Below are 72,089 nucleotides of genomic sequence, written 5' to 3' on the forward strand. Positions count from 1 at the left end.
TAGTTTTAATATATACCACCTTTCCTGTTTCATAAATCCTGAATCTCCCCTACTTCTAACCAGTTATCTGGTAAATTTGGATCTACCCTGATGGGAAGGAGTGGAAAAATCAGGTGACTCTGCAGAACCGATTCCCTTCATTGACAATACAACTCAAAGCAACTTTTCCCCTGTCGTTTGGTGATAAATTTTGTGGCATCTTGGTACAAATGCGACATCAAGTTGAAGGTATTTCTGTGAAGAGGATTATTTTGACAAACTCAACACCCCCAAAACAAATAAACCAGTCAAGAAATGGGCAGAAGGCATGAACAGACACTTCTCCAAAAAAGATAGGCAAAAGGCTAACAGACACAAGAAAAAATGTCCAACATCACTAAATACCATCAAGAAAATACCAATCAAAACCACAATGAGATACCACCTCACACCAGTCAGAATGACAAAAATTTTTAAAATAGGAAACAACAAATGTTGGCAAGGATGCTTAGGAAGAGGAACCCTCTTACACTATTGTGTAAGAAGGCAACCTGGTGCGGCCACTCTGGAAAACTATATGAAGGTCCCTCAAGGCATTAAAAATAGAGCTACCCTACAACTCAGCAATTGTTCAACTAGGTAGTTATCCCAAAGTTACAGATGTAGTGAAAATAAGGGGCACATGCTCTCCAATGCTCATAGAAACAATGTCCACAAGAGCCAAACTGTGAAAGGATGTGAGATGTCCTTCAACAGATGAATGGATAAAGAATATGTGGTTCATATATACAATGGAATACTATTCAACCATCAGAAAGGATGAATACCTACCATTTGCATTGACATGGATGGAACTGGAGGATTGTGCAAAGTGAAATAAGTCTAGCAGAGAAAGACAATTATCATATGGTTTCATTCATATGTGGAAAGAAGGAATAACACATAGAACCCTAGCAGAAGTGAGGGAAAACTAAACGGGAAGAAATCAGGGAGGGAGACAAACCATGAGAGACTGTGGACCCCAGGAAACAAACTGAGGGCTACAGAAGGGAGGGTGTTGGTGATATGGGGTAGCCTGGTGGTAGGTATTAAGGAGGGCATGTGTTGTGATGAGAACTGGGTATTATGCACAGCTAATGAATCACTGAACACTACATTAAAAACTAATGATGTACTATATGTTGTTTAACTGAACATAATTAAACAATGAGTTTTATCTTGTGAACATTATACTGTTCTTACCTGGACAGTTCCTTGAAGGGCATTAATTGCAATATTGATATTTGTGTTCCCCATGGTCCCAGTCAAGGAATGAAAGTCCTTTTTGTTTCCACAAATGTTCTGTTTGCTCTGGGATAAGAATTCCATCCCCTGATACCTTAAATGCCCTAAAGAATTCCGGCATTCTGTTCAAAGTACATCTTTTGGACAAGACCAGGCTTTCTCTTCTGTGATACTGACAATCACAGTTTGTTTTAGACTCTGCTTCCCAAGGATAGATTTTGAACATTAGCACAGATGATACAGGAAGACAGGGTGATATTTTCAGATTGCATGGCAGCCTGAATGTTTGTGTTGCTAAGTACAGTAAGGCATAGGCCAGGAAAAGAACAGTAGGGAGAGTGGATAAATACAGGAAAGTCAACATGGAAAGGTTGAGAGAGTGCCGCTTACGACTCAAGTTTAGTTCAAAGGAACAGATATGACAGGAATTCAGAGAATGTCTGTTAGTGGCGCTGGGGTGAGCAGACACTGCTAAGCCATCCATTTTCCCTACAATGTTTGTCTTCAAGGAAGAGAGAGAGATTTTGTTCCACAGTTCAAAAGGTACTATTGATAGGGTCTTCATTCCCCCTTCTCCACTAAGAGGAAATCAAGCCATGAATCTCCGAACTTCTTTCATTATGAATTCTGTATTTTTTGCCCCTTATCTCCTATCCCTTTTTACTTCTAGGAGAATGCTGAACAACAGCTGACGCAGCAGTTAAAGAAACAACACATAACTGCCACTTTCTTTTAATTAATGTAGTAAGGAATTCAGGCTGCTTTGTAAGGGAAGGAAACACCCACAGCATCTGAATTAAAATATTTTGTGTTTTATTACTATTTATTTTAGGGAAATAAGAAAGAAATCCCTTAGAACACCCCCCCCCATCCCTCATGAGGTTGACACTTACCTTATCAATAATATTAAAAAGCATATAGTTATCTTTGAGAGTTAGTCTTAAGGTCTTGGGTCACATTCAATGGTCCTTTCTTTCTAGCTGTAACTCAACCAATTAGACATCCCTTATCTCTTTCAAGGTTACAATATTTGAGCTAGTAAAAGTCCCTTAAAAGACTGCAGGTGGATCTGTTCTGATTGAATTTGTCTTTGCCATCTTCTATCAGAGAGTGAGGGGCAGATGTGGCTGGGAAAACTGTTTGGGAACATGTAAGTCTGAGCTATTATATCTTTTAAAAGCAACTATATATTAAAGTGTTTGTCTTTTCTATGAAAAATTAGTAACACAAGAGAAAAAGCCAACTAAAACCAAATTATTAATGTACATTTGAGTTGCGTAACTTCATTTTTTTACAAAAGAACAAACACAAGATAAATTGTTAATTGGATTTTATGCAATCCTCACAATCATTGTCCATTAAAACTCAATTAATTTTCTATTCAGAGGCACTAACTGAAATCGTAGAAAACCTAAAAATGTGGAATAATTATAAATTATGACTCAGAGTTCAAATGTCTTAGCTGCTGTTCTGAAGCACATGAGATTGTGTAGAAACTGTATTTCCATGCTGTTGTCCAGGCCTCACAGCCTGCGATTCACACCCTTTCAATCCCAAGCACCACCACTGGTTCCTACCCTCTTTCCTGCTCCAAACACCCTCCTCTTTCCTCGTGTTCCCTCTGCAGTTTCCTTCAACTCTGTATTTTCATTTTGGTCATGCAAAGCTAGTTCTAGTCTCATTTGTGATTGGAAGCATTCTATTATTGAAACATCCAGTCTATTTCACTTTTCAATCAGGATTAAGATCTTTATTTTAGCTCATAGTGTGAATACCCATTTTTGGATGTGTGTTACACACATGCTTATAGTTCAGTCACATGCAATTTTATGTCTAGATATAAGCTATTACCATAAATAAATAAGAATATTTTGTTCATCTTATAATGCAATTGAAGCTTATTTTTTTTCACCCAACATTGACATTTTAAAATTGTTACTGAGTTATTTTTCATCTCATGGTAAACCCCCATTTATATGTAAGATTATTTAAACTACAGATGTCCCTTTCTCTGTCCCACAAAACAGGAAGTTACCCTGAAATACATAAAAGGTGAATAAAGTGAAAGCGTATCTTTTTGTAAAACTCAAAAAGATTATTTTTATGAAAATTGTCTTTTGGCTGTGTGGGATGTGATCTTTAATTTTTATTTACCCAAATACTAATGTAGGGATGCATGAAAAGAACTCATTCTCTTGAAAAGTTATTGATTTTTTACCCACAACAAGAAAAATATCTGAATGACACATAAAAATAAAGCTATAAAAATGCTATTTTCATAAGAGCAGTACTTAGAAATGTCATAGGTTTTTGCCAGTCTGCACGTAGGAGACTGGCAATGAGTGGGCAGCTATTGAGTTTATGATTCTTCCTTCAGGTACAGAGAAAAATGAATGATGACGGGAGAAAATTCAAGTTCTGAAGGTTACTTTGTTCTACTGGGTTTTTCCAACTGGCCCCATCTGGAGGTAGCTCTCTTTGTGGTCATCTTGATATTCTACTTAATGACATTGGTGGGCAACCTGTTTATCATTATCTTGTCATACCTGGACGCTCATCTCCACACGCCCATGTACTTCTTCCTCTCAAACCTCTCTTTTCTGGATCTCTGCTACACCACCAGCTCCATCCCTCAGTTGCTGGTCAACCTCTGGGGCCCAGAAAAGACCATCTCTTACACCGGTTGCATGATTCAACTTTACTTTGTCCTTGCACTGGGAACCACAGAGTGTGTCCTCCTGGTGGTGATGTCCTATGACCGTTATGCAGCTGTCTGTAGACCCTTGCATTACGCTGTCCTCATGAATCCTCGTTTCTGCCACCTGTTGGCTGTGGCTTCCTGGGTCAGTGGCTTTACCGCCTCAGCACTTCATTCCTCCTTTACCTTCTGGGTACCCTTATGTGGACATCGCCAAGTGGACCATTTCTTCTGTGAAGTTCCAGCACTGCTGCGACTATCATGTGCTGATACCCATGTGAATGAGCTGACCCTCTTGATCATGAGCTCCATTTTTGTTCTCATACCACTCATCCTCATTCTCAGCTCATATAGTGCCATTGCCCGGGCTGTGCTGAGGATGCAGTCAACCGCCGGACTTCAGAGAGCTTTTAGGACATGTGGAGCCCATCTTATGGTTGTGTCCCTCTTTTTCATTCCCGTCATCTGCATATATCTGCAGCCACCATCAGGAAAGTCTCAAGATCAAGGCAAGTTCATTGCCCTCTTTTATACTGTAGTCACGCCTAGCCTCAACCCTCTAATCTATACTCTGAGAAACAAAGATGTAAGAGGGGCAGTAAGGAGACTCGTGGGGCAGGAGAGGGAGATGTGACAGAGAGATCACAATTTCTGTCCTGCAATTTTTGTTCAGAGTCTTGTCCATCTTGGAGGCTGGTTTCCCTGATTCTTTGATACTCATTTTGTTCTACACCCCAGGACATATATAAGAAAATTTCAGCCTGAATTTTGGGTTCTTTTTATTGGCTTATTTAAAAATATTATCTAAAGGAAACTTTTTTTTGTTTGTACCACTTTAACTTTAATAATTCCATATTTAGTGTCCATAGAAATTAGAGACTGGGTTTTAAGGATAATGTGCTAATTTATAAACTGAGATTTAATATCTACGGAAAGGGGGACAATATAGCAAAGGCACAAATGAATGGAGTCTTTGGTCATTAACAGGCATTTGATTTAGCTAAGTGGTCAAACTGTATGACAGTTCTTTGGTTGAAGCATACTATTTTAAGATACTAAATTATATGAGTGTTTTACTCTATAGGTATATACACTGGTTACAGTGAGGAGTATAAAGAAAGATCTATTCAAATGGATAAACACCCATACATGTGTTCATCTACTCATTCATTCATTTATTTACTTGTTACCTAAATGTCTTCTAGATCTTACATTTTTGCTAACATAGACAAACACTATGATAAATGGTAGACACTCTTTTTAATGTAAATATAACTCATTTTCTGGTGGAAGAAATGAAAATGTAAGGTGAAAAATGAAGTATCTTTATATGACTTAATTTAAGTCATATTATTTAAGTCACTGGGCATGGTGCTAGTAAATTAGGGTAGCTTTGATGCTGAACACTGGGTGATATACTGAACTAATGAATTACTGAAAATTATATCAAAAACAACTGATGTACTGTACCTTTGCTAATTGAATTTAAATTTAAAAATTAAGGGGGAGAATGAGCTAGGGGAAATCGGAGGGGGAGGTGAACCATGAGACACTGTGGACTCTGAGAAACAAACAGGGCTTTGGAGGGGTTTTGGTGGTGGGTATTAAGGAGGGCACATATTGCACGGAGCAGTGGGTGTGGTGCATAAACAATGAATCTTGGAACACTGAAAAAAATAAAAATAAAAATATGATTTCTTAAAAAAATTAAGGTAACTTTTTTTAAATTGAAATTTAATTTAATTAACATATAGCGCATTACTAGTTTCAGAGTTAACGTAGTGATTCCTCAGTTTCATGTAACACCCAGTGCTCATCACCTCAGTGCCCTCCTTCACCCATCACCCAGCTCTAGGGTAGCTTTTTATTTATTTATTTTTTCGCCCATGTTAAACTACTTTTTTTTTTTTTTTTAAATTTTAGTCCTCAGAAAGGCAGTTCAATTACTGTGGAGTACTGGGCACAAGACAAATTAGCAGCACTATATCCAGTAGGCCACATCATATTTTATTTCCTTTCTTTTTTTAATTTAAATTCAATTAGCCTTTGTAGAGTACATCATTTGTTTTTGGTATAATGTTAAATGATTCCTTAGTTTCAAAGAACACCGAATGTTCATCATATCACCTGCTCCCCTTAATGCCCACCCCCCAACTACCCCATCCCCACATCCACCTCCTTTTCTCTAACTTTCAAAACTAAGGATACACTGTATATTAGTTAATTGAACATAATTTTAAAAATAGGGTATCTTTCTATTTTTTATTTTTTATTATGTTATGTTAGTCGTGATGCAGCATATCATTAGTTTATGATATAGTGTTCCATGACTCACTGTTTGCCTTTTTGAAATTTAAAATAAAACCAGTGGTCTGGCCATAAATCTTGAAAAATCAATATCATTTGGTAATTCCTATAGGAAGATGACAATATTAAAGAAAACCCAAACCACAGTATGTGTTTAATTTGCTTTGACTTAGTTAATGACATACTGAAGAGACAGTAAAACTTTTCTTTTAAACATTGTTACTCTTTGCTAGGCAGAATTCATTTTTAATGTTGAAAAGAAAATTGATTCATATCCTTTAATTTATCACTCTTAGTGGTAGTTAATAACATTGATGAATCACACACTTCTATGTGATTTTTTTTAACTACTTAATAATATGAATATGTCATATTTTTCTTGTAATCACTTGGCCAATTTATTACACACATCATTCTCCCCCATCACCACTTGAAATAAATCTACTTTGCATATTCTACTTCAGAATGGAAGACATGTTCAATCAAAGCTAGTCAGCTTATAGATAGGAACAGTGGTCTAGGGACAATTTATTTTATTTTATTTTGTTTTGTTTTGTTTTATTTTGTTATGTTAGTCACCATACAGTACTTAATTCGTTTTTGACATAGTGCTCCATGATTCACTGTTTGCAGACAATTTTTTTTTAAGCAGTATCTTAGAAACTCATTACATTTGTAGCTGTAATTCAGACATTAGTTGTGGTTTTTCACCTCTTTTAAGATCTAGATGTAATTAACCTAGATCTTTTTAAATAGATCATAAAATTAAGAAAATAGATGTGCTGGGTTTCCCCTAGGTTCCTGAGTGCATTACCATTATGTGGTCTGCTGTACTTGGATTCCCTCTCTGCAAATTTTGCTTTATTCTCTCATCTTGTTTTTATTTTTTTATTTTTATTTTTTAAATTTCTTTTCAGTGTACCAGAACTCATTGTTTATGCACCACACCCAGTGCTCCATGCAATACATGCCCTCCATAATACCCACCACCAGGCTCACCCAATATCCCACCCCCCTCCCCTTCACAACACTCAGATTGTTTTTCAGAGCCCATAGTCTCTCATGGTTTGTCTCCCCCTCTAATTTCCCCCAACTCCCTTCTCTCCATCTCCCCATGTCCTCCATGTTATTTCTTATGCTCCACAAATATCTCATCTTGCTTTTAATCTCTCACTGGACATGAACACTGATAGAAGGTACAGTCCCATGTCTTGAACCTATCCACAAGTAAGGCTCTTGTATGTAATAGAATTTTTATTAAATATTAAGTAATTAAATAATAATTTTAATATTAAATCATGTGATGGGATCACTTCACATATCACACAAACTTTACAAAATGTAAAAACACAGACTCCTCCTGCCTCCCTGGAGATCTTACCATTGGGAAACCTCATGCAGCACTCCAATCTTTCATATAAATGGTCCTCTTTTTTCCAAGTCTAGCAAAGTATAATTTACATATGATAAAATCCATCCACTTAAAATGTACATTTCAATGAGTTTTCACAAATGTATAGTTAAACTTGTTGTGTCTTGTGTTTTTAATTTTAGCCATTCTGACAGGTGTGAGGTGGTATCATCCTGGTTTTGATTTGTATTTCCCTAATGATGAGTGGCATTGAGCATCATTTCATGTTTCTGTTAGCCATATGGATGCCTTCTTTAGAAAAGTGTCCATTCATTTTATCTGCCCAATTCTTGACCAGATTATTTGGGGGTTTTGGGTTGAGTTTAGTAAGTTCTTTATAGATTTTGGATACTAACCCTTTAACAGACATGTCATTTGCAAATATCTTCTCCTATTCCCAGGCTGCCATTTAGTTTTGTTGATTGTTTCCTTCACTATGCAGAGGCTTTTTATCTAGATGAAGTCCCAATAGTTTATTTTTGCTTTTGTTTCCCTTGCCTGTGGTGACATGTCTAGTAAGAAGTTGCTACAGTTGAGGTCAAAGAGGTTACTGCCTGTTTTCTCCTCTAGGATTTTGATGGACTCCTGCCTCTAACTAAGGTCTTTGATCCATTTTGAGTTTATCTTTGGGTATGGTTTAAGAAAGTGATCCAGTTTCAAGAGATTATGCTGAGTGAAATAAGTCAAGCAGAGAGAGTCAAGTATCATATGGTTTCACTTATTTGAGGAGCATAACAAATAACGTGGAGGACATGGGGGAAATGGAGAGGAGAAGGGAGTTGAGGGAAATTGGAAGGGGAGGTGAACCATAAGAGACTATGGACTCTGAAAAACAACCTGAGAGTTTTGAAGGGGCAGGGAGTGGGAGGTTGGGGGAACCAGGTGGTGGGTATTAAGGAGGGCACAGATTGCATGGAGCACTGGGTGTGGTGCAAAAACAATGAATATTGTTACACTGAAAAGAAAATTAAAAAAAAAAAAAGAAAAGAAAGAAAGAAAGTGATCCAGTTTCATTCTTCCTTTGCTGTGAACTTTTCATAGATGGTTTTTATGAAATTAAGGAAAGTTCCCTCTATCCCTACAATATGAAGAGTTTTATCAAGAAAGGGTGCTGTACATCAGAAAGGATGAATACCCAACTTTTGTATCAATATTGATTGGACTGGAGGAAATTATGCTGACTGAAATGAGTCAAGCAGAGAAAATCAATTATCATATAGTTTCACTTACTTTTGGAGCATAGGGAATAACATGGAGGACATTAGGAGAAGGAAAGGAAAAGTGAATTGGGGAAAACTGGAAGGGGAGATGAAGCATGAGAGACTGTAGACTCTGAGAAACAAACAGGGTCTTGGAGGGGAGGAAAGTGGGGGGATGGGTATGCCTGGAGTTGGGTATTATTACGGAGGGCACATATTGCATGGAGCACTGGGTGTGGTACATAAACAATGAATCTCAGAACACTGAAAAAATAAAATAAAAAATTTTTTGAAAGGGTGCTGTATTTTGTCAAATGTTTTTTCTGCATCAGTTGAGAGGATCATATGGTTCTAGAGTTTTGTTTTGTTTAAATGCTCTATCCTATTGACTGATTTGTGAATGTTGAGCCACCCTTGAATCCCAGGCATAAAACCCACTTGGTCATGGTAAATAATCCTTTTAATGTTGGATCCTATTGACTAGGATCTTATTACTTAGTATTTTGGCATCCGTGTTCATCAGAGATATTGGTCTGTAATTCTCCTTTTTGATGAGGTCTTTGCCCGGTTTCGGAGCAGGGCAATGCTGGCCTCATAAGAGGAGTTTGGAACCATGGTACTAGCACAAAAACAGACACATAGACCAATGGAACAGAACAGAGACCTCAGAAATGGACTCTCAACTTTCTTGTCAATTAATCTGTGACAAATCAGGAAAAAACACCCAATGGAAAAAAGACAGACTCTTCAATGAATGGTGCTTGGAAAATTGGACTGCTACATATAGAATGAAAGTGGACCATTCCCTTACATCATACACAAAGTTAAACCCACAATGCATGAAAGATCTCAATGTGAGACAGGAATCCATCAAAATCCTAGACGAGAACATAGGCAGTTACCTCTTGTACATTAGTCCACAGCAACTCCTTTCAAGACATGTCCCCAAAGACAAGGGAAACAAAAGCAAAAAGGAACTTTTCAGACTTAATCAAGATAAAAATTTTCTGTACAGCAAAGGAAACAACCAACAAAACTAAGAGGCAACTCACGGAATGGGAGAAGATATTTATAAATGACATTAAAGATAAGGATCTGATATCCAAGATCTATAAAGTAGTTCTCAAACGAACACCCAAAAATAAAGAATCCAGTCAAGAAATGGGCAAAAGATATGAAAAGAAAATTCTCTAGAGAAGACAAAGAAATGGCTAACAGACACATGAAACATTGTTCTACATTACTAGCCATCAGAGAAATAAAAATCAAAACCACACTGAGATACCACCCTACACCAGTTAGAATGGCAAAACTTAACAAGACAGGAAACAACAGATGTTGACAAGGGTGTGGAGAAAGGGGAACCCTCTTACACTGTTGGTGGGGATGCAAGTTGGTGCAGCCACTTTGGAATGTAAATGTGCTCAGTGCCCCAATCAAAAGACACAGGCTATCAGAATGGATAAAAAACCAAAACCCATCAATATGCTGTCTACAAGAAACTCATTTTAGACCCAAAGATACCTCCAGACTTAAAGTGAGGGGGTGGAAAACAATTTACCATGCTAATGGACATCAAAAGAAAGCTGGGGTGGAAATCCTTATATCAGATCAATTAGATTTTAAGCCAAACACTATAATAAGAAATGAGGAAGGACACTATATCATACTCAAAGAGTCTATCCAACAAGAAGATCTAACAGTTTTAAATATCTATGCCCCTAACATGGGAGCAGCCAACTACATAAACCAATTAATAACAAAATCAAAGAAACACATCAACAATAATACAATAAGAGTAGGGGACTTTAACACTCCCCTCACCGAAATGGACAGATCATCCAAGCAAAAGATCAACAAAGAAATAAGGACCTTAAATGACACACTGGACCAGATGGACATCACAGATATATTCATAACATTTCAGAATACACATTCTTCTCTAGTGCACATGGAACATTCTCCAGAATAGATAACATCCTGGGCCACAAAGCAGGTCTCAACCGGTACCAAAAGACTGGCATCATTCCCTGCATATTTTCAGACCACAATGCTCTGAAGCTAGAACTCAATCACAAGAGGAAATTTGGAAAGTACCCAAATACATGGAGACTAAACAGCACCTTTCTAAAGAATGAATGGGCCAACCAAGAAATTAAAGATGAATTGAAAAAATTCACGGGAACAAATGATAATGAAAACACAACTGTTCAAAATCTGTGGGACACAGCAAAGGCAGTCCTGAGGGGAAAATATATAGCAATACAAGCCTTTCTCAAGAAACAAGAAAGGTCTCAAGTACACAACCTAACCCTACACCTAAAGGAGCTGGAGAAAGAACAACAAAGAAAGCCTAAACCCAGCAGGAGAAGAGAAATCATAAAGATCAGAGCAGAAATAAATGAAATGGAAACTTAAAAAACAATAGAACAAATCAAAGAAACTAGGAGCTTGTTCTTCAAAAGAATTAATAAGATTGATTAAACCCCTGGCCAGACTTATCAAAAAGAAAAGAGAAAAAACCCAAATAAATAAAATCATGAATGAAAGAGGAGAGATCACAACCAACACCAAAGAAATACAAACAATTATCATATGGCTTCACTTATTTGTGGAGCATAACAAATAGCATGGAGGACATGGGGAGATGGAGAGAAGGGAGCTGAGGGAAATTAGAAGGGGAGGTGAACCATGAGAGACTATGGACTCTGAAAAACAATCTGAGGGTTTTGAAGGGGCAGTGGGTGGGAGGTTGGGGGAACCAGGTGGTGGGTATTAGAGAGGGCACGGATTGCATGGAGCACTGGGTGCTGTGCAAAAACAATGAATACTGTTACACTGAAAAGAAATAAAAAATTTAAAAAAAAATTTTAAAAAGTACATACTATGAGCAACTCTAAGCCAAAAATTCAACAATCTGGAAGAAATGGACACATTTCTAGAAACATATAAACTACCACAACTGAACCAGGAAGAAACAGAAAACCTGAACAGACCCATAATCAGTAAGGAGATTGAAACAGTCATCAAAAATCTCCAAACAACTCCTGGGTATTTACCCCAAAGATACAGATGTCGTGAAAAGAAGGGCCATCTGTACCCCAATGTTTATAGCAGCAATGGCCACGGTCGCCAAACTGTGGAAAGAACCAAGATGCCCTTCAACGGACGAATGGATAAGGAAGATGTGGTCCATATACACTATGGAGTATTATGCCTCCATCAGAAAGGACGAATACCCAACTTTTGTAGCAACATGGACGGGACTGGAAGAGATGATGCTGAGTGAAATCAGTCAAGCAGAGAGAGTCAATTACCATATGGTTTCACTTATTTGTGGAGCATAACAAATAACATGGAGGACATGGGGAGTTGGAAAGGAGAAGGGAGTTGGGGGAAATTGGAAGGGGAGGTGAACCATGAGAGACTATGGACTCTGAAAAACAATCTGAGGGTTTTGAAGGGGCAGTGGGTGGGAGGTCGGGGTACCAGGTGGTGGGTATTATAGAGAGCACGGATTGCATGGAGCACTGGGTGTGGTGCAAAAATAATGAATACTGTTATGCTGAAAATAATAAATTTTTAAAAAAATCTCCAAACAAAAGCCCAGGGCCAGACGGCTTCCCAGAGGAATTCTACCAAACATTTAAAGAAGAATTAATTCCTCTTCTCCTGAAACTGTTCCAAAACATAGAAATGGAAAGAAAACTTCCAAACTCATTTTATGAGGCCAGCATTACCTTGATCTCAAAACCAAAGACCCCATCAAAAGAGAGAATTATAGACCAGAGTCCTTGATGAACACAGATGCAAAAATTCTCACCTAAATACTAGTCAATATGATCCAAAAGAACATTAAAAGGAGTATTCACCACGACCAAATGGGATTTTTTTTCAAGGGCTGCAAGGTTGGTTCAACATCTGCAAATCAATCAGTGTGATACAATACATTAATAAAAGAAAGAACAAGAACCTTATCATACTCTCAATAGATGCTGAAAAAGCATCTGACAAAGTATAGCATCCCTTCCTGATCAAAACTATTAAAAGTGTAGGGATAAGGGGCACATACCTCAACATTATCAAAGCCATCTATGAAAAACCCACTACAAATACCATTCTCAATGGAGAAAAACTGAGAGCTCTTCCACTAAGATCAGGAACACAGCAGGGATGTCCATTATCACCACTGCTATTCAACATAGTACTAGAAGTCCTAGCCTCGGCAATCAGACAACAAAAAGAAATTAAAGGCATCCAAATCAGCAAAGAAGAAATCAAACTATGACTCTTTGCAGATGATATGATACTATATATGGAAAACCCAAAAGACTCCACCCCAAATCTGCTAGAACTTGTACAGGAATTCAGTAAAGTGTCAAGATATAAAAATCAATGCACAGCAATCAGTTTCATTTCTTTACACCAAGACAACAGAAAGAGAAATTAAGAAGTCAGTTCCATTTACAATTGCCCCCAAAACCATAAGATACCTAGGAATAAACCTAACCAAAGAGACACAGAATCTATACTCATAAAACTATAAAGTACTCATGAAAGAAGCTGAGGAAGACACAAAGAAATGGAAAAATGTTCCATGCTTATGGATCGGAAGAACAAATATTGTCAAAATGTCTATGTTAACTAAAGCAATCTACACATTTAATGCAATCCCTATTGAAATCCCATCAATTTTTTTCAAAGAAAAGGAACAAATAATCCTAAAATTTACATGGAACCATAAAAGACCTCAAGTAGCCAGAGGAATGTTGAAAAAGAAAGCCAAAGTTGGTGGCATCACAATCCCGGACTTCAAGCTCTATTACAAAGCTTTCATCATCAAGACAGTATGGTACTGGCACAAAAACAGGCACAGAGATCAATGGAACAGAACAGAAAGCCCATAAATAGACCTTCAACTCTATGGTCAAATAATCTTCAACAAAGCAGGAAAGTATGTCCAATGGAAAAAAGACAGTCTCTTCAACAAGTGGTATTGGGAAAATTGGACAGCCACATGCAGAAAAATTAAAAGGGACCATTTCCTTACACCACACACAAAAATAGACTAAAAATAGATGAAGTGCCTCAGTGTGAGAAAGGAATCCATAAAAATCCTTGAGGAGAACACAGGCAGCAACCTCTTTGACCTCAGCCGCAGCAACTTCTTTCTAGGAACATCATCAAAAGCAAGGGAAGCGAGGGCAAAAATGAACTATTGGGACTTCGTCAAAATCAAAAGCTTTTGCACAGCAAAGGAAACAGTTAACAAAATCAAAAGATAACTGAAAGGATGGGAGTAGATATTTGCAAACGACATATCAGATAAAGGGCTAGTTTCCAAAATATATAAATAGCTTCCCAAACTCAACACCCAAAGAACAAATAATCCAATCAAGAAATGGGCAGAGGACATGAACAGACATTTCTGTAAAGAAGACATCCAGATGGCCAACAGACACATGAAAAACTGCTTCATATCACTCGGCATCAGGGAAATAGAGCAAAACCACAATGAGATACCACTTCATGCCAGTCAGAATGGCGAAAATCAACAAGTCAGGAAATGACAGATGCTGGCAAGGATGCAGAGAAAGGGAAACTTTCCTATACTGTTGGTGGGAATGCAAGCTGGTGCAACCACTCTGGAAAACAGCATGGAGATACCTCAAAAAGTTGAAAATAGAGCTACCCTATGATCCAGCAATTGCACTACTGGGTATTTACCCTAAAGATACCAATGTAGTGATCTGAAGGGGCACGTGCACCTGAATTTTTATAGCAGCAATGTCCATAATAGCCAAACTTTGGAAAGAACCTAGATGTCCATCAACAGATGACTGGATAAAGAAGATGCGGTGTATATATACAATGGAATGTTATGCAGCCATCAAAAGAAATGGAAATCTTGCCATTTATGATGATGTGGATGGAACTAGAGGGTATCATGCTGAGTGAAAAAAGTCAATCAGAAAAAGACAATTATCATGGATCTCCCTGATATGAGGAAGTTGAGAGGCAAAGTGGGGGACAAAGCGGGTAGGGAAGGAAACAGGATGGAATCGGGAGGGAGACAAACCATAAGAGACTCTTAATCTCACAAAACAAACTGAAGGTTGCCAGGGGGAGGAGTGTAGAGAGAGAGTGGTTGGGTTATGGACATCGGGGAAGATATGTGCTATGGTGAGTGCTGTGAAGTGTGTAAAACTGGTGATTCACAGACCTGTACTGGTGAGGCTAATACATGATATGTTAATTTAAAAAAAAGTATAGAGTTTCCCAACAGCTCAGCAATTGTACTACTAAGTATTTATCCAAAAGATACAGATGTAGTGAAAAGAAGGGGTACATGCACCCCATAGCTTATAGCGGGAATGTCCACAATAGCCAAACTATGGAATGAACCTATATGTCCATCAAGACATGAATGGATAAAGAGGATTACACACACACACACACACACACACACACACACAGAATACTTTGCAGCCATCAAAAATGAAGTCCTGGTGGTGGGTATTATGGAGGGCACATACTGCATGGAGCACTGGGTGTGGTGCATAAACAATGAATTCTGGAACATTGTAAAGAAATTTTTAAAATAAATATTTTTAAAAAACATCATGTACTATACAGTGGCTAACTGAACATAATAATAATTTTAAAAATGAACTCTTGCCTTTTGCAATGACGTGGATGGAACTAGAGGGTATTATGCTAAGTGAAATAAGTCAATCAGAGAAAGACAGTTATCATACAATTTCACTCAAATGTGGGATTTAAGAGACAAGACAGAGGAACATAGGAGAAGGAAGGGAAAAATAAAATATGATGAAATCAGAGACAGAAAAACCATAAGAAACTCTTAACTCTAGGAAAGAGACTGAAGGTTGCTGGAGGGGATGTGGATGGTTGGATGGGGTAACTGGGTGATCGGCATTAAGGAGGGCACATGATGTAATAAGCAATGGATGTTATATGCAACTGATGCATCACTGAACTCTACTTCTGAAACTAATAATACACTATATGTTATTAATTGAATTTAAATAAAAATAGGGATAAAGGGAACATTACTCAACTTTACAAAATCTATGAAAAAACCCACAGCAAATATCATTCTCAGTGGGGAAAAGCTGATAGCCTTCCCTTTGAGATCAGGAACACAACAAGGATGCCAACTCTCACCACTCTTGTTCAATGTGATACTAGAAGTCCTAGCAACAGCAATCAGACCAAAAAAAAAAAAAAAAAGGTATTCAAATTGGCAAAGAAGAATCAAACTCTCTCTCCTCACAGATGACATGATACTTTATATGGAAAACACAAAAGACTCCACCCCTAAACTACTAGAACTCATACAGGAATTCAGTAATGTGGCAGGATACAAATTCAATGCACAGATATCAGTTGCTTTCTTTTTTTTAATTTAATTTTATTATTTTTGGTGTTCCAAAGATTCATTCTTTATGCATCACACCCAATGCTCCATACAATATGTGCCCTCTTTAATACCCACTACCAGGCTCACCTAACCTCCCATCCCCTCTCCTCCAAAACCCTCAGTTTGTTTCTCATAGCCCATAGTCTCTCAGGGTTCATCTCCCCCTCTGATTTCCCCCAATTCACTTTTCCTTTCCTTATCCTAATGTCCTACATGTTATTCCTTATGCTCCACAAGTAAGTAAGTTACTTTCTTACACACAATGAAAATATAGAAAGGAAATTAGAGAATCAATTCCATTTACTATAACACCAAAAACCATAAGAGACTTTGGAATAAACCTAACCAAAGAGGTATAGGATCTCTACTTGAGGAACTACAGTACACTCATGAAAGAAATTGAAGAAGACACAAAGAGATGGAAGAGCATTCCATGCTCATGGATCAGAAGACTAAACATTGTTAAAATGTCTATTCTGCCGAGAGCAATCTATACTTTGAATGCAGTCCTGGCATTTTTCAAAGTGCTGGAACATACAGTCCTAAGATTTGTATGGAACCAGAAAAGACCCTGAATAGCTAAGGAAATATTGAAAAAGAAAAACAAAGCTGGGGGCATCACATTGCCTGATTTCAAGCTTTACTACAAAGCTGTGATCCCCAAGACAGCATGGTACCGGCACAAAAAAAAATAAATAAATAAAAAGTAAGAAAAAATATTTCCACTTTCCCTTCCCTCCACAAATTAGATTACCTCTGACAAATTATCCCTCAGACTTGGCCCTTAGCATAATGAGGTGCTGGGGAAGATATTTCAGGTAATTCAGGACAACCCATTTCCTTCCCTGCAAACACAGTTTAAAGCATTTGTATTAGTGATGGTTGGTTTGTAGGTTCCTTGTTACCTTAAGTACAGGAGTGTGGTATCATGTTAAAGATATTCCTCAGAAGCTGTTCTAACCAGGACAACTCCTGGAAGAACATTAATTGCCTCTCTGGGACTTACTCTCCCAGTGGCCCCAGTCAAGAGAAGCAAGTCATATTCTTTTTGTTCCCATAAAGGCTCCAGCTGCTCTTGGAAAATGGTCCATCCCCCGATACCACAAAGGCTCTAATTTCTCCTCCTTTCAGCTAAACCTGAATCTTTATGGTAAACTCAGGACTCTTACTTTTATAGCAATGATAATCACAGTAATTTTCAGACTCTGTTTTCCTAAGATGATATAGCAGATTAGAATTTGTGGTGTGGTCAGCCATTTATGTTGGCAAGTTCAAGGAGATGAAAACTGGAGGTTAGATAGGTCCACAAGGAAGGAGGGCATAAATCATGAAGACAGATGAGGGGAATGTCAACAGTCACAGGAAGGACAAGTGCTGTTTAAGCACAGGTAAGGGCATAAAAGGACTAACATAAGAAAAAAGTAGGCTGGCCAGTGATTTGCAGATGTAGAAATATTTGTGTCCACCATTTTTCCTTCATTGTGTCTTACTTCAAAAAAAGAGAGGAGATGTTTCACGCCATAGCCTACAAAAGCAACTAGTCATAAAAACCTTTATTTCTCCCTTTACCAATAGGAAGAAAATTAACTATAACGTACCTACCTTTTCTCTAGTTATACCTGGTGTCCTTTTGTCCCATATCTCCCTCCTACCCCTTTCTAACTTCTGCAGAAAGCTAAGGGTGAGCCATGCAATAGATAAAGACACCTCACAGATGCATGCACTTTCAGTCAACGTGCCAAGTTATTCAGGTATCTGTGCAAAGAAGAAGAAAATTATGTCTGCATTGGGAGGAGTAATGGGGATCCAGTTGGGATCGTGTTTCTCATGATGTTTTGTCTCCCATTCTCAGGAAAGCAAAAGAGAATCTTGGGGTTTTTCCATCATTCTTCAAGTGGAAATGACCTCTAAGTGAAATAATCTTCATGATTTCCTGTCTACTGCTGTTGTTTGGTTCAGCCACAGCAGACTTCTTCACCCAGCAGGCTGCAGTCGCTCCTGCTTCCGGTGAGGTCTGACCCTCAGCCATGGAGAGGGAGCCCCCCTTCCAAGTTTGGCTTTTCTCGGGTACTGCCCCTTGGTCCCAGATATCCTTTATAGCTCTATTTACATCGTTCTACTCTCCTTCTATGGTTTAATAATTCTTTGTATTAAGCTTCTGTTGAATTACAAGAGAATTTCTTTTTAAGCACTCCACTTGTGTGACCATCCTGGATGGATTCTGAGTTAAAGAACATGGCCTAGGTCCATGTAACCACTAGTAACTGATTAAGAGTGATAAGGCATGAGTAAGTCCTGTAGCCTTGGGCCAAACTGTCCAAAACTTTCCTGTTCAAACTCAATCAAGGAGCTATTTCTAATATCTTTTTCAAGAATTACATTTGTGGAAGGTAAGCCACTGAGAGGTAACCACAAGTGGCTCTGCTGTGGTTTTCCCTGCCTTCCTTCCTTTCTTTATTCTTTCTTCCTTGGTTTCTTTCTCTTTCTTTTTTTGTATATGGTTATTTTTAATTTTTATTTAAATTCAATTAATTAACGTATAGTGTATTGTTAGTTTCAGAGGTAGAGTTTAGTGATGCATCAGTTGCATGTAGCACCCAGTGCTCACTACATCAAGTGCCCTGTTTAATGCCCATCACCCAGTTACCCCCCCCCCCCCCGCAGCAACCCTCAGTTGGCTTCCTAGAATTAAGAGTCTCCTATGGTTTGTCTTCCTCTGTTTTCCTCTTTTTTAGTTTTGCTGTAGCTTATTAGTAAGTGTGAGGGATAATCAGCTGTGGAAGGAGGGAAGGGACACAGCAAAGCTGAGTAAGGCAGAGCCTTGTCATCCTAACTACAGAACAAAGGGAACATCAAGTCTCTCCTAAGAAGGACTGAAAGCCCACAAGAAAAAAAGAATCACCTAAGAGATAGAACTGTTCATAAAGGGAACTTTCCAGAATGCTCGGTGGAGCAGAGGAGCAGTGGCTGCCCAAGCTGTGCCCAGCAACTCGCTCAGCAACATGCTCCTTCCCGCTCCCCCACAGTATCAGCCCTCTCACTGGCTGTAGGAAATGGTGAAAGAAACCACTTACTATGATGTTTGGGCATCAAACCCAATGCCACCCAAGAAGAATTGAAAAAGGCCCACAGGAAACTGACCTTGAAGTACCACCCTGGTAAGAAACCAAATGAAGGAGAGAAGTTTAAACAGACATCTCAGGCTTAGGAATTACTCTCTGATGCAAAGAAAAGGGAATTACATGACAAAGGAGGTGAACAGGCAGTTAAAGAAGGTAGACCCAGTGGTGACTTTGGCTCCCCCATGGACATCTTTGATATGTTTTTTGGAGGAGGAAGAATGCAGAGTGAAAGGAGAGGTAAAAATGTCCTGTATCAGCCCTCAGTAACCTTAGACGATTTATATAATGGTGCAACAAGAAAACTGGCTCTGCAAAAGAACGTGATATGCGATAAATGTGAAAGTTGAGGTAGTAAGAAAGGAGCAGTCGAATGTTGTCCCAATTGCCGATGTACTGAAATGCAAATAAGAATTCATCAGATAGGACCTGGAATGGTTCAGCACATTCAATCTGTGTGCATGGAGTGCCAGGGCCATGGGGATCGGATCAGACCTAAAGATAGATGTAAAAGCTGCAATGGAAGGAAGATAGTTAGAGAGAAGATTCTAGAAGTTCATATTGACAAAGGCATGAAAGATGGCCAGAAGATGTAAGGACCTATTTTACTGTTCCTGCTCCCCTTCTCCCAGGGGACTTAAAAACAAGTCCCAGAAACCAGCTCCAGGGGTGGAGGCCAAGAAAAACAAGGCTGTACCAACCTCGAGTCTAGCCCTGACGTAACTACAGCCATCTTGGCAAAGCAAAAGCCAGCACCTTGCACTGAAAGAGTGGGTCAGCATAAGCATGGCCATCCTGAAGGCCGGGAAGCCATTTCACTGAGCATCCCTAACCAGCCCACACAGGCTAGTAACTTGAGATACGAGAAAGTAGCTAAAACCTAAGAAACAACTTAATCATATACCACCAGGGCGGTCAGGCGATGGCGCCACAGGGACCAGATGTTAAAGAAAACAAATAGTTAACTTGCAGAGAACACAATCCTGCAAGACTGGAGTCTCCCTTGGTTTGCAAATGTCCTGGTGATTTACAACAGAAAAGCCATCTCTTCAATGGCCCAATTTCCAGAGACAAACTGCTCAGTTCCTCAAGGCCTAAGGTCTCCCTCCCCACCATAAAACTGAGGGAGGCTGAGGCAGAAGGAAATGTAAATAAAGTTAAATTTCTTCTAAAACTAAATCTCACTTAACCACCAGGGTGACGCCGGGATGACAAAAGGTTAAACAAAGTTAAACTGTCAAAGTGGGGTGCAAGAGATGTGTGTAGCTATGAAAAAGTGCCTTGAAAATGCTATATAAACCCTTGGCTTTGAGTGCTCGGGGTCCTTGTTGAAACCCGCTGCGCGGGGCAGATACTTGGACCCCAGCTAGCTGGAAATAAACCTTGCTGTGTGACTTGCATTATTGAGAGTGTTCTCTGAGGGGTGGACTCCGTACCCTAATAAAGATAACATTCCATGGTGAAGGAGACCAAGAACCAGGACTGGAACCAGGAGATATTATCATTGTTTTAGATCAGAAGGACAATGCTATTTTCACTCAGCAAGGAGAAGACCTTTTCATGTGTGTGGACATACAGCTGGTTGAAGCACTGTGCGGTTTTCAAAAGCCAGTGTCTACTTTTGACAACTGAACCATTGCCATCACCTCTCATCCAGGTCAAATTGTCAAGCATGGAGATATCAAGTGTGTGCTAAATGAAGGCATGCCAATTTATCGTAGACCATATGAGAAGGGTCACCTCATCATCGAATTTAAGGTAAACTTTCCTGAGAATGGCTTTCTCTCTCCTGATAAACTCTCTTTGCTGGAAAATCTCCTACCTGAGAGGCAGTAAGTAGAAGAGACTGATGAAACGGACCAGGTAGAACTGGTGGACTTTGATCCAAATCAGGAAAGACGGCACCATTACAATGGGGAAGCATATAAGGATGTCCCAGGGGTGGTGCACAGTGTCAGACCTCTGATGGGGCCAGTGAATAACACCGAAGGCATTTTATGGGCAGTAGTGAATGAGTGAAGGACTATAATCATAGCTCACTACTTGCTATTCTTTTTGTTTTAATATTCAACTATAGTAGTGTTTTAAAAGTAAAATGAAGAATGAACTCAAAATATAAAAGCTCAAAAAAAGAGAACTGCTCGTAAAATGTACTTACTTTTTTTGACAAAAAGGAAACATAAAGATTCACTAGGCACAGTATGTATTTCAATAATTTTTCAACAAATGTGCAGAGTGCTTCTTGAAGTTGGAGAATAAAGTTATATGTAGAAATTATAAATTATGGCCAGAATTCAAATCCTGCCTCAGCTATTGTCCTGGACAGGAGGGAATAATGTGGACACCTTCCTCAGGCCTGTGACAGACACAGATCCAGCTTTAAGCCCTATGGTCAGGGTACTTTCTGTTTCCCTCCAGCCTCATGCTCTTCCTCCTTTGCTCTTTCAAAGACTCTGTAGTTTCCTTTTCCTAAAAATCCCTTTTCAAATTCAGTTCCATTTACACGTCCTCTGTGAAGCATTCTAGCTTTCTCCCTACTCCATGTCACAGATCTGTTCACAGGAACTCAATATTCCAGCTTTGTTAATATCATGAGTTGATGTGTGTCTATGTGTCTCCTTTATATCTCTATTGGTACCTTGGTTTTCAGCTTAGAAGTAAGCTCTTAGTGCAAGCAAGCAATAAGAAGATAAGGTTCTTTCTACCAGAACATTTAACTGAAGCTCTAGACTTTTCACCCTATGTACAGTAGTCCCATCATCTGAGGCTTCACTTTTTGTAGTTTCAGTAATACTATGATCAACCATGGCCTACAGAATCAGGTGATCCTAATAAGGCTTCATCATAAGGTCAATAGCAGCCCAAAGCTACTTCTCATACATGTATCAGTCGTGTCATTTCATCTGCTCAGGTGGACATTTCATCATCTCCCAACATCACAAGGAGAAGAAGGGTGAGGACCATAAGGTATTAGAGAGAGACCCCACACTCACATAACTCTTTCAACAGTACCTTGTTATAATTGTTCTATTACTAGACATTGTTAACCTCTATTGTGCCTAATTTAAAAATTAAACTTTATCATTTCCTTTATGTGGGAAAAATGTAGTATATATACATGTCTTGGTATTATCTGTGGTTTTAGGAATCCACTGGGGGCCTTGGAATGTACCCCCTACAGATAAGGGGGTCTACAGAAAACAGTATGAAGTCAGTAATAAATCTGATATTGTTTATCATGATTTTTTGTCCATGTGAAATTATTGGGATTAAAATTATTCCAGTTTTTTTAATAAGATCAATAGAAATAGACTGAAAATATTGACATGAAAACTAAAGCTATTCATAAAAAAAAAAAATAGATTATTTGTTCCATGGAAATTTCCTTCTGTTTGCTCTGTTAGGAATTTTTCAAGTCACTATTTACTTAGATGTCACCCTGGGATGGGAATGAGTATTTGACAGTTGAGAGGCTATTTTTCCATAATATGGTAAATATCTGGATAAAATGTAAAAGTGAAAATTTTTACTTTATATTTGCTTTCTGTAATTTTTTATTATGGTTAAATTTCAAATTTACAGCAGAATTGCAAAAGTGGTACAAAGAACTAACATTGACCTGTTAGCTAGTTCCTACAATAGTCTGAATTATACCTAAAAAGATGTTTTCTGTCCTTCTACCTACCTACCTACCTAGCTATCATAATCGCTTTTCTGGACCATTTGAGAACAAGTAGGAGATGTCCTGCTTAGTCAGTGTTTATTTCCTAAGAACAGGGACTTTATTTTACATAATCACTTTAGAGTTGAGAAAACAGAAAATATAGTGTGGATACAATATTATTATCTAATTCACAGCTCATAGTCTTTTTTCTCCATTGCTCTCAATAATGTTGTTAATGCCTGTTTTTCCAGTCCAGGTCCACATAAATAACATGTCTCTTTGGTTTCCTTTCATCTGAACCAGTTCCTCAGCCTTTATTTGTATTCATTTAACTTAATGTTTTGAAGAGTACAGGGGAGCTACTCTGTCCAACCTGACTCAATCTGAGTTTGTCTTATGCATGTTTGTGATTAGAATCAAGCTGTGCATTTTTGGCAGGAATGTCATCAAAGTGAAATTATGTCCTGCTCAGAGCATCATGTCGCTAGGCACATGATGTTGGCTTGTCTCAACACTGGTGATATTAACATTGAGTAGTCTTGACTCTGGTGATGTCCAATGCCATTTTCTACCGTGAAGTTTACTATTTTTCATTTTGTAATTAACAAGTAATTAGTGTTATAGACCTTGGAAATATTCTGTTTCTCAGGACATTTTCATTCACTAGTTTTTAACATTTATTAATCTTTTTAACTCTACCATTCTTTTCATACATATTATTAAGATCCTACTGACAGGAATAATTTTTCTCCTCAGTAATTAATTTTTTATTTATACATATTTTATATATCACTATGAGCTTGTGGATTCTTTTTTTTTAATTAATTAGTATCACAGTTCCTTTTTAATGCCCAAATTGTCCCAGAGTTGAAGAGTGGCAGGCCTTTCAAACTGGCTTCTCTTTCTTTTTCACATGTCCCTGTGATTCTTGGAGCATTACTTTACCTTTTTGGAATGTATGTATTTCTTTCCTCAGGTAATAAGAAATGAATAATGATGGGAAAAAACACAAGTTTTGAAGGCTACTTTGTTCTACTGGGTTTTTCCAACTGGCCCCATCTGGAGGTAGCGCTCTTTGTGGTCATCTTGATATTCTACTTAATGACATTGGTGGGCAACCTGTTTATCATTATCTTGTCGTACCTGGACGCTCATCTCCACACGCCCATGTACTTCTTCCTCTCAAACCTCTCTTTTCTGGATCTCTGCTACACCACCAGCTCCATCCCTCAGTTGCTGGTCAACCTCTGGGGCCCAGAAAAGACCATCTCTTACACCGGTTGCATGATTCAACTTTACTTTGTCCTTGCACTGGGAACCACAGAGTGTGTCCTCCTGGTGGTGATGTCCTATGACCGTTATGCAGCTGTCTGTAGACCCTTGCATTACGCTGTCCTCATGAATCCTCGTTTCTGCCACCTGTTGGCTGTGGCTTCCTGGGTCAGTGGCTTTACCAACTCAGCACTTCATTCTTCCTTTACCTTCTGGGTGCCCTTAGGTGGACATCGCCAAGTGGACCATTTCTTCTGTGAAGTTCCAGCACTGCTGCGACTATCATGTGCTGATACCCATGCGAATGAACTGACCCTCCTGATCACGAGCTCCATTTTTGTTCTCACACCACTCATCCTCATTCTCAGCTCATATAGTGCCATTGCCCGGGCTGTGCTGAGGATGCAGTCAACCGCCGGACTTCAGAGAGCTTTTAGGACATGTGGAGCCCATCTTATGGTTGTGTCCCTCTTTTTCATTCCCGTCATCTGCATATATCTGCAGCCACCATCAGGAAAGTCTCAAGATCAAGGCAAGTTCATTGCCCTCTTTTATACTGTAGTCACGCCTAGCCTCAACCCTCTAATCTATACTCTGAGAAACAAAGATGTAAGAGGGGCAGTAAGGAGACTACTGGGTTGGGAGAGGCCCATGACCTCGTGATCTTCAGGAGACAGTGGAGCCCCTCTTCAGCAGGGGGATCATATGCCTCCTTCCATCAGCCAGTCTCCTGCCTACTCACTGTGTCTGCACCAGTGGAGCATGTGTTTTGTAAGGCCACAGAGCTCTTGCCCACAAATATGAATTAAACAGTTTGCCCACATACCAATTTCACTTCAACAGAGAAAACAGCTATGTAAAATCAAGATTAAACATCAATATTAAATATTTTTAGTGCCACAATAATAAAACAAAGATATCCTTTTCTTACTTGAACAGTAAGAAATGAAATTCCAATAGGAAGATGATATACTTAATTTTAAAAACCTAGACTGTGGTTTTTAATTTCTCACTTTCAAGGCAGAATTTGCCATTAAATATTTTCCATTTTTGGTTTAGCTAAAGATGTAGTTAAATACCTTAAATCTTTCCTGCCACACTGTTAGTCCTTTTTGAATAGTAGTTCATATAGAGAGGAATTTGGGTCCATATTCTTTAAGACCCCATTATCAATAGTAAGAAAATAAATTGAACAAATTATAGAAAGAAAGTCCCTGAAATAATAAACAAACATAAGTATCTTTGAAGTGTGTAAACCTGGTGATTCACAGACCTGTACCCCTGGGGATAAAAATATATGTTTATAAAAAATACAAAATTAAAAAAAAATAAAAAAAATAAAAAAAAAGTATCTTGTATTTTTCTCTTTCTTGAGGCAGTGGAAAGTATATAAAAGGCAAAAATCACTTAGACAGGTCTGAGATATGGCCAATAATCTAAAAGTCATTATAGGCTAGGTATCATTAAAAGTAAGTGCTTGCATGGAGCACTGGGTGTGGTGCAAAAACAATCAATACTGTTACATTGAAAATAAATTTTTAAAAAATTAAATAAAAAGATATTGAGAAAAAGGTAATAAAAAAACTCTGAAACTAAAATCATATAGTCATATTTGTTAGACTTTTTAAAAATCATTTAAAATATCATATAAATATGCTACAATAATTTTACTGTACATAAATAGAATTCTGTAATATACATTGTGATATTCAAAAGCAAGGAATAAAATTTAATTAGAATTTTTTTTAAAAAGTAAGTGCTCGGTGGGCTACCTGGTGGCTCAGTCAGTTGAGTGTCTGACTTTTGGTTTCGGCTCAGTTCATGATCTCAGGGTCCTGAGATGGAGTCCCATCAGACTCTGCCTTCAGTGGGGAATCTCTGTTTGAGATTCTTCCTCCTCTCTCTCCCTCTGCTCCTCCCCTCACTTCTGTGCAAGCTCTCTGTCTCTCAAATAAAAAAATAAAATCTTTAAAAAAAGAAGTAAGTGCTTGGGGTACCTGCATAGACTGAGGAGCAAAAATACACGAAGCAGACAGAGTTCTGGGCCCTGAAAATGAGTGCATGAAACCAATCAGTGTTTGAAAAAATTACCTGAAAATATATCAGAATAATTTTGTGATTAAAGCTGCATGGGAAATGTTACTTTTTTTTCTTCTTAAGCTTGATCTAATTTGAATGTTTGAGGTCAGTAAGTACATAATGAAAACCAACTTACATATTTTCTAAATAAAGAAATGTTTGTTTTAAATAAAAGTAGTAGTTTCATTGCCTACATTATTGCCAACCATCTCCGTCTAAAATGTGTGTGCTATCCAAATAACACTTAACTGGCATCTGTATACAGGTAAGTGAAATAGCAGGTGAAGAACAATTCTATAATGTAAAATATTTGGCAACCTGAGCTTTGTTTGGTAATCAGAGAATCAGCTGTAGTTTTTGAGGCCTTTAAAGCTTATGTATGATGATTCAAATCCCCATTTCCAAAATTATTAAGATGAAAAACACATCCCCAAATGTCCCCTCCATTTCCTGTGTGACTGGAACTACACTGACACTGTTGACTTTTCTCTTCTCCTTTGTGTATCTATGATTTTTCTTTATGTCAGCTAGACATAAACAATACAGTGCAGATTCAGTTGCCCTATTCTAACTTCCAAGAAACAAAGAATCATGCATATAAGAGAACTTTTAGTAAATAACTGGGACCACATAGAGTGAACCATCACAGAAAAAAAAAACACTTTAAAAAACAACATATTTTGGTTCTTCAAATCATCTTGCACTATGGAAATCTTGCTGTCTGAGACACCTTATGTAGTACTGTAGTCTCTCACCATCTAACTTTAAAAAAAAAAAAAGAAAGTTTAAGATTCCCATTCTTTTTTGTTTTTGTGCTTCCAAAACATATACTCTTGTACATGTGTAGACTCTTGTTTTTGGAATGCCAAAATTGTGGCATATGTGATGTTGATTTCTAGCTGCATTAGGATGTTGTTCCATTTAATTTGTGATCTAAAAGAAAGATCAGTTACCAAAGCTTTTTCCAACAACACAGATATTATTGTTTTGTACTTTTCAAACCACTTATGTCCACCTTATGCAATTCGATCACAGGCATGACGGTAGGTATATTTTTTTCTCTCCTTGTAGATGAAGATACTGCAGGGAAGAAGATACATGACTTGCCTAGGCTAGACTTGCATGTGACAAAAACAGGGTTTTAACAACAGATTTTTAGCCCTGAAGCTCCCTTTTAGAGTCACTAACCCCCAAGGTAGACTAGAATCCCTAGAATCCTCCCACTGCCCACTCTCAGCTTCTAACCAACTTTTGGTAAATTGGCATTTACACAGCACACATGGATCTGGGCCACAGACAACCTTACTGAAGAGCAAGCAGTGGAACTGGCCTTCTCCCAGCTGCCAGCCATGCCCAAATACACTGACACCCCAGCTGTTGCTGGGCCCCAGGAAATCTCTCCCACTCAGCCAGAAAGGTGTCTTTCAGTCTTTTCCCACTTCATCTTATACTTGCTCCTGTCAGAATATTCCCTATTCACATGCCCAGTTATTTCTCCCTGTTGTGTCTCGGCAGTACAGGATTACTAGCACAGATATGTCATCCAGGTCATCACAGAAACCAGCTCTGGTTTCCAGCAGGTTCACTCATTCTCTGTTCTTCTGTTGGCTTCAGGGTCACATGTCATGTATCTGTTTGACAAATATGTGGCTGAAGGTCACTGGTTATGTTATGACAAGTGATTTAAAAAATAATAAACTCAGAAAGGATGAATACCCAACTTTTGTATCAACATGGCTGGGTCTGAAGGAGATTATGCTGAGTGAAATAAGTCAAGCACAGAAAATCAATTATCATATGGTTTCACTTACTTGTGGAGCATAAGGAATAACATGGAGGATGTTAGGAGAAGAAAAGGAAAAGTCAATTGGGGGGAATCAGGGTGGGGAAGACAAACCATGCGAAACTGTGGACACCGAGAAACAAACTGAGGGTTTTGGAAGGGAAGGGGGTGGGGGTTTGGGTCAGCATGGTGGTGGGTATTAAGGGAGGGCATGTATTGCATGGAGCACTGTGTGTGGTGCATAAACAATGAGTCTTGAAACACTGAAAAAATTAAATTAAATTTAAAAATAAATAAAAATAATAAATAATAAATAATAAAAATTTCAAATTCACAGCCATCCTATTCCAATTATAACTCTGCAACAATAATCAAAACCACATTGAGATACCGCCTTACACCTGTTATAATAACCAAAATTAACAAGACAGTAAACAACAAGTGTGGGAGAGGATGTGGAGAAAGGGGAGCCCTCTTACACTGTTGGTGGGAATGCAAGTTGGTGCAACTACTTTGAAAAACAGTGTGGAGGTTCCTCAAAAAATTAAAAATGAAGCTATCCTATGACACAGCAATTGCACTACTGGGTATTTACCCTAAAGATACAGATGTAGTGAAAATAAGGGCTATATGCACCCCAATGTTCATAGCAGCAGTGTCCACAATAGCTAAACTGTGAAAAGAGCTGAGATGCCTTTCAACAGAAAAATGGATAAAGAAGATGTGGTCCATATATACAATGGATATTATGCCTCTATCAGAAAGGATGAATACCCAACTTTTGTATCAACATGGTCAGGACTGGAGATTATGCTGAGTGAAATAAGTCAGGCAGAGAAAGTCAATTATTATATTTCACTTACTTGTGAACATAAGGAATAGCATGGAGGACATTAGGAGAAGGAAGGGAGAAACGAAGGGGGAGAAATCAGATGGGGAGACAAACCAGCTCATAGCTTCGTTGATCTCTTCTACTGCTCCTTTGGTTTCTATTTCGTTTATTTCTGCTCCTTTATTTCCTCACTCCTATTGCTTAGGCTTTATTTGCTGTTCTTTCTCCAGCTCCTTTAGGTGTAAGATTAGCTTGTGTACTTGTGATTTTTCTAATTTTTTGAGGGATTGTATTGCAATGTACTTCCCTCTTAGGAATGCCTTTGCTGGATCCCAAAGGTTTTGCACAGTTGTGTTTTCATTTTCATTTGTTTCCATGAATTTTTTATTCTTTTTTAATTTCCTGGTTACCCATTCATTCTTTAATAGGATGCTCTTTAACCTCCAAGTGTGAGTTCCTTCCAAATTTCCTCTTATGATTCAATTCAAGTTTCAAAGTATTGTGGTCTGAAAATACATAGGCAATAATCTCGATCTTTTGGTATTGGTTGAAACCTGATTTGTGACACAGTACATGATCTATTCCAGAGAATGTTCCATGTGTACTAGAGAAGAATGTGTATTTTGTTGCTTTAGGATGGAATGCTCTGTATATAAGAGATGAAGTCCATCTGGTCCAGTGTGTCATTAAAAACCTTGTTTCTTTGTTGATCTTCTGCTTAGATGATCCGTACATTGCTGTGAGTGCGTGTTGAAGTCTCCTACTATTAATGTATTATTATCAATGTATTTCTTCATTTTGGTTACTAATCATTTGATATAGTTGGATGCTCCCAAACTAAGAGCATATTTATAATTATTAGATCTTCTTGTTGGGTAGGCACTTTAAGTATGATATAGCATCCCTCTTCATCACTTACTACAGTCTTTGATTTAAAATCTAATTTGTCTGATATGAGTATTGCTCCCCCAGCTCTCTTTTGAGGCCCATTTGCCTGATAATTGTTCTCCACCACCTCACTTTCAGTCTGGATATATCTTTAGGTGTAAAGTGAATCTCCTGTAGAAAGAATATGGATGGGTCTTGCTTTTTAGCCAATCTGATACCCTATGTCTTTTGACTGGAGCCTTTGGCCCATTTCCATTCAGAGTAACTATTGAAAGATGTGAATTTAATGCCATTAAAGTGTCCCTGTTTCTGTAGATTCTGAGCAGAGAGCCCGATGCGGGGCTCGATCCCAGAACCATGGAATCATGACCTGAGCCGAAGGCAGAGGCTTTTAACCCACTGCGCCACTCAGGTGCCCCATACCTCCCAATAATTCTGATATTGTTTCATTTCATGGCATCAATGATCTCTCAAAGTCTCTCCTCATGGTCCATAAGTTGCTTTTGTCTCTTTTCCTCAGCTTCTTTCTTATCAACTTGTGTTCTGTGTCACTTACTCTGCCTCATTTAGCCTAGCCTTTAGAGCATCCAATTTAACCTGCGTCTCAGGTAGAACATTTTAAATTTGGCCTTATTAGATCTCATTCCTGCACTAAGAGATTCTCCAGTGTCTTTTATGCTTTTTCAAGCCCAGCTAGTAAGTTTATAATTGTTATCCTGAATTCCAGCTCTGACATTTTACTTATATTCATATAGATTAGATCTGTGGCAGAGATTATTACCTCTTGTTCTTTCCTTTGTTGTGAATTCCTCCTTCTAGTCATTTTTTCCAGAGAAGAGTGGATGAATGAGTGAGCACTATCAAAAATATCAACCACAACCCAAGCAAAATGCACACTAGACAAGTCAAAGAGGTCAGAAACTAGAAAAGAAAAGAAGAAAAAGAAAAAAGGGAAATAAAAAGGGCGGGCAAGGGGAAGAGAGAGTATAATCTCACAGAATGGACAAAACAGGGTGATCCACTTGGCACTGAGTGTATTTTTTGGTCTGTGTTTTAGAAGACACTAAATCCCAAAATTGTAAAGAAAGCAAAAGTTATATATGTACAAAAATAAAATTGAATAGAGTCAAAGGAAGTCAAACACGAAAAATATATCTATAAAATGTAAATGTAAAAGATGTTAGTTGAAAAAAGTTAAAAATAAAGTTAAAAATAAAGAGCATATACCTTGGCTAATTTAATTTAAATTAAAAAAAAAAACAGGGGATGTCTCAAGGAGGGTGGGGCAGAAAAAATAATAAAGAGCTGATAAAATAAGAAACTACTTGAAAAGGGAAAAAAGAAATGGAAATTTTTTAAACTGAAATATAAATAAATAATGAGAAAAAACCTTGAATTCTAGATACTATTTCCCTGTAACCCTGGAATTTTACAGTCCTGTGTGGTCGGTAAACTTGCTGTTCACCTGTTCTTCCAGTTGTTCTTCTGGGGAAGGGGTCTGCTGTGCTGATTCTCAGGTGTCTGCCTGGGTGGAGTTGCACCGCCCCTTGCAAGGGGGCCCAGTCTCAGTGTAAACAATTTTTGGTTGCTCTGTGTGGTTCTTGTTCCCTGAAGGCTTTCCACCTTTCCTTATAGGATCAAAAAAAAAAAAAAAAAAAAAAAAAAAAAAAAGGCCACACCTCAATCTCCCTCCCCAGAGCCAAAAGATCGCAGTCCCCTCTCTTCAGTAAACCCTCAGGGATTAAAAAAAAAAAAAAAAGAAAGAAAGAAAAAAAAGTCTTCACTTTTGTGTGTGCTAAACTTCTCAGATTCCTGCAGTGAACACCCACACCTATGCTCCTAGGGAAAGGCAGAGGGTCCTGGGCTTCTGCATGTTTTAGGGCCCTGGCATGGAAAACAGTTGCCCAAAACTGTGCCCTCTCCAACCCTCCTGGGGGAAGGTTGCTGCTTTCCTGGCTTTTACAGGACACACTGAGAGGTATCCGAAGGTTGTATGTGCACCTGCTTCACCCCTCTCAGGGGAAGGCGGAGGGTCCCCACATTCCTGTCCTTTGCAGGGTTCCCACACGGAGAGTGGTCACCTGATTGGGCCACAGCTCATGGTTTATGGTGAACCAAGCTGAGAGCCCCCTCCTGGGCTCACTGACCATAACAAGTTTTCCTGCTCCAATGCTTGGGAACTCTACCAGCTCAGGCACCCCCATTATTTCTGTGAGTCTAGGAATCCTAAAATCACACTGTCCCAGCTATAATTCTGCCCTGTTTCACCACTTGAGCACCTTTCAAGCAGGGACAGCTTTCACTGGAGCAGATTTCTAAGTGTTCCAATTTCACCTTGCAGGGCTCTATCGCTTTCCAGTAGCGGTGCTTACTGAGACTCCCTTCTACCGCTGTTTATCTTCTGATATATCCCCTCAGAATCACTTCTCTGCACCTTCTACCTGACAAAAAGTGATCGCTTTTCTTCTTGTAGCACTGCGGGTATTCTTTTCTTACATCTGAGGTTGAATTCATGGCTGTTCAGAATGATTTATAGTTATCTAACTAAATTCAAGGGACCAGATGAAATGAGGTCCCCTATACTTCTGCCATCTTGCCTCCTCCATAGCCTTTTACCTGATAAGTCATTTGCAAATATTTTCTCCTATTCCATAAGCTACCTTTTAGTTTTGTTGACTATTTCTTTGCTACTCAAAGCAACCTACACATTCAAAGCAACCTACACATTCAAAGCAATCCCTATCAAAATATCATCATCACCTTTCACAGAGCTGGAAAAAAAAATTCTAAAATTGATATAGCACAAGAAAAGACCCCCAAATAGCCAAAGAAATGTTGAAAAACATCCTGGGGCTAATAATACATTATATGTTAATAAAAAAATACAAATTTTTTTTAAATTTAAATTTAATTTTTTAATTTTTTTTAAGATTTTATTTATTTATTTGACAGAGAGAGATCACAAGTAGGCAGAGAGGCAGGCAGAGAGAGAGAGAGAGGAGGAAGCAGGCTCCCTGCTGAGCAGAGACTAGATCCCAGGACCCTGAGATCATGACCTGAGCCGAAGGCAGCGGCTTAACCCACTGAGCCACCCAGGCGCCCCTAAATTTAATTTTTTTAAGAGTCCCCAGTCCCATCTTGTTTCATCTTTTCCCTCCCTACCACCCATGACCCCCTTCCCTGCCTCTCAAATTCCTCATATCAGATATGATAATTGTCTTTCTCTGATTGACTTATTTTGCTTAGCATAATACCCTCTATTTCCATCCACGTCATTACAAATGGCAAGATTCCACGTCATTACAAATGGCAAGATTTCTTTTCTTTAATTTTATTTTTCAGATGGCTACATAGTATTCCACCATATATCACATCTTCTTTATCCATTCATATGTTGATGGACATCTAGGTTCTTTCCATAGTTTGGCTATTGTGGACATTGCTGCTATGAGCTATAGGGTGCATGTATCTTTGGGGTAAATACCTAGTAGTACAATTGCTGAGTTGTAGGGAAGCTCTATTCTTAACATCTTGTGAAACCTCGATACTGTTTTCCAGAATGGCTGCACCAGGTTGCATTCCCACCAACAGTGTAAGAGGGTTCCCCTTTCTCCACACCCTTGTCAACATCTGTTGTTTCCTGCCTTGTTAAGTTTTGCCATTCTAACTGGTGTAAGGTGGTATCTCAATGTGGTTTTGATTTCTATTTCCCTGATGACTAGTAATGTAGAACAATGTTTCATGTGTCTATTAGCTATTTCTATGTCTTCTCTGGAGAATTTTCTGCTCATATCTTTTGCCCATTTTTTTTTCTTTTCAGTGTAACAGTATTCATTGTTTTTGCACCACACCCAGTGCTCCATGCAATACATGCCCTCCCTAATATCCACCACCTGGCTCCCCCCAACCCCCCACCCCTTCAAAACCCTCAGGTTGTTTTTCAGAGTCCAAAGTCTCTCGTGGTTCACCTCCCCTTCCAATTTATTGACTGGATTCTTTATTTTTGGGCGTTCGTTTGAGAAGTACTTTACAGATCTTGGATATCAAATCCTTGTCTGCAATGTCATTTATAAATATCTTCTCCCATTCCATGAGTTGCCTCTTAGTTTTGTTGATTGTTTCCTTTGCTGTACAGTGAAAGACCCTCGATCCGCACCCAAGAAACAGACACCAAGCCTCCACTGGATGCAAGTTGCAAGAGGTTTATTGGTTACACAGGCGCCTGCAGACGCATCAGCCTTTGTGGACTGAGCAGGCCAGGCTAGGTTGGGGAACAGATTATATAGGGCAAGGGTTGGGGTGGCAGGAAGCGGTCTTACAGAAGCAGATATGCATGGTTACAGGAGTCTGATTGATTAATTTGAATCAAGCATGATTGGGCGTTGGGGTCAGGGCGTTCTGGTGGTTCCTGGGGTCAGGGCGTTCTGGTGGTTCCTTGGGTCAGCACTCTGGAAAGTCCTAGTTACATTCTACTTTTCATTTGTCTTTTCTTTTGACAGACCGGGTGATCACAGACATCCTGTTTGTGCAGGATATGTGTTGCCATCCGGCTATGGGAATAATGGGTTACTTAAACAAGCCTTTAGCAAGGGGAGAGGGGTCTTTCAACAGAAGATTTTTGTCTTGATGAAGTCTGAAAAGTTCCTTCTTGCTTTTGTTTCCTTTGTCTTTGGAGACATGTCTTTTTTTTTTTTTAATTAATTTATTTTCAGCATAATAGTATCATTATTTTTTCACCACACCCAGTGCTCCATGCAATCCGTGCCCTCTATAATACCCACCACCTGGTACCACAACCTCCCACCCCCCCGCCACTTCAGACCCCTCAGATTGTTTTTCAGAGTCCATAGTTTCTCATGATTCACCTCCCCTTCCAATTTACCCCAACCCCCTTCTCTCTAACTACCCATGTCCTCCATGCTTTTTGTTATGCTCCACAAATAAGTGAAACCATATGATAATTGACTCTCTCTGCTTGACTTATTTCACTCAGCATAATCTCTTCCAGTCCCGTCCATGTTGCTACAAAAGTTGGGGATTCATCCTTTCTGATGGAGGCATAATACTCCATAGTGTATATGGACCACATCTTCCTTAACCGTTCATCCATTGAACGGCATCTTGGATCTTTCCACAGTTTGGCAACCGTGTCTTGAAAGAAGTTGCTGTGGACTAATGTCCAAGTGGTAACTGCCTATGTTCTCCTCTAGGATTTTGATGGAATCCTGTCTCACATTGAGATCTTTCATGAATTGTGAGTTTATCTTTGTGTATGGTGTAAGAGAATGGTCAAGTTTCATTCTTCTGCATGTGGCTGTCCAGTTTTCCATCATCATTTATTGAAGAGACTGCTGTTTTCCATTGGATATTTTTTCTTGATTTGTCAAAGATTAGTTATCCATGGAGATGAGGGTCCATTCCTGGTCTATTCTGTTCTATTGGTTTATGTGTGTGCTTTTGTGCCAGTACCATGCTGTCTTGGGGATCAAAGCTTTGTAGTAAAGCTCGAAATCAGGCAACGTTATACCCCCAGCTCTTTCTTTTTCAACATTACCTTGGTGACTCAGGGTCTTTTCTCATTCTATAGAAATTTTACAATTGTTTGTTCCAGCACTTTGAAAAATGCCATTGGTATTTTGATAGGGATGGCATTTGAAAGATTGCTCTAGGCAGCATAGACATTTTCACAATCTTTATTCTTCCAAACTGTGAGTATGGAATTGTTTTCCATCTCTTTGTGTCTTCTACAATTTCTTTCATAAGTTTTCTGTAGTTTCTAGAGTATAGATTTTTTACCATGTTGGTTAGGTTTATTCCAAGGTATCTCCTGGTTCTTGGTATTACTGTAAATGGAACGGATTCCTTAATTTCTCTTCCTACAGTTACGTTGTTAGGGTACAGAAATGCCACTGACTCTGTCCATTGATTTTGTATCCTGCCACATTGCTGAATTGCTGTATGAGTTCTGGTAATTGGGGGGTGGAGTCTTTTGGGTTTTCCACATAAAGTCATCTGCCAAGAGAGAGAGTTAGACTTCTTCTTTGCCAATTTGAATGCCTTTTATTTCTTGATATTGGCTGATTGCTGAGGTTAGCACTTCTAGTATTATACTGAACGATAGTGGTGAGAGTGGGCATCGCTGTCATGTTCCTACACTTAAGGGAAAGGCTTGTAGCTTTTCCCCATTAAGAATGATATTCATGGGAGGGAGGAGTCAAGATGGCGGAGAAGTAGCAGCCTGAGACTACTTCAGCTATCCGAGGATCAGCTAGATAGCTTATCTAAAGATTGCAAACACCTGAAAATCCATCGGAGATCCAAGAGAAGAAGAACAGCAATTCTGGAAACAGAAAAACAACCACTTTCTGAAAGGTAGGACCGGCGGAAAAGTGAATCCAAAGCGACGGGAAGATAGACCCCGGGGGGAGGGGCCGGCTCCCGGCAAGCAGCGGAGCAACCGCGCACAAAATCAGGACTTTTAAAAGTCTGTTCCGCTGAGGGACATCGCTCCAGAGGCTACCCGGGGCAAAGCCCACACGGGGTCAGCGTGGCCTCAGGCCCCGCAGGGTCACAGAAGGATCCAGGGTGTCTGAGTGTCACAGAGCTTGCGGGTATTGGAACGGGAAAGCCGGCTACAGAGACAGAGCCGACAGTAAGCTCGCAGCTCGGGGTGACCTTGAACCGGTCACAGGCTCGAGAGCTCGGAGCGCGGCCAGAGGTCAGGCAGACGGGAGTAACTGGGCGCCGTTCTCTGAGCGCGCTCTGAGGAGTGCGGCCCTGGGCTCTCTGGCACCTCCAGGCCGGAGACCAGGAGGCCGCCATTTGTATTCCCGTCCTCCGGAACTCTACAGAAAGCGCTCAGGGAACAAAAGCTCCTAAAAGCAAACCCAAGCGGATTACTCACCCCGGCCCCAGGTAAGGGCGGTGCAATCCGCCTGGGGCAAAGACACTTGAGAATCACTACAACAGGCCCCTCCCCCAGAAGAGCAACAAGAAATCCAGCCGAGACCAAGTTCACCTACCAAAGAGTGCGGTTTCAATACCAAGGAGAGCAGCAGAATTCTAGAGGAGGAGAAAGCAAAGCACAGAACTCATGGCTTTTTCCCTGTGATTTCTTTTAGTCTTGCGGTTAATTTAATTTTTTTATTTTTCATTTTTTGTTTTTTTTTTCTCGCCTTCGGGTAAAATTTTTTTTTAACTGTTACCTTTTTCTTTTTTAACGATTTTTTACTAGTTTATCTAATATATATATTTTTTCTTTTTTATATTTTTCTTAGGTGTTTTCTTTTTTTTTTTTTTTAATTCTTTACTTTCTTTTTTTTTCTCTTTTTTCTTTTTTCTTTTTTTTTCCTTTCTTCCTTTTTAAACCTCTTTTTATCCCCTTTCTCCCCCGTCACGATTTGGGATCTCTTCTAATTTGGTTAAAGCATACTTTCCTGGGGTTGTTGCCACCCTTTTAGTATTTTACTTGCCCCTTCAAATACTCTTCTCAGGACAAAATGACAAGACAGAAAAATTCAACACAAAAAAAAGAACAAGAGGCAGTACCGAAGGCTAGGGACCTAATCAATACAGACATCGGTAATATGTCAGATCTAGAGTTCAGAATGACAATTCTCAAGGTTCTAGCCGGGCTCGAAAAAGGCATGGAAGATATTAGAGAAACCCTCTCGAGAGATATAAAAGCCCTTTCTGGAGAAATAAAAGAACTAAAATCTAACCAAGGTGAAATCAAAAAAGCTATTAATGAGGTGCAATCAAAAATGGAGGCTCTCACTGCTAGGATAAATGAGGCAGAAGAAAGAATTAGTGATATAGAAGACCAAATGACAGAGAATAAAGAAGCTGAGCAAAAGAGGGACAAACAGATACTGGACCACGAGGGGAGAATTCGAGAGATGAGTGACACCATAAGATGAAACAACATTAGAATAATTGGGATTCCAGAAGAAGAAGAAAGAGAGAGGGGAGCAGAAGGTATACTAGAGAGAATTATTGGAGAGAATTTCCCCAATATGGCAAAGGGAACGAGCATCAAAATTCAGGAGGTTCAGAGAACGCCCCTCAAAATCAATAAGAATAGGCCCACACCCCGTCACCTAATAGTAAAATTTACAAGTCTCAGTGACAAAGAGAAAATCCTGAAAGCAGCCCGGGAAAAGAAGTCTGTAACATACAATGGTAAAAATATTAGATTGGCAGCTGACTTATCCACAGAGACCTGGCAGGCCAGAAAGAGCTGGCATGATATTTTCAGAGCACTAAACGAGAAAAACATGCAGCCCAGAATACTATATCCAGCTAGGCTATCATTGAAAATAGAAGGAGAGATTAAAAGCTTCCAGGACAAACAACAACTGAAAGAATTTGCAAACACCAAACCAGCTCTACAGGAAATCTTGAAAGGGGTCCTCTAAGCAAAGAGAGAGCCTACAAGTGGTAGATCAGAAAGGAACAGAGACCATATACAGTAACAGTCACCTTACAGGCAATACAATGGCCCTAAATTCATATCTCTCAATAGTTACCCTGAATGTTAATGGGCTAAATGCCCCTGTCAAAAGACACAGGGTATCAGAATGGATAAAAAAACAAAACCCATCTATATGTTGCCTCCAAGAAACTCATTTTAAGCCCGAAGACACCTCCAGATTTAAAGTGAGGGGGTGGAAAAGAATTTACCATGCTAATGGACATCAGAAGAAAGCAGGAGTGGCAATCCTTATATCATATCAATTAGATTTTAAGCCAAAGACTATAATAAGAGATGAGGAAGGACACTATATCATACTCAAAGGTTCTGTCCAACAAGAAGATGTAACAATTTTAATTATCTATGCCCCAAACGTGGGAGCAGCCAACTATATAAACCAATTAATAACAAAATCAAAGAAACACATCAACAATAATACAATAATAGTAGGGGACTTTAACACTCCCCTCACTGAAATGGACAGATCATCCAAGCAAAAGATCAGCAAGGAAATAAAGGCCTTAAACAACACACTGGACCAGATGGACATCACAGATATATTCAGAACATTTCATCCCAAAGCAACAGAATACACATTCTTCTCTAGTGCACATGGAACATTCTCCAGAATAGATCACATCCTTGGTCCTAAATCAGAACTCAACTGGTATCAAAAGATTGGGATCATTCCCTGCATATTTTCAGACCACAATGCTCTAAAGCTAGAATTCAACCACAAAAGGAAGTTTGAAAAGAACCAAAATACATGGAGACTAAACAGCATCCTTCTAAAGAATGAATGGGTCAACCGGCAAATTAAAGAAGAATTGAAAAAAATCATGGAAACAAATGATAATGAAAATACAACGGTTCAAAATCTGTGGGACACAACAAAGGCAGTCCTGAGAGGAAAATATATAGCGCTACAAGCCTTTCTCAAGAAACAAGAAAGGTCTCAGGTACACAATCTAACCCTACACCTAAAGGAGCTGGAGAAAGAACAAGAAAGAAACCCTAAGCCTAGCAGGAGAAGAGAAATCATAAAGATCAGAGGAGAAATCAATGAAATAGAAACCAAAAAAACAATAGAACAAATCAACGAAAGTAGGAGCTGGTTCTTTGAAAGAATTAATAAAATTGATAAACCCCTGACCTGACTTATCAAAAAGAAAAGAGAAAGGACCCAAATAAATAAAATCATGAATGAAAGAGGAGAGATCACAACTAACACCAAAGAAATACAAACTATTATAAGAACATACTATGAGCAACTCTACGCCAATAAATTTGACAATCTGGAAGAAATGGATGCATTCCTAGAAACATATAAACTACCACAACTGAACCAGGAAGAAATAGAAAGCCTGAACAGACCCATAACCAGTAAGGAGATTGAAACAGTCATTAAAAATCTCCAAACAAACAAAAGCCCAGGGCCAGACGGCTTCCCAGGGGAATTCTACCAAACATTTAAAGAAGAACTAATTCCTATTTCCTAAAACTGTTCCAAAAAATAGAAATGGAAGGAAAACTTCCAAACTCATTTTATGAGGCCAGCATCACCTTGATCCCAAAACCAGACAAGGATCCCACCAAAAAAGAGAGCTATAGACCGATATCCTTGATGAACACAGATGCGAAAATACTCAACAAAATACTAGCCAATAGGATTCAACAGTACATTAAAAAGATTATTCACCACGACCAAGTGGGATTTATTCCAGGGCTGCAAGGTTGGTTCAACATCCGCAAATCAGTCAATGTGATATAACACATCAATAAAAGTAAGAACAAGAACCATATGATACTCTCAATAGATGCTGAAAAAGCATTCCACAAAGTACAGCATCCCTTCCTGATCAAAACTCTTCAAAGTGTAGGGATAGAGGGCACATACCTCAATATCATCAAAGCCATCTATGAAAAACCCACCGCAAATATCATTCTCAATGGAGAAAAACTGAAAGCTTTTCCGCTAAGGTCAGGAACACGGCAGGGATGTCCATTATCACCACTGCTATTCAACATCGTACTAGAGGTCCTAGCCTCAGCAATCAGACAACAAAAGGAAATTAAAGGCATCCAAATCGGCAAAGAAGAAGTCAAATTATCACTCTTCGCAGATGATATGATACTATATGTGGAAAACCCAAAAGACTCCACTCCAAAACTGCTAGAACTTATACAGGAATTCAGTAACGTGTCAGGATATAAAATCAATGCACAGAAATCAGTTGCATTTCTCTACACCAACAGCAAGACAGAAGAAAGGGAAATTAAGGAGTCAATCCCATTTACAATTGCACCCAAAACTATAAGATACCTAGGAATAAACCTAACCAAAGAGTCACAGAATCTATACTCAGAAAACTATAAAGTACTCATGAAAGAAATTGAGGAAGACACAAAGAAATGGAAAAATGTTCCATGTTCCTGGATTGGAAGAATAAATATTGTGAAAATGTCTATGCTACCTAAAGCAATCTACACATTTAATGCAATTCCTATCAAAGTACCATCCATCTTTTTCAAAGAAATGGAACAAATAATGCTAAAATTTATATGGAACCAGAAAAGACCTCGAATAGCCAAAGGGATATTGAAAAAGAAAGCCAACGTTGGTGGCATCACAATCCCGGACTTCAAGCTCTATTACAAAGCTGTCATCATCAAGACAGCATGGTACTGGCACAAAAACAGACACATAGATCAATGGAACAGAATAGAGAGCCCAGAAATAGACCCTCAACTCTATGGTCAACTAATCTTCGACAAAGCAGGAAAGAATGTCCAATGGAAAAAAGACAGCCTCTTCAATAAATGGTGCTGGCAAAATTGGACAGCCACATGCAGAAAAATGAAATTGGACCATTTCCTTACACCACACACGAAAATAGACTCAAAATGGATGAAGGACCTCAATGTGCGAAAGGAATCCATCAAATCCTTGAGGAGAACACAGGCAGCAACCTCTTCGACCTCAGCCGCAGCAACAACTTCCTAGGAACAATGCAAAAGGCAAGGGAAGCAAGGGCAAAAATGAACTATTGGGATTTCATCAAGATCAAAAGCTTTTGCACAGCAAAGGAAACAGTTAACAAAATCAAAAGACAACTGACAGAATGGGAGAAGATATTTGCAAACGACATATCAGATAAAGGACTAGTGTCCAGAATCTATAAAGAACTTAGCAAACTCAACACCCAAAGAACAAATAATCCAATCAAGAAATGGACAGAGGACATGAACAGACATTTCTGCAAAGAAGACATCCAGATGGCCAACAGACACATGAAAAAGTGCTCCATATCACTCGGCATCAGGGAAATACAAATCAAAACCACAATGCGATATCACCTCACACCAGTCAGAATGGCTAAAATCAACAAGTCAGGAAATGACAGATGCTGGCGAGGATGCGGAGAAAGGGGAACCCTCCTACACTGTTGGTGGGAATGCAAGCTGGTGCAACCTCTCTGGAAAACAGCATGGAGGTTCCTCAAAATGTTGAAAATAGAACTGCCCTATGACCCAGCAACTGCACTATTGGGTATTTACCCTAAAGATACAAACGTAGTGATCCAAAGGGGCACGTGCACCCGAATGTTTATAGCAGCAATGTCCACAATAGCCAAACTATGGAAAGAACCTAGGTGTCCATCAACAGATGAATGGATCAAGAAGATGTGGTATATATACACAATGGAATACTATGCAGCCATCAAAAGAAATGAAATCTTGCCATTTGCGACAACATGGATGGAACTAGAGCGTATCATGCTTAGCGAAATAAGTCAGGCGGAGAAAGACAACTATCATATGATCTCCCTGATATGAGGAAGTGGTGTTGCAACATGGGGGCTTAAGTGGGTATGAGAAGAATAAATGAAAGAAGATGGGATTGGGAGGGAGACAAACCATAAGTGACTCTTAATCTCACAAAACAAACTGAGGGGTGCTGGGGGGAGGGGGTTTGGGAGAAGGGGGTGGTATTATGGACATTGGGGAGGGTATGTGCTTTGGTGAGTGCTGTGAAGTGTGTAAACCTGTTGATTCACAGACCTGTACCCCTGGGGATAAAAATATATGTTTATAAAAAATAAAAAATTATATTAAAAAATAAATAAATAAAACCAATTATAACCCCCCCCCCAAAAAAAGAATGATATTCATGTGGGCTTTTCATAGATGGCTTTTATGATATTCAGGAATGCTCCCTCTATCTCTACACTCTGAAGAGTTTTGATCACGAAAGGATGTTGTATTTTTCAAACACTTTCTCTGAGTCAATTGAGATGATCATGTGATTCCTGCCTCTTCTTTTAGTAATGTGCTCTATCAGGTTGATTGACTTGTGAAATGAATCACCCTTGCATCCAGGTATAAATCCCACCTGGTCATGGTTAATAATTCTTTTAAGGTACTGTTGGATCCTATTGGCTAGGACATTGTTGAGTATCTTGGCATCCATGTTCCTCGGGGATACTGGTCCGTAATTCTTCTTTGTGATATGGTCTCTGCCTAGTTCGGGATCTGGGTAATGCTGGCCTCATAAGATGAGTTTGGAAGATTTCTTCCTGTTTCTATTTTTTGAAATATCTTCAATAGAAAAGGCATTATTTCTTCTTTAAATATTTGGTAGGATTCTCCCATCTTGCTTGGACTCTTGTTCTTTTGGGAGGTTTTGATTACTGCTTCAATTTCCTTCCTGGTTATTTGTCTGTTCAGATGTTCTACCTCTTCCTGTTTAAGGCAACTGTGAAGGAGGTATTGTGTGGATGAAAGAACACTGGCAATACTCTACATCACATTCAATACATATTATGAGAGGCATTTCTGTGTCGTTCTGAGTGGGAAAGTAAAAATTATCCAGTGACTCACCCTCTTCATGTCTCAAGAATTATGAAGTGACAGAGGAGACAATTTTTAAAAAATTTTATTTGTTTTCAGTGTTCCAAGACTCATTGTTTATGCACTACACCCAGTGCTCCACGCAATATGTGCCCTCCTTAATACCTACCACCAGCCTCTCCCAACCAACTCCCTTCCCCTCCAAAACACTCAGTTTGTTTCTCAGAGTCCACAGAGGAGACAGTATTTTATGTCTGATTGATTACAATTATTAAGTAATGGGTTTTTTAGAGAGGTATCCCATCACAGAAAATGTCAAAGTTTAATTCAAAAGTCATCAAACTTCCCCATAAAATACTTGGTATTATGGCATGATGAATGGAAATGAAAACATTTATTCATTTTAAGAAATTACACTACATAAAAATGTACAAATCTACATTTCTCAATATTTCCATAAATTCTTGCAAAAACAATGAATACTGTTACACTGAAAAGAAATTTTAAAAAATAAAAAAATATATGCTTGTCCCCAGCAAAAAAAAATAAATAAAATAAAAATAAATAAATAAAATTCTAAGATCTATAGATAGATCAAAGCCAAATCCTAACTAATATCAAAGGAATCATACTGTTTTTTATCCAATGAGGTTGAGACAGTCATGGAATAAATATTTCATGAATGAATACATAATGAGTAAGATGGTCTGATCACATTTTAATCCCTCTAATTTGTGTCTTCTCACTTCCTTGTATCACATTAATGAAGAAATAACTTAAATAACAAAGGACATTTACTCAAGATATTGATAAAAGTTTGTATGGTATCACAAGATATTTAATATACAAGATCATGATTTGTATATTATTACTTAATATGCAAACCATACTGTATATGTATCCATTCACTCAAGCCTATATTTTGGAAGATCCAAGCATTAGCACAGAAAATACAAAACTAGGTCATCAAAACAGTTTCTGTGGGTCTTTAGAATGAATTAAATGTATTCACGTTTATGTTTACATCCTCTTTGTGTAATAGTACAAACAAAATTACAAATTCCTAGTGAGCTATTTTCTCTGAAGGTATGCTAATGATGAGAGTCATAATAGAGCTAAGTAAGATGGTTACAGTATTGTTGCATCCACAGAATGTTCATATACAGGAACTTTTCTATTAGTTGAGTTGGTGGTCTCACAATTGGTTGCTTCAGTAGAAAATAAAGACAGATTCACACCAATAGTGCAGAGGGATTTCTTTTCCTCCACATCCTTGCCAACACCTGTTACTTCTGTTTTTGATTTTAGCCATTCTGACAGGTGAAAAGTGGTATCTTATTGGTCTTTTAATTTGCATTTCCCTGATGATTAGTGAGCATCCTTTCACGTACTCATTGACCATCTGTATCTTCTTTGGAAAAATGTCTATTGAGATCCTCGGCCCATTTTTAAAATTCAATTTATGGGGTTTTTTTGTTGTTGTTGAGTTGTACAAGTTCACTACATCTTTGGATATGAGCCCCTTATTGGATATATCATTTTAAAACATTTTTTCCCATTGAGTAGGTTGAGTTTTGTTTTGTGGATGGTTTCCTTGCTGTGCAAAACATTTTTATTTTGGTGTAGTCCTAATAGTTTAATTTTTCCTTTGTTTCCCTTGTCAGAGAAAATATATTTAGAAAAATGTATCTATGGCTGATGTCAAAAAAACTACTATTTTTTGCACTATTGGTGGAGATACAAATTGGTGCACCACTATGAAAAGAGTATGGAGATTCCTTAAAAGATTAAATATATAATTACCATATGATTCAGTAATTCCACTGCTGAGTTACCCAAAGAAATCAAAGAAGCAAAACAAAACAAAACAAAACAAAAACAAAACACTAACTTTTGTTTCTTTGTTTTTATTTTTCATTTAATTTTATTTTTTCAGTGTTCCAAGATTCATTGTTTATGCACCACACCCAGTGCTCCATGCAATACATGCCCTCCTTAATATCCACCATCAGGTTCACCCATCCTCCTACTGCCTTTGCTCCAAAATCCTTAGTTTGTTTCCTAGAGTCCACAGTCTCTCATGCTTCATCTCTCCCTCTGATTTTCCCCAATTCACTTTTCCTTTCCTTCTCCTAATGTCCCCACATTATTCCTTATGCTCCACAAGTAAGTGAAACCATATGAACCCTTATATTTATTGCAGCCTTACTTATAATAGGCATGATAAGGAAACAACCCGGTTACCACTCATATGTAAATAGATAAAGAAAACAGTGTATGCATATACACAGTGGAAAAGTACTTAGCCATAAAAAGAACAAAACCTTGCCATTGGCAACAACATGGATGTATCTAGAAGGAACAATGCTAAGTGAACTAAGTCAGGCAGGAAAGACAAATACCATATGAGTTTACTCATATGTGGAATTTAGGAAACAAAACAAATGAACAAACAAAAAAGAGACAAACAAAAAAGTAGACACTTAAACATGGAGAACAAACAAGTCCTTGCCACAGAGGAGAAGGGTCATTAATGGGTGATACAGATAAAGGGGATATAGAGTACCCTTATCATGTTGAACACTGATAAATATACAGAATTGTTGAATCATTATAGCGTACACCTGAAACTACTGTAACACTCTGTGTCAATTACACTTCAATGAAAAAAAATAAAGACAATTAGAAAATATATTTTATTGCCTTATCCAGGGTAATATTTTGCCATGAATCTGGTTCCTCTTCAATTTTGTAGATTCATGGTCAACTCTCACGAGTTTCCTCAGTGCATTCTTCATGTCCTTATTCCGCAGGGTATAAACAAGAGGGTTGAGACTTGGAGTGATGATTGTGTAAAAGAGGGTGAGGAACTTGCCCTGGTCTTGGGAGGCACTGTTACCTGGCTGTAAGTACATGTAGATAATAGTTCCATAGAAGATGGACACAACAGTGAGATGAGATCCACAGGTATTAATTGCTTTTTGTTGGCTTGCTTTTGACTTTATTGTGAGCACAGCTTTGGCAATGTAGCCATAGGATATAAGAATAAGGCTGAGGGGTGTAAGGACAATGACAATGCCTAAAGCAAAAACAGACATTTCAACTGTTGTGGTGTCTATACAAGCTATTTTGACCATAGCTGGCAACTCACACAAGAAATGATCCAGGAGATTGTTTCCACATCGAGGTAAATTCAGGGTGAGTGTACATAAGACTACAGAGTTGGCCAAACTAATGCTCCAGACTGTGATTACCATCTTGAGACAGAAATGTGGATTCATGATTACCAAGTAATGCAAGGGCTTACAGATAGCTATGAAACGATCATAGGACATAACAGCGAGGAGGAGACACTCAGAGGACCCCAACCACATATAAACATAGAGTTGAGTGACACAGCCCACATAGCTGATGGTCTTGTGAGGTCCCCACAAGTTAACCAGCATTTGAGGGACGATGCTAGTTGTGAAGCACAGATCCAGGAAAGATAAATTCCTAAGGAAAAAATACATTGGAGTTTGAAGATGGGGATCCAGCAGAGATGCAAGGATGATGGCTGTGTTACCCACCCATGTAATGAAGTAGAAGATAGTGACAACTCCTGATAGGACCATCTCCAGTTTGGGATGGTCAGAGAAACCAAGCAGAACAAAACTGTGAAGAGAACTGTAATTGTTTTGGTCCATAGTCCCTCAGTGACCAAGTCCTAGAAAGAAAAGAGTAGAGGTAGGTGAAGGAGGATGGGGAGGAAGAGGAGCAGGAAAAATTTGCCAATACAATCTATATAAATACAGAATTTTATAAGGGAAATAATATATGTTAATACTTAAAAATAATGGATAAATACAGTAAACATTAGAGTCAAGTAATCTGGTCTTTGTTGTAGCATCTTTTATAGTGATACTTCATATATTTTTATCTATGTGAGCTTGGCAAGGTTACTCTTAAACTCAAGCTCTGAAATTTCTCACATTTAAGTTTGGAAGTTTGGAATAGATCTGGTTCTAAAGTGATGTGACCCTTTGATCCTGTACAAATATTCCTGGCTTGATATAGTGAACACACTCTTTTAGTTGGTCAGCAAATTCACCTATAAAATATAATTATTTTGCAAATGTCAGAGCAAGAAAAGAGTGTTCCTCTTTTCTCATATCTTAGTGAGTAGCCCTGTTGATGTCCCAGTTTCTTATGTAGGAGATCTAGCATTTATCTTTAGCACCTTTATCTCCCTAAAATTTAATAAATTTTAAATTAAATAAATTCAATTAAATTTAATAAATTTAACAAATTTATCTTCCTAATTCTGGTACCTAACTTATCACCCAAACTGGTAAGCTTGAATGCAAATTACATTTTAATTATCTTCTCATTTTTTTTCACTTCAGCTTTTTTTTAACATCTTATTTTGTTTTTTCATGTTCCAAGATTCATTGTTTATGCACCACACCCAGTGCTCCATAAAATACATGCCCTCCTTATTATCCACTACTAGGCTCACCCATCCCCCCTCTCCCCTCCAAAACCCTGTAAGTTTCTCAGAGTCCACAGTCTCTAGTGCTTTGTCTCCCCTTCTGATTTACCCCAATTCACTTTTCCTTTCCCTCTTTTTTTTTCTCCTAGTTAATTTTTTTTTAATTTTTAATTTTTTATAAACATATATTTTTATCCCCAGGAGTACAGGTCTGTGAATCACCAGGTTTACACACTTCACAGCACTCACCAAATTTTTCATAGTGAAAAAAAATCAGTTAGTTAAAATACAGTGTAATATTAGTTTCAGGTATGGGATTTAGTGATTTAATCTTCCATACAACACCCAGTGCTCATCAAAAGTGCCCTCCTTGATGTGGAGAAAGGGGAACCCTCTTACACTGTTGGTGGGAATGCAAACTGATGCAGCCTTTTTGGAGAACAGTGTGGAGATTCCTCAAGAACCTAGATGTCCATCAACAGATGAATGGATCAAGAAGATGTGGTATATATACACAATGGAATACTATGCAGCCATCAAAAGAAATGAAATCTTGCCATTTGCGACAACATGGATGGAACTAGAGCGTATCATGCTTAGCGAAATAAGTCAGGCGGAGAAAGACAACTATCATATGATCTCCCTGATATGAGGAAGTGGTGTTGCAACATGGGGGCTTAAGTGGGTACGAGAAGAATAAACGAAGGAAGATGGGATTGGGAGGGAGACAAACCATAAGTGACTCTTAATCTCACAAAACAAACTGAGGGTTGCTGGGGGGAGGGGGTTTGGGAGAAGGGGGTGGGATTATGGACATTGGGGAGGGTATGTGCTTTGGTGAGTGCTGTGAAGTGTGTAAACCTGGTGATTCACAGACCTGTACCACTGGGGATAAAAATACATGTTTATAAAAAATAAAAAAATTATATTAAAAAAAAAGAAAGAAATTAAAAATAGAGCTTCCCTATGACCCTGCAATTGCACTACTGGGTATTTACCCAAAAAATACAGACGTAATGAAAAGAAGGGCCATCTGTACCCCAATGTTTATAGCAGCAATGGCCACGGTCGCCAAACTGTGGAAAGAACCAAGATGCTCTTCAATGGACGAATGGATAAGGAAGATGTGGTCCATATACACGATGGAGTATTATGCCTCCATCAGAAAGGATGAATCCCCAACTTTTGTAGCAACATGGATGGGACTGGAAGAAATTATGCTGAGTGAAATAAGTCAAGCAGAGAGAGTCAATTATCATATGGTTTCACTTATTTGTGGAGCATAACAAATAGCATGGAGGACATAGGGAGTTAGAGAGGAGAAGGGAGTTGGGGGAAATTGGAAGAGGAGGTGAACCATGAGAGACTATGGACTCTGAAAAGCAATCTGAGGGGTTTGAAGTGGCGGGGGTGGGAGGTTGGGGGAACCACGTGGTGGGTATTAGAGAGGGCACGGATTGCATGGAGCACTGGATGTGGTGCAAAAATATGAATACTGTTATACTGAAAATAAATTTAAAAAAATTTTTTAAAGTGCCCTCCTTAATCCCCATCAACGATTCAACCCATCTCTCTTCCCATCTCCCTTCTGGTAACCATCAGTGTGTTCTTTCTAGTTAAGAGTCTATTTCCTTACAAATCAAAACCACAGTGAGATACCACCTCACGCGAGTCAGAATGGCTAAAATTAGTCAGGAAATGACTGGTGTTGGTGAGGATGCAGAAAAAGGGGAACCCTCTTTCACTGTTGGTTGGAATGCAAGCTGGTGCAGCCACTCTAGAAAGCAGTATGCAGGCTCCTCAAAAAGTTGAAAATAGAGCTACCCTAAGACCCAGCAATCACACTACTTGGTATTTACCCAAAGATACAAATGTAGTGATCTGAAGGGGCACATGCACCCAAATGTTTATAGCAGCAATGTCCATAATAGCCAAACTATGGAAAGAGCCTAGATGTCCACCAACAGATGAATGGATAAATAAAATTTGGGGGAATATATATAAACACACACACACACATATATATAGATCTATATATGCATATATATATATACATATATATATAGTGGAGTACTATATATATATGCATATATAGATCTATCTATATATATATACATATATATATATATATAGTGGAGTACTATGCAGCCATCGAAAATGGAAATCTTGCCATTTGCAACAATGTGGATGAACAGAGGATATTATGCTAAGTGAAGTAAGTCAATCAGAGAAAGATAATTATATGATCTCTCTGATGTGAGGAATTTGAGAATCAGGGTGGGGGTGGTGGGAAGGGAAGGAAAAATGAAACAAGATGGGACTGGAAAGGGAAACAAACCATAAGAGACTCTCAATCTCAAGAAACAAATTGAGGGTTGCTGGAGAGGGGGAGAGGGGATAGGATGGCTGGGCTATGGATATTGGGGAGGGTATGTGCTATGGTGAGTGTTGTGAATTGTGTATGACTGACGATTCACAGACCTGTACCCCTGAAACAAATAATACCTAACATGTAAATAAATAAATAAGTCTGTTTCTTGGTTTGCCTCTCCGGTTTTTTTCCATCATGTTCATTTGTTTTTTGTTTCTTAAATTTCACATATGAATAAAATAATATAGTAGTTTTCTTTCTCTGACTGACTTATTTTGCTTAGGATAATACACTCTAGTTCTATCCATGTCTTTGCAAATATATATACCACATCTTCTTGACCCTTTCCCTAGTTCATGGGCATTTAGGTGGTTTCCAGAATTTGGCTATCACTGATAATGCTGCTATCAAAACCAGGGTGCATGTATTCCTTCATATTGGTGGTTTTTTTTATCCTTCAGGTAAACCTAGTAATGCAAAATAGAAAGCCCAGAAATAACCCACAACTATAGTGTCAATTAATCTCCAACAAAACAGGAGAGAAAATCCAATGGAAACAAGAGTGTGTCTTCAACAACTGGTGTTGGGAAAACTGGACAGCAACATGCAAAAGAATGAAACTGGACCACTTTCTTACACCAGACACAAAAATAAATTTAATATGGATCAAAAACCTAACTATGACCCAGGAAACCATTAAAATCCTGATATCACCTCACACCAGTCAGAATGGCTAAAATCAACAAGTCAGGAAATGACAGAGGATGCGGAAAAAGGGGAATCCTCCTACACTGTTGGTGGGAATGCAAGCTGGTGCATCCACTCTGGAAAACAGCATGGAGGTTCCTCAAAATGTTGAAAATAGAACTGCCCTATGACCCAGCAATTGCACTATTGGGTATTTACACTAAAGATACAAACATAGTGATTCAAAGGGGCACGTGCACCCAAATGTTTATAGCAGCAATGTCCACAATAGCCAAACTATGGAAAGAACCTAGATGTCCATCAACAGATGAATGGATCAAGAAGATGTGGTATATATACACAATGGAATACTATGCAGCCATCAAAAGAAATGAAATCTTGCCATTTGTGACAACATGGATGGAACTAGAGCATATCATGCCTAGCGAAATAAGTCAAGCAGAGAAAGACAACTATCATATGATCTCCCTGATATGAGGAAGTGGTGATGCAACATGGGGGCTTAAGTGGGTAGAAGAAGAATCAATGAAACAAGATGGAATTGGGAAGGAGACAAACCATAAGTGACTCTTAATCTCACAAAACAAACTGAAGGTTGCTGGGGGGATGGGGGTTGGGAGAAGGGGTGGGGTTATAGACATTGGGGAGGGTATGTGCTTTGGTGAGTGCTGTGAAGTGTGTAAACCTGGTGATTCACAGACCTGTACCCTTGGGGATAAAAATATATGTTTATAAAAAATTAAAAATTAAAAAAAAATCCTGAAGGAGAACACAGGCAGCAGCATCTTTGACATCGGCAAAGCATGTTCTTACTAGCTATGTCTCCTTGGAAAGGGAAACAAAAGCAAAATAAACTATTGATTGCTCTAGGTAGTATAGACATTTTAACAATGTTTATTCTTCTGATCCATGAGCATGGAATGGTCTTCCATCTTTTTGAGTCTTCTTAAATTTCTTTCATGAGTGTTCTGTAGTTCCTCAAGTACAGATCCTTTACCTCTTTGGTTAGGTCTATTCCCAGGTATCCTACGGTTCTTACTGCTATACTAAATGGAATTGATTCTCTAATATCCCTTTCTGTATTTTCATTGTTAGTGTATAAGAAAGCAACTGATTTCTGCATATTGATTTTTTTCATCCTGCCACATTGCTGAACTGCTGAATGAGTTCTAGTAGTTTGGGTATTATTTGTTAGGTATTATTGGTTAGGTATTATTTGTTTCTTTTGGGTTTTCCCTATGAAGTATCATGTCATCTGCGAAGAGAGAGAGTTTGACTTCATTGCCAATTTGAATGCCTTTTATTTCTCTTTGTTGTTTTATTGCTGTTGCTAGGACTTATAATACTATGTTGAACAGGAGTGGTGAGAATGGGCATCCTTGTCATGTTCCTGATCTCAAAGAGAAGTCTGTCAGCTTTTTCCAATTGAGGATGATATTTGCTGTAGAGTAATTTAAACTTTCAATGCAATTTCAATCAAAATTCCACCAGCATTTTTCAATGAGCTGGAGAAAACAATCCTAAAATTTGTATGGAATCAGAAGAGACCCCGAATCGCTAAGGAAATGTTGAAAAACAAAAATAAAACTGGGGGCATCATGTTGCCTCATTTCAAGATTTACTACAAAGCTGTGAACACCAAGAGAGCATGGTACTGGCATAAAAACAGACACATAGACCAGTAGAACCGAGTAGAGAGCCCAGATATGGACCCTCAACTCTATGGTCAAATAATCTTTGACAAAGAAGGAAAAAATATCCAGTGGAAAAAAGAACAGTCTCTTCAATAAATGGTGCTCTGAAAATTGAACAGCTATATGTAGAAGAATGAAACCTGACCATTCTCTTACACCAAAGATAAACTCAAAATGGATAAAGGACCTCAACATGAGGCAGGAATCCGTCAGAATCCTAGAGGAGAACATAGGCAATAACCTCTTCGACATCAGCCACAGCAACTTCTTTCAAGATATGTCTCCAAAGGCAAAGAAAACAAAAGCAAAATGAATTTGGGGGACTTCATCAAGATCAAAAGCTTCTGCACAGCAAAGGGAACAGTCAACAAAATAGAGGCAGCCCACAGAATGCAAAAAATATTTGCAACTGACAATATAGACAAAGGGCTGATATCCAAGATCTATAAAGAACTCTTCAAATTCAACACACACAAAATAGACAATCATGTCCAAAAATGGGCAGAAGACATGAACAGACACTTCTCCAAAGAAGACATACAAATGACTATCAGACACATGAAAAAATGTTCATCGTCACTAGCCATCAGGGAGATTCAAGTCAAAACCAGTTAGAATGGCCAAAATTAGCAAAACAGGAAACAACATGTGTTGGAGGGGATGTGGAGAAAGGGAAAACCTCTTACACTGTTGGTGGGAATGCAAGTTGCTGCAGCCTCTTTGGAGAACAGTGTGGAGATTCCTCAAGAAATTAAAAATAGAACTTCCCTGTGACCCTGCAATTGCACTCCTGGGTATTTACCCCCAAAGATACAGATGTCATGAAAAGAAGAGCCATCTGCACCCCAATGTTTATAGCAGCAATGGCCACGGTCGCCAAACTGTGGAATGAACCAAGATGCCCTTCAACGGACGAATGGATAAGGAAGATGTGGTCCATATACACTATGGAGTATTATGCCTCCATCAGAAAGGACAAATACCCAACTATTGTAGCAACATGGACGGGACTGGAAGAGATTATGCTGAGTGAAATCAGTCAAGCAGAGAGAGTCAATTATCATATGGTTTCACTTATTTGTGGAGCATAACAAATAGCATGGAGGACATGGGGAGATAGGAGAAGGGAGTTGGGGTAAATTGGAAGGGGAGGTGAACCATGAGAGACTATGGACTCTGAAAAACAATCTGAGTGTTTTGAAGGGGCGGGGGGTGGGAGGTCAGGGTACCAGGTGGTGGGTATCATAGAGGGCACGGATTGCATGTAGCACTGGGTGTGGTACAAAAATAATGAATACTGTTATGCTGAAAATAAATAAAAAATAAATTTTTAAAAAAACTCATTGAGATACCACCTTACACCAGTTAGAATGTCCAAAATTAACAAGACAGTAAACAACAAATGTTGGAGAGGATGTGGAGAAAGGGGACCCCTCTTACACTCTTGGTGGGAATGCAAATTGGTGCAGCCACTTTGGAAAACAGTGTGCTGATTCCTTAATAAATTAAAAATAGAGCTTCCCTATGAACCTGCAATTGCACTACTGGGTATTTACCCAAAAGATACAGATGTAGTGAAAAGAAGGGCCATCTGTACCCCAATGTTCATAGCAGCAATGGCCACAGTAGCCCAACTGTGGAAAGAACCAACATGCCCTTCAACGGACGAATGGATAAGGAAGATGTGGTCCATATATACTATGGAGTATTATGCCTCCATCAGAAAGGATGAATACCCAATTTTTGTATCAACATGGACGGGACTGGAAGAGATTATGCTGAATGAAATAAGTCAAGCAGAGAGAGTCAATTATCATATGGTTTTGCTTATTTATGGAGCATAAGGAATAACATAGAGGACATGGGGAGATGGAGAGGAGAAGGGAATTGGGGGAAATTGGAGGGGGAGACGAAGCATGAGAGACTGTGTCCTCTGAAAAACAATCAAGGGTTTTGGAGAAGAAGCGGGTGGGAGGTTGGGTGAGCCTGGTGGTGGGTATTATGGAGGGCATGTATTGCATGGAGCACTGGGTGTGGTGGATAAACAATGAATTTTGGAACATTGAAAAGAAATTTTAAAAAAAATAAAAATTTTTTAAAAATAAACTACTGAGACTCCATCAAGATAAAAAGCTTCTGCATGGTGAAGGACACAATGAACAAAATCAAAAGGTAACCTATAACATGAGAAAAGATATTTGCAAATGACATATCTGATAAGGGCTAGTATCCAAAATATATGAAGAAATTATAAAATGAAAGAAAAAAAAAGAACTGGTAAAACTCAACACCTAAAACACAAAGAGTCTGGCGGGGGAAAAGGGCAGAAAACATGTATAGACATTTCACCAGAGAAGACACCCAGAAACTCAGGAAAAGATGCTCATCATCATTTATCATCAGGGAAATACAAATCAAAAGTACAATGAGATAGCATCTCACACAGGTCAGAATGTCTAAAATTAACACACAGGAAACAACAGGTGTTGGTGAGGCTGTGGAGAAAGAGGAACCCTCTGACACTGTTGGTGGGAATGCAAACTCATGCAGCCACTCTGAAAAATAGTGTGGAGGTTTCTCAAAAACCTGGTGGTGGGTGTTAAGGAGGGCACAAATTGCATGGAGCACTGGGTGTTATACATAAACAATGATCTTGGAACACTACATCAAAAATTAATGATGTACTGTTTGGTGACTAACATAACATAATTTTTTTTTTTAAGTTCAAAATAGAACCACCCTAGGATCCAGCAATTGCACTAGGATGTATTTACCCAAAGGATACAGAAATACTAATGAAGAGATTCATTCACCCTGATGTTAATAGCACCATGATCAACAATAGCCTAATCATGGAAAGAGCCCAAATGTCCATCAGTTGGTGAATGGATAATGAAAATATGGTACATACCTATATACACAAAGGAATATTACAGTATATTCAGATATACTATTACATTATATACGTTTACATATATCATGTATATATGATGTATATATGTAAATATATACATATTTACCTATATAATATTATTCAGCCATAAAAAAGAATTGAATCTTGCTATTTGCAATGTTATGGATGGAACTAGGTAGTATTTTGCTCATCAAAATAAATCAGTCAGAGAAAGACAAATACCATATGATTTCATCACATAGAGAATTTAAGAAACAATACAGATGAATACAGTGAGGCATCATGGGGAAGAAAGGAAAACCAGGAAATACACTGTTAACTACAGAACGAATTGATGGTTAGAGGGAAGGTGGGTGCGTTGGGAGAAATAGGTGAAGGGGATTAAAGGGTGCACTTGTGATGAGCACCAAGTGGTTTATAGACATTTTGAATCACTAAATTGTACCTCTGAAACTAATATTGCACTGTATGTTAACTAACTGAAATTTAAATAAAAATCTGAAAAATGAAAAAAGCTAACCAATTATAATCATGTATTCTTTAAGTAAAAAGTTGTTTAACAGCCCCCCATGGTTGTTCATAAGTGTTAAAAACTGTGCCTAGCCATGAGAGACTATGGACTCTGAAAAACAATTTGAGGGTTTTGAAGGGGCGGGGGGTGGGAGGTCGGGGTACCAGGTGGTGGGTATCACAGAGGGCACGGATTGCATGGAGCACTGGGTGTGGTGCAAAAATAATGAGTACTGTTATGCTGAAAAGAAATTTAAAAAAATGTTTAATGTAAAAGAAAAATACTGAAATAGAAAACAAACAAACAAAAAAACTGTGCCTAGTGTCTGTTGCTCTCCACTCAATCCATGACACCTGAAGTATTCCCCGCAATACCTATCTAACCACGTATCTGTGTATCTGTGCATCCATCTACCTGTGTACATATCATGCCACCTATCCTCTTCCTTAACCTCTATATTTATACATAATTTTTGAATAAAGACAAAATGTCACTGTATAAATAATGGTGAAAAATCACTTAAAGTTGTTAGTTAGCACTTTTGGTTAGCATTTTGTTTAAGAATTTATGCTGGTGTTTCTGAAGTTACCTGGATGGGATGATAGAAGTGGCAGACAAATGGAAAAGATCTGTGGTTAAATCTATACAGTAATAAATAAGATTTATTCAGTTTGATGGAAAGTAACCTAAGACATTGGTTTCTACTCTAAGGGAGGTTTTTGATCACTGCTTCAATCTCGTTACTGGATATTGGTCTATTCAGGTTGTCAGTTTCTTCCTGGTTCAGTTTTGGAAGTTTATAGTTTTCCAGGAATGCATCCATTTCATCTAGGTGCTTAACTTACTGGCATATAACTGTTGATAATAACTTCTGATGACTGTTTCTATTTCCTTGGTGTTAGTTGTGATCTGTCCCATTTCATTCATAATTTTATTAACTTGGGCCTTCTCTCTTTTCTTTTGGATTAGTGTGGCCAATAGTTTATCGATCTTATTTATTCTTTCAAAAAAACAGCTTCTAGTTTCATTGATGCATTCTACTGTATCTCTAGTTTCTATCTCATTGGTCTCTGTTCTAGTCTTGATTATTTCCCTTCTTGTGTGTGTAGTTGGCTTAATTTGTTGTTGATTCTCCAGTTCTTTAAGGTGTAGAGACAGCTGGTGTATTATGGATTTTTCAATTTTTTTGAGAGAGGCTTGGATGAATAATAAGCTCAGCCTTGTTCAGTACTGTGATACAGGCAGAGTTCCAACAATCATGCATGAGGACATCAGAACTGCCTAAATTTTTAATAGCTGAATAGATTGTCAGTAGTCCTTCACAGTTTCCTATCACTAAGTATAAAATGATAACTTCTTACCACCTGAAGCCATAGTAACATCCAGAATGCGTCTATTAAATATAACTAAGACAAAAATCCATGATTGAAAAGTAACAGTTAAATGTCAAACTGGTGACTTTTTCTTTCTCTTTTTCTGTGTAGATATAGTACAAAAAGTTATGCTTAATGCTTATAATGTCATTTCAAATATGTTCCCTGGACATCATAAGAAATTACTTCAAAATATGGCTGTGATTCAAAAGTGGACTGTTTAGAAGACCAGCTGATATACTGGCTAAGGTAGTTGTTTTGAGTCAAAAAGAAAAAAAATAACTCTGAAGTGTATTATACACCATTAGAGGTATGCAATGTCTGAGCAGGGGAATGAATACATAATTAATACGGGTTTTTTTTTTTTTGGTTTTTGTTTTTACTCTTCTTCTTTTTTTTTATTTTCAGCATAACAGTATTCATTATTTTTGCACCACACCCAGTGCTCCATGCAATCCGTGCCCTCTATAATACCCACCACCTGGTACCCCAACCTCCCACTCCCCCGCCACTTCAAATCCCTCAGATTGTTTTTCAGAGTCCATAGTCTCTCATGGTGCACCTCCCCTTCCAATTTCCCCCAACTCCCTTCTCTCTAACTCCCCTTGTCCTCCATGCCATTTCTTATGCTCCACAAATAAGTGAAACCATATGATAATTGACTCTCTGCTTGACTTATTTCACTCAGCACTACCATTAGTTTTTCATGTACTGTTCAATTGTTCATTCGTTGTATCTAACACCCAATACTTCTTTATTTTTTGACAGACAAGTTGGTGTGTGTAATAGTGCCTAACTTCTGAGTAAGACAGACTTTGGTTAAAATTATATGAAAACAAAAATGAAAATTCTTTTAAAATGAAAGCCATTGCCATGCTGTTAGTTGGTTAGTTATTTCCATCATCACTATAGTCTTCAGAGTAATTAAGGAGAGGAAAAAAATCCATCTTCTGCCTATTAAAAACCTGACACATGCAGTCTTTAAATAATTTTTCATGGTTATCATGAGATTTACAGACAAATAAAAAATATGTAATTCCTTCCTAGCTCCACAGTCTTCATGAATAAAATATTGTCTTTTAGTTCTTCATCTGCAATTTAACTTACATTTACCTCTTGTATTTCTGCCAGATCAAAATGTTTGAAATCACAAATGAAGAAATAGTTTCATGCTCCACAAGTAAGTGAAACATTGGGAGAAGAAGAGGAGAAGGATATTGGGGGAAATCAGAGAGGGAGATGAACCATGAGAGACTGTAGACTCTGAGAAACAAACTGAGGGTTTTGGAGGGGAGGGGAGGGGGGTTTGAAGAGCCTGGTGGTAGGTATTAAGGAGGGCACAGATTGCATGGAGCACTGGGTGTGATGCATAAACAATGAATCTTGGAACACTGAAAAAATAAAGTTTAAAAAAAAAGAAAGAAAAAAAGAAATCGTTTCATCTCCTTCTCTTATAGTGGAAAATGCACTTAATCTTTATAATAGAGATAAGAAGGAGAATTTCTCCACAGATATTTACAATATTTTTTAATCTAAGAATTCTAAAAGAAAACCAGAAGAATTAGTCCATATAAGTCTTAGGGATTTTGTTTTTCTTTCCTTTTCCCTCCCGTAAGTTGTTCTACCATGCCAGGCACATTATTTTCCAAAAGATATTAAAGATTAACATTACTGTGATCCAGAGAGAGTTCCCCTGATATCCCGCTTCTTGGCTAGTGAGGATCCCACAATGTGTGGAAAAGTTACACATTTGCTGTCCAGAACTGTGGCTCCTTCATGTCTTCCCTGCAATGCATCTGTGAGTTCTGCTGTTCCCCAAGTGGGTTAGGGAACTGATTCTGGACAGGACTCCTCCTTCTTGAACATGTGACTTCACATAAGGGGATGAAACCTATCACAGATTCTTACTACTTGTTCTGACTTTAAATTAACCTGCAAATAGTTCTTAGTCCCAGAGACACCTTATAAAAGCAACCATTAATTCAGAAGAAGAATTGAAAAAAATTTCCCAATGTTGCCTGAAAACCCAGATCCTCAAGAAAGATTTTCTAAACCATTGACCTGCATCCAACTGATGTCCACAGAGTATCACAGAAAATGTCAGTTCATATAAAGGTTGGACAATTGGACCAAATCCCAGTCGTTCACTAGGGGACATGAAATAGATACCAAAGTTATGCCAATATGAAGGAAAACTATAAGGTGGATGGTGGGGGTGAGGTGGGGAGAAAATGTATATTCAGTTTTTCTCTAGCTAGTGAATATGTTACAAATAAAATGCACAATTAAATGTGCATTTCAAATTCTAGAATTACAGTTTATATCAATCTTTAAGATACTCTTAACTATTAAAGGCACATATTTGATTTGAAAATAATTTGGCTGAAGCAAATATCATTTAAAGAACCTATAATAGTTATCTGATAGTCAAGTTGAAACAGTTATGTGTAAAAGAGAAGATGTTCAATCTGCACAGCCCTAAATGACAACTTGAGGATCACAAGATTTGTATTTTTATTCACTTCTAATGTGCCTTTGTCTTGATGACCATGATAAGTTACTCGTGTGCTTCAGTGTCTATGACAGTTAGTTTCGTTGTGTCTGAGGTCATTATCTAAGCCCAAGACCCTGAAACAAGTATCTATCTGAAGACGTTTATGGGTTGCTTTGCAATTGTAAGTTGAAGTTGCACACCATATAAAATACATGAGCACAAACTGACTCCTGACACATCTTTAAATACATCTTGAAATAACTTCCCAACTCTAAATAATACAATTTTAAGTACCTGCTTCTGTAGGATAGTAAGCAAAGTATTCTATATTTGAGATATACTACAGTATGATGTTGATGGAGCCAGATGTCTTGGGCTGAAATCCTGTTGATTCTAGTCACCAGTTTGCATGAACCTGTGAAAATTACTTAACTTTTCAGTGCCTCAGATTTCTTGTCTATAATAGGAGGATGATAAGTAATATATATTTTAAAGGATTAGTATGAGGACTAAATATATTTAACATATGTAAAATACTGCCATATTGGCAGGCATACAGTAAGCATTCAAATCAGCATTAACTATTATTATTGCAATCAATTCAGGGGTCTCTATGCTGTAAAGAGACTTTTATCAATTTTGGGAAAGCTCATACCAGTATTTGACAAAATATCTGGTAAACACTTTCCCCTTTCAGCCACTTCTTTTAAGATTATATATAGGGATAGCATATGTACATTTGTGTACATATCCTGTATAAATACCATTATTAGTAATGATGACAATAAGAAATATAAAATCAGCCAATGGCACATTTTTATCTATCAAAATTTTCACATATGGATACTTGAAAATATGCACCTTGACTAAAGATCTCAATTTGCAATCTTGTGTTTTCTTCTTTTCCGTTTTAGTTAAATTTTCCATAGCTCTTTTTTTTTAGTTTTTTTTAAAAAATTATTTAAAAGTTGAAATTGTATTTCATAAGAGGAGATCATGTGTGTGTATAGTGAGATTATACATTATATATATATGTGTGTATATAATATATATTACATTATATAATATACATTATATTATATATATGTGTGTGTATATATATATATATATATATGTATACATATATATATATAACATTCCCACATAGTGATTTCTTTGTCCCTCACTCCTTGTTTTGTGATTATAGTCCATAGATTTGCTATGCTGGACACATGAGAGAAATCATCTGCATTCTTTAATTTTTGAAAAATTTCTCCAACAAGAAAGGAAACAACAAATGTTGGAGAGGATGTGGAGAAAGGGGAAACCTCTTATACTCTTGGTGGTAATGCAAGTTGGTGCAGCCACTTTAAAAGACAGTATACAGTAACAAACTATAGAAATGATCCCTGAAAGGAAACAGTTAACAAAATCAAAAGACAACTGACAGAATGGGAGAAGATATTTGCAAACGACATATCAGATAAAGGACTAGTGTCCAGAATCTATAAAGAACTTGCAAACTCAACACCCAAAGAACAAATAATCCAATCAAGAAATGGGCAGAAGACATGAACAGACATTTCTGCAAAGAAGACATCCAGATGGCGAACAGACACATGAAAAAGTGCTCCATATCACTTGGCATCAGGGAAATACAAATCAAAACCACAATGAGATATCACCTCACACCAGTCAGAATGGCTAAAATCAACAAGTCAGGAAATGACAGATGCTGGCGAGGATGCGGAGAAAGGGGAACCCTCCTACACTGTTGGTGGGAATGCAAGCTGGTGCAGCCACTCTGGAAAACAGCATGGAGGTTCCTCAAAATGTTGAAAATAGAACTGCCCTATGACCCAGCAATTGCACTATTGGGTATTTACCCTAAAGATACAAATGTAGTGATCCAAAGGGACACATGCACCCGAATGTTTATAGCAGCAATGTCCACAATAGCCAAACTATGGAAAGAACCTAGATGTCCATCAACAGATGAATGGATCAAGAAGATGTGGTATATATACACAATGGAATACTATGCAGCCATCAAAAGAAATGAAATCTTGCCATTTGCAACAACATGGATGGAACTAGAGCGTATCATGCTTAGCGAAATAAGTCAAGCAGAGAAAGACAACTATCATATGATCTCCCTGATATGAGGAAGTGGTGATGCAACATGGAGGCTTAAGTGGGTAGAAGAAGAAGAAATGAAACAAGATGGGATTGGGAGGGAGACAAACCATAAGTGACTCTTAATCTCACAAAACAAACTGAGGGTTGCCGGGGGGAGGGGGTTTGGGAGAAGGGGGTGGGATTATGGACATTGGGGAGGGTATGTGCTTTGGTGAGTGCTGTGAAGTGTGTAAACCTGGTGATTCACAGACCTGTACCCCTGGGGATAAAAATATATGTTTATAAAAAATAAAAAATTTTTTAAAAAAAAGACAGTATACAGTATGGAGATTCCTTTCAGAGGGGGAGACAACCATGAGAGACTGTGGACTCTGAGAAACAAACTGAGGGTTTTGGAGGGTGGGGGTGGGGGATTGGGTGAGCATGGTGATGAGTATTAAGGAGGGCACGTATTGCAAGGAGCACTGGGTGTGGTGCATGAACAATGAATTTTGGAACACTGAAATAAAATAAAATTTAATTTAATTAAAAAGAAATAAATTAAAAACAGAGCTATCCTATGACCCTAAAATTGCACTACTGGGTATTTACCCCCTAAGATACAGATGTTGTGAAAACAAGGGCCATATGTACCCCAATGCTCATAGCAGCAATGACCACAATCCCCAAACTGTGGAAACAGCCAAGATGCCCTTCAACAGACAAATGGATAAAGAAGATGTGCTCCATATATACAACGCAATATTACTCATCCATTATTAAGCATGAATACCCAACTTTTATATCAACATGGACAGGACTAGAGGAGATTATGCTGAGTGAAATGAATCATGCAGAGAAAGTCAATTATCATATGGTTTCACTTACTTGTGGAGCATAAAGAATAACATGGAGGACATTAGGAAAAGGAAAGGAAAAGTTAATTGGTGGAAGTCAGAGGGGGAGATGAACCATGAGAGATTGTAGACTCTTAGAAACAAATAGGGTTTTGGAGGGGAGGGAGGTGAGGGGATGGGTGAGCCTGGTGGTGGGTACTAAAGGGGCACATATTGCATGGAGCACTGGGTGTGGTACATAAACAAGGAATTTTTGAACACTAAAAAAATAAAATTAAATTAAAAAAGAAAAATTTCTCGCTGGTTATCTAGAAATGAGCAAAGCTAGATTGTGAAGAAGGTGCTTTTGCCTTACATGTATAATATAATGTCTTTTGAACCTCTTTGACTAAATCAAAATGTTTTTCTGTCCCCTTTTTATTGGCCCATTGTTTTTCTTGATAGTTTTAGCCCAACTTGTGGGGGCCATTTTAAATCTAATGCAAAGTCTGTCAGAGAAAGATAAATAGTATACGATCTCACCTATATGTGGAATTCAAGATACCAAAGAATCAAAGAGGTGCTCTGGGTGGCTCTGCCTTCTGTTCTGAGAATCTGCCTTCAGCTCAGCTCATGATCTCAGGGTCCTGCAATTGATCCCCGCATCAGGCTCTGCTCAGCGGGGAGCTTGCTTCCCCCTCTCTCTCTGCCTGCCTCTCTGCCTACTTGTGATCTCTCTCTTTGTGTCAAATAAATAAATAAAATCTTTTTAAATTTTTTAAAAAGAATCAAAGAAATACAAGACAGACAAAAGAACAGACTCTTAAGTATAGAGAACAAATGGTTGGTACCAGAGGGGAGGTGGAGGGGGATAGGTTAAATTGGTGAAAGGAATTAAATAATGCCCTTGTTGTGATGAGCACCGTGTGATGTATGGAAGTGCTGAATGATGATATTGTACATCTGAACTAACATTACACTGCCTGTTAACTAACTGGAATTTAAATAAAAACTTAAAAAGAGAGGAGAAGGGAGTTGGGGGAAATTGGAAGGGAAGGTGAACCATGAGAGACTATGGACTCTGAAAAACAATCTGAGGGTTTTGAAGGGGCAGGGGGTGGGAGGTCGGGGTACCAGGTGATGGGTATTATAGAGGGCACAGATAGCATGGAGCACTGGGTGTGTTGCAAAAATAATGAATACTGTTATGCTGAAAATAAAAAATAAAAAAATATATATACCTCAAAAAAAAAATATTGTCTTAGTCCATATGGGCTGCTGTAACAAAACTGTTATGACTGAAGAGGACAGGATCAAGGTATTGGCAGATTTGGTGTCTTGTGAAGTCTGCTTCCTGGTTATAGACAGCCATCTTCTCACTGAGTCCTCACACGGGAGTCAGACAAGAGAGTTCTCTGGGTCCTCTTTATAAAGGCATTAATCACATTCATGAGGAGTGCTTGTTCATGAGCTAATCAGCCCACAAAGCTTTACTTCCTAACATTTTCACAGGGTGTATTAGGATGTCAACACGTGAATTTTGTGGGGACAGAAAGATCACTCCATAACATGTACCCTCCTAAAATTAAAACATAAGGTCCTAAAGAATGTATCTTATATCTCTTATTTACCACTCTACCCAAATGATCACTCAACAAATACTGAGCACCTATATTTGATGAACAAAAGAGGCATAGCAAAGAACAAAATAGTCAAAAGAGAAAAGTCTCTGCTTCCACAGATCTTACTTTCATTTGGGGAAGACAGGCAGATATGCACCAAGTACAGTGAGCTTGACTGTGATGAGTGCTAAGGGAAGTGAGGCAAGGAGCATATGGTATGTGATGGAGGTGGGGAGTGTGGTGGTAGGGCTGTCCCTAGTCAGAGGAGGCCTCTCCATTGAACAAAAGTATCAAACTTGAAAAAATCATCAGTAAACATAATCTGTAAAGTACAGTCACTGTTTTTAATCTTAGGAACTTTCAGGAGTTGGCTTGTGTCAAGTTACAGGACTCTCACAAAGGTAGCCAGAAAAATGTGGATGTGGTTAATTCATGACATATGTTGTCAGAGTGATTCTGGGAATTACTTTACAATGAGGCAAATTCCATGCTGGTCAAAATCAGATTTAATCTCTAGGCATATTGTATGTATAATACTGCTTGCCAATCCAGAGGAATGATGATATACCTGCATATCCAGAGATGATATGTAATAAGTTTTTTGTAATATTTATTTTCTGAACTATTCTTTTTGTGTGTTTTTTAAAATTTTAATCCCAGCATGGTTAACATACAGTGTTAGAACAGTTTCATGTCCACAATACAGTGATTCAACAATATCATACATTACTCCATGTTCATCAAGACAAGTGTCCTCTTCATCCCCAACACCAATTTCACCCATCTCCCACACACATGCCCTCTGGTAAGCCTAGCTTTGTTCTCTCTAATTAAGAGCCTGTCTTTTGTGTCTATGCTCCCAGATAAATCTACACATTTAATGCAATCCCTATCAAAATAACATCAACTATTTTTCAAAGAAATGGAACAAACAAACCTAAAATTTGTATGGAACCAGAAAAGACCAGAGGAATGCTGAAAAAGAAAACCAAAGCTGGTAGCCTCATAATTCTGGACTTCAAGCTCTATTACAAATCTGTAGTCATCAACACAGTATGGTACTGACACAAAACAAACACATAAACCAATGGAACAGAACAGAGAGAGCAGAAATTGACCCTCAACTCTATGGTCAACTAATCTTTGACAAAGCAGGAAAGAATGTCCAATGGAAAAAGACAGTCTCTTCAACAAATGGTGTTGGGAAAATTGGACAGCCACCTGCAGAATAATGAAACTGGACCATTTCCTTACACCACACACAAAAATAGACTCAAAATGGATGGAGGACCTCAATGTGACATATGAATTCATCAAAATCCTTGAGGAGAACACAGGCAGCAACCTCTTTGACCTCAGCTGCAGCAACTTCTCCCAAGAAACATCACCAAAGGCAAGGGAAGCAAGGGGAAAAATGAACTACTGGACTCATCAAGATCAAAAGCTTTTGCACAGGGATGTCTATTATCACCACTGCTATTCAACATAGTACTAGAAGTCCTAGCCTTAGCAGTCAGACAACAAAAGGAAATTAAAGGCATCCAAATCAGCAAAGAAGAAGTCAAACTGTCACTCTTCACAGATGATATGATACTATATGTGGAAAACCCAAAGACTCCACTCCAAAACTGCTAGAACCTGTACAGGAATTCAGTAAAGTCTCAAGATATAAAATCAATGCACAGAGCGCCTGGGTGGCTCAGTGGGTTAAGCCTCTGCCTTCAGCTCAGGTCATGATCCCAGGGTCCTGGGATCGAGTCCCACATCGGGTTCTCTGCTAAGCAGGGAGCCTGCTTCCCCTCCCTCTCTGCTTGCCTCTCTGCCTACTTGTGATCTCTGTCTGTCAAATAAATAAACAAAACATTTTTAAATAAATACATAAATAAATACATAAATAAAATCAATGCATAGAAATAAGCTGCATTTCTCTACACCAACAAGACAGAAGAAAGAAAAATTAAGGCGTCAATCCCATTTACAATTGCACCCAAAACCATAAGATACCTAGGAATAAACCTAGCCAAAGAGGCAAAGAATCTATACTCAGAAAACTATAAAATACTCATGAAAGAAATTGAGGAAGACACAAAGAAATGGAAAAGTGTTCCATGATCCTGGATTGGAAGAATAAATATTGTGAAAATGTCTATGCTACCTAAAGCAATCTACACATTTAATGCAATTCCTATCAAAGTACCATCCATCTTTTTCAAAGAAATGGAACAAATAATCCTAAAATTTATATGGAACCAGAAAAGATCTCGAATAGCCAAAAGAATACTGAAAAACAAAGCCAACGTTGGTGGCATCACAATTCCGGACTTCAAGCTCTATTACAAAGCTGTCGTCATCAATACAGCATGGTACTGGCACAAAAACAGACACATAGATCAATGGAACAGAACAGAGAGCCCAGAAATAGACCCTCAACTCTATGATCAACTAATCTTTGACAAAGCAGGAAAGAATGTCCAATGGAAAAAAGACAGCCTCTTCAATAAATGGTGTTGGGAAAATTGGACATTTCCTTACACCACACACGTAAAAAAACTCAAAATGGATGAAGGACCTCAATGTGAGAAAGGAATCCATCAAAATCCTTGAGGAGAACACAGGCAGCAGCCTCTTTGACCTCAGCCGCAGACATCTTCCTAGGAACATCACCAAAGGCAAGGGAAGTAAGGGCAAAAATGAACTATTGGAATTTTATCAAGATCAAAAGCTTTTGCACAGCAAAAGAAACAGTTAACAAAACCAAAAGACAATTGACAGAATGGGAGAAGATATTTCCAAATGACATATCAGATAAAGGGTTAGTGTCCAAAATCTATAAAGAACTTAGCAAACTCAACACCCAAAGAACAAATAATCCAATCAAGAAATGGGCAGAAGACATGAACAGGCATTTCTGCAAAGAAGAGGCCCAGATGGCCAACAGACACATGAAAAAGTGCTCCATATCACTTGGAATCAGGGAAATACAAATAAAAACTACAATGAGATATCACCTCATACCAGTCAGAATGGCTAAAATCAACAAGTCAGGAAATGACAGATGCTGGCAAGGATGCGGAGAAAGGGGAACCCTCCTACACTGTTGGTGAGAATGCAAGCTGGTGCAACCACTCTGGGAAACAACATGGAGGTTCCTTAAAATGTTGAAAACAGAACTACCCTATGACCCAGCAATCTCACTACTGGGTACTCACCCTAAAGATACAAACATAGTGATCTGAAGGGACACGTGCACCCAAATGTTTATAGCAGCAATGTCTACAATAGCCAAACTATGTAAAGAACTTAGATGTTCATCAACAGATGAATGGATAAAGAAAATGTGGTATATATATACACAATGGGATACTATGCAGCCATCAAAAGAAATGAAATCTTGCCATTTGCGATGACATGGATGGAACTAGAGGGTATCATGCTTAGCCAAATAAGTCAAGCGGAGAAAGACAACTATCATATGATGTCCCTGATATGAGGAAGTGGAGATGCAACATGGGGAGGTTAAGGGGTTAGGAGAAGAATAAATGAAACAAGATGGGATTGGAAAGGAGACAAACCATAAGTGACTCTTAATCTCACAAAACAAACTGAGGGTTGCTGGGGGGAGGGGGTTGGGGGAGGGGGATAGGGTTATGGACCTTGGGGAGGGTATGTGCTATGGTGAGTGCTGTGAAGTGTGTAAACCTGGTGACTGACAGACCTGTACCCCTGTGGATAAAAATATATTATATGTTTATAAAAAACAAAAAAATTTTTTTTTAAATTTTTAATTAAAAAAAAAAAAGCTTTTGCACAGCAAATGAAACAGTCAACAAACCAAAAGACAACTGACATAATGGGAGAAGATATTTGCAAATGACGTATCAGACAAAGGGCTAATATCCAAAATCTATAAAGAACTGATCAAACTCAAGTTCGTTCTTTGTTCCCAAAGAACAAATAATCCAATCAAGAAATAGGCATAGGGGGACGCCTGGGTGGCTCAGTTGGTTGGACGACTGCCTTCGGCTCAGGTCATGATCCCGGAGTCCGGGGATCGAGTCCCGCATCGGGCTCCCAGCTCCATGGGGAGTCTGCTTCTCTCTCTGACCTTCTCCTCGCTCATGCTCTCTCTCACTCTCTCTCTCTCTCAAATAAATAAAATCTTTAAAAAAAAAAAAGAAAAAAGAAATGGGCATAGGAAATGAACAGATATTTCGGCAAAAAAAGATATCCAAATGGACAATAGACACATTAAAAAGTGCTCAAAATCACTTAGCATCAGGGAAATACAAATGAAAACCACAGTACGATACTACCTCACACCAGTCAGAATGGCTAAAATTAACAAGTCAGGAAATGACAGATGGTGGTGAGGATGCAGAGAAAGGGGAACCCTCCTACACTGTTGGTGGGAATACAAGCTGGTGCATCCACTCTGGAAAAAAGCATGGAGGTTCCTCAGAAAGTTGAAAATAGGGGCACCTGGGGGACTCAGTGGGTTAAGCCTCTGCCTTTGGCTCAGGTTATGATCTCAGGGTCCTGGGATCAAGGCCCGCATCAGGCTCTCTGCTCAGCAGGGAGCCTGCTTCCGCCTCTCTCTCTGCCTGCCTCTCTGCCTACTTGTGACCTCTCTCTGTCAAGTAAATAAAATCTTTAAAACAAAAATCAAAAAAGGTGAAAATAGAGCTACCCTACGACCCAGCAATCACACTACTGTATTTACCCCAAAGGTACAAATGTAATGATCTGAAAGAGTACATGCACCCCAATGTTTATAGCAGCAATGTCCACAATAACCACACTATGGAAGGAGCCTAGGTGTCCATCAACAGATGAATGGATAAAGAAAATGTGGTATATATACCACATTTCTTTATATATCTTTATCTATCTATATCTATATATAAAATTATAAGTTTATTTTATAAATATATATACATTTTCTTTATCCATTCATCTGTTAATGGACACCTAGGCTCCTTCCATAGTGTAGCTATATATAGAAATATATTTATAATATAGTTATAAAATAAATTATAAATTTATTTTTATATATAAATTTATTATATATGTGTGTGTGTGTATGTATATATGTATATATATATATATACACACACACACATAATGCAGCCATAAAAAAAACTGAAATCTTGCCCTTTGCAATGACATGGATGGAACTAGGGGCTATTACGCTAAGTGAAATAAGTCAATCAGAGAAAGACAATTACCATATGATCTCACTGATATGAGGAATTTGAGAAACAAGACAGAGGATCATAGGGGAAGGAAAAATGAAACAAGACAAAACCAGAGAGGGAGATAAACCGTAAGAGACTCTTAATCTCAGGAAATGAACTGAGGGTTGCTGGAAGGGAGGGGAATCAGAGGGATGGGGTAGCTGGGTGATGGACATTGCAGAGGATATTGTGCTATGGTGAGTGCTGTGAACTGTGTAAGACTGGTGAATCGCAGACCTATACCCCTGAAACAAATAATACATTATATGTTAATAAAACCCACAGATAAAAGTTCAGGCAGGAACACCTGGATTTCAGTCTTGTAGACCTGGAGTAGAGAAACCAGCTGACTGCACCTGTAATAATCATCTACAAAATTATATAATAAATTCACGTTAGTTCAAAAAAAAAAAAAAGGAGTCTATCCTTTGTCTTTTGATTTGTCTCTTTCCCCCCACCCCATGCTCATCTGTTTAGTTTCTTAAATTACACATATGAATGAAATCCTATGGTATTTTTATTTCTGTGACCTTTTTTGCTTAGTGTAATACTCTAGCTCCAGCAACATCATTGCAAATGGCAATATTTCATTCTTTTTTGTGGCTGAATAATATCCCCTTGTGTATATATATATATGCCACATCTTCTTTATCCATTCAATTGATGGACATCTGGACTCTTTCCATAGTATGGCCCTTGTTGACAGTGCTACTATAAATTTCATGGTGCCTGTATCCCTTTGAATAAGTACATTTGTATCCTTTGAGTAAATTTCTCCTAGTGTAATCAGGTTATAGGGTAGCTCTATCTTTAACTTTTTGAGGAATCTCCAATCTGTTCTCCAGAATTGCTGCACCAGTTTGCATTCCCATGAACAGTGTAAGAGGGTTCCCCTTTCTCTATATCCTCACCAATATCTGTTGTTTCCTGAGCTGTTAATTTTAGAAATTCTGTCAGGTGTGAGGTGGTATCTCATTGTGGTTTTGATTTGTATTTCCCTGATGATAGTGATGTTGACCATCACTTCATGCATCTGTTGTCCATTTTATCATCATCACTAGCCATCAGGGAGATTCAAATTAAAACCACATTGAGCTATGTCTTCTGCCCATTTCATAACTGAAATATTTGTTTTTTGGGTGTTGATTTTCCTATGTTTTTTTTTTAATAACTTTTTATTTTTTATAAACATATATTTTTATCCCCAGAGGTACAGGTCTGTGAATCACCAGGTTTACACACTTCACAGCACTCACCAAAGCACATACCCTCCCCAATGTCCATAATCCCACCCCCTTCTCCCAAACCCCCTCCCCCCAGCAACCCTCAGTTTGTTTTGTGAGATTAAGAGTCACTTATGGTTTGTCTCCCTCCCAATCCCATCTTGTTTCATTTATTCTTTCCTATGTTTTTTATAGATTTTGTCATTTGCAAAGATCTTCTCCCATTCCATAGATTGACTTTTTGTTTTGTTGATTGTTTCCTTTACTGTGCAGAGATTCTCATCTTGATGAAGTTCCAATAGTTTGTTTTTGTTTTGCTTTCCCTTGCCTCAGGAGAAATATCTAGTAAGAAGTTGCTACAGCCGATGAAAAAGAGGTTATGGCCTGTGTTCTCCTCTAGGATTTTGATGGTTTCCTATCTCACATTTAGGTCTTTTATCCATTTTGAATTTATTTTTGTGCATGGTGTAAGAATGTGGTACAGTTTCTTTTTTCTGAGTGATGCTGTCCTGTTTTGCCAACACCAATTGTTGAAGAGACTCTGTTTTTCCCCCCATTGAATATTCATTCCTGCACTGTCAAAGATTAGTTTATCATACAGTTATCAGTCTATTTCTGGGCTTTCTGTACTGTTCCATTCATCCATGTGTCTTTTTTTGTGCAAGTACTATACTGGGTAGATGACTACAGCTTTGTAATATAACTTGAAGTCCAAATTGTGATGCTTCCAGATTTGCTATTTTTTTATTTAAATTTTATGAGGCAACATATAGTACATCATTAGTTTCTGGAGTAGTGTTCAATGATTCATCCATTGTGTATAACACCCAGTACTCATCACACCACATGTGTTCTTTAATGTCCATCAAGGAGGTATCACATCCCTCAGCCACCTCCTTTTCTGCAACTGTCAGTTTGTTTACAAGAGTAAAGAGTCTCTCATGGTTTGTGTCCCTCTGATTTCTTCCAATTTAATTTTCCCTCCCTTGTCATATGATATTTTACACTATTTCTAATGTTGCACATATGAGTGAAAGCATATGAATATTGTCCTTCTCTGATTGACTTATTTCACTTACCATAATACTGTTGAGTTCCATCCACACTGATAGAAATGGTAGTTATTCATCCTTTTGATGGCTGAGTAATATTCCACTGCATATATGGATAACACCTTCTTTATCATTCATCTGCTGAAGGGCATCTCGGTTCCGTCCACACTTTGGCTTTTATGGACATTGCTGCTATGAACATTGGG

General features: G+C 38.4%; 3 protein-coding genes and 1 pseudogene across 3 annotated transcripts; 3 read left to right on the forward strand and 1 right to left on the reverse strand.

The window, feature by feature from the left end:
* The first annotated feature begins 3,656 nt into the window (after nt 1-3,656).
* LOC123390250 (olfactory receptor 2J3-like) lies at nt 3,657-4,595 on the forward strand. Its single transcript, XM_045073945.1, has one exon. The coding sequence runs from the start codon at nt 3,657-3,659 to the stop codon at nt 4,593-4,595; it is 939 nt and encodes a 312-aa protein (XP_044929880.1).
* Nucleotides 4,596-19,375: 14,780 nt separating this feature from the next.
* LOC101694226 lies at nt 19,376-21,423 on the forward strand (annotated as a pseudogene).
* A 2,668-nt stretch (nt 21,424-24,091) lies between these two features.
* LOC101694504 (olfactory receptor 2J3) lies at nt 24,092-25,040 on the forward strand. Its single transcript, XM_013049681.2, is given in 2 exon segments — nt 24,092-24,108; nt 24,110-25,040. Coding segments are annotated over 2 exon segments (948 nt in total).
* A 20,747-nt stretch (nt 25,041-45,787) lies between these two features.
* On the reverse strand, nt 45,788-46,984 carry LOC101670028 (olfactory receptor 2W1). Its single transcript, XM_004779988.2, has one exon. It carries the CDS (start codon nt 46,967-46,969, stop codon nt 45,980-45,982), a length of 990 nt encoding a protein of 329 aa, XP_004780045.1. The 5' UTR covers nt 46,970-46,984; the 3' UTR covers nt 45,788-45,979.
* Between the last annotated feature and the right edge of the window lie 25,105 nt (nt 46,985-72,089).

The sequence above is a fragment of the Mustela putorius genome, unplaced genomic scaffold (genome assembly GCF_011764305.1).
Source record: "Mustela putorius furo isolate JIRA1106 unplaced genomic scaffold, ASM1176430v1.1 tig00537295_pilon_pilon_pilon, whole genome shotgun sequence".
Classification (NCBI taxonomy): Eukaryota; Metazoa; Chordata; class Mammalia; order Carnivora; family Mustelidae; genus Mustela; species Mustela putorius.

What these genes read in the sequence shown, in the direction of transcription:
- LOC123390250 (XM_045073945.1), top strand. Translation starts at nt 3,657, where the DNA reads ATGATGACGGGAGAAAATTCAAGTTCTGAAGGTTACTTTGTTCTACTG.
- LOC101670028 (XM_004779988.2), bottom strand. Translation starts at nt 46,969, where the DNA reads ATGGACCAAAACAATTACAGTTCTCTTCACAGTTTTGTTCTGCTTGGT.